Genomic DNA, 72,089 nt, shown 5'->3' with positions numbered 1-72,089 from the left:
CTCCAAGCTCTATTTGTTCAACCTTTTTGCAATGAAAGAAATCTTTATAAATCGTTTTAGAAACAAACCCTAAACAATAGTGCAAATTATCGATATTAAACCAGCCCTGACGTCGAAGAGTCGCGACACTATACTACCCGGTGGTTGTCAATATGCAATTCTATAATTTATGCCACTTTTTCCATTTTTTCCCGCACTCCGCCATCCTCTTTCCACCTATTAACAAACATTCGTACTGTTAATATACCGCACCGCCACGCAAAGGTTTCTGCCATAGATAAAAAAAAAACGAGGGGGAACGTTGTGAGTCGCTGCTACGGCCGCGACTCTACATTTACTATACCCGATACTAAGTCAGTATAGGTCCACTCCGCCAGAGGGCACACATTATGCGCGACAAAGTATGTGTGAGAGGGGGACAGAAAACGCATGTGGCCACACTACGAAGCTACTGAAACTTTATTTTTTCCGTCAGACTATAATAATGATCTAATTTAGATTCTGCAGTCAGCATGAATCTGCGATTTTGGTTTTCTCGTATCTTAAAAATTGTGGATGCCAAAGATTTTCGCTCTTTGTGGGGGCGGAAGGGGGCGTGGCGAAGTTTTGAAATACACTTGTAACAGTGACATATCACAGAATACGGATACAAAATGTCGTTGCGCTAGCTCTTATAGTCTCTGAGCGCGAGGCGCTCACAGGGACGGACAGACGGACGGACGGACAGACAGAAATGGCTCTATCGCCTCGGCTATTAATGCTGATCAAGAGGATATATCATTTATGGGGTCGGAAACGCTTCTTTCTGGATGTTACACACATCCACTTTCCGTACAAATCTAATATATCCTAATACCGGGATAATTATATCGGGTATCAAAATGCACATCTCGTATTCTTTTGAATGGCACAATGCGTGTATCCACAAAAACCGTAAACAATCATCGCAATACAAATTTCACGATGTACTTTAATTTTAGTCAGCATGATACAATTTTGATTTGTAATCAAACAAAATTATAATCTTTTTAATGGATCCACTGATCCACTCACCTGTGATACGAGAGCTTTGGTCTCAGGAGTAGTGCTATCAAGGAAAATTTTTTAAAATTCACTTGGACTAGATAATTTAAATTCAGAAGCAGAAGCGATGAAAGCTTGTATCTCGTGTAGACTCTGCTCGGCCAAATCTGCTGATACTGAGCACTTTTCGATGCGTTGGGAAGCCAACAACTCCACACCATTGGCGCACCACTGATTAGCCTTCATAAAAGGAATGGGAACGTCAGTAGAAAAACTTTGTAAAAACAATCTAGCAATGCTTACCTTTTCAACTCTCTCCATTAGTTCGCTATTTTTGGCCAGGATATCCAACCTTTTGGTTAGACGCATGCCAATTACGTCGCGAACGCGCTGGAGCTCATCACATTTGGGCTGAACGACCTCCCAGGGGTAAAGTCCGCGTGAGCCTATCAACTGCTGTCCGGCATGAACAACTTCTTCGATACGCTCAACGTCAGTCCTGATCATTGCTTGAAATTACTCGGTTTCTTGAATCAGCATAGCAACACGTTCCACGCTCTCGCCAATTTCAGTCAGTTCAGCAATCGCCTTAAGATGCACATCGAATAGGTTCTATAGGAGCGGTTCAGAATAATGAGGAACAGTTTTGATAAGACTGCATTATGGCACTGCACCATACCTGCAGATCGCGAAACCCCTGCTCGAACATCCGCAGACGCAGACACTGTTCCAGGCGATTGCGGTGCGTTCGCCAGAACTCATCGAAGCGTGGCTCAGATTCCTCCAGCTGCACGAGTAGTCTACGGTAATCGCGACAATCATCATAATGTTGGGGTTTTTTAAATGTATATTGTTGATGATAAATAATTTGCTGACGGTTCATCGGCTGCCCTGCACTGGATCTGCACGTCGGGTTGTTGGTAGGCGAACAGTGCATTGAGTTCATTTGATTTTGAAATCTTATTTTGGTTTGTTACATATGTATGCACCCGTGCGCACGTTGGGAAAGACAAAAGACGACAACAACTTTGATAAGCGAGATGAGTGACACTTAAATGAGCTTTAAAACATTTAATCAGTTGTTTAAATGCACACAAATGTACATATATGTGTTGGTGCTGTTGGTGAATTGAGTGAATAAATGGGTGCCAATTTAAAATTCTAATGCTGCTAGTGATTATGTCCAGGATGTCTGAAGGTTGATATTATTCATATATATGTACATATTTAATTGAGACAATTATGTCGGGTTGGACGGTGGTCAATCCGCTTGAGCACTGGGATCCTCGAGACCATCTGTAGTAGAGCTAATTTGCTTAACGCTTCCTTGACCGGAAATGCTACATTATTTGAATTGGACATTATTGAATTTGCATCTTGATGTCGACGAAGCAAAAACTCCGCAACTATAGCGTTCTAAGTTGTATTTATCATAAAATGTTTGTTATATAGTCTACTATAAAAAAACACAAACAATTATATGTATATCCATGCAATGGCAACGAGAAGCACTGTTTGCACTAATTGATTACAGGATTAAAATTCATCTAAAATCATAACTAGTAACAAATGTATACATCAATGCTGCAAACCCATTTTAGAATAGTTAGTACTTTGTCACTAAATGTTATTTTTCAATGAATGTATTTCAAATATTTGACATAAAGAATATCAAATAATTGGATCTAGTTTTCAAACATGCCCCTTAACTGAATATCTTACTTTCTTAAATTATGAGAATACAAAACCAGTGCAGAGCTTTAAAACCGAATTTACTTGGAGTTTGTTGTAAACGTTTAGTTTTAGTTGTTAGAACAGAAACAAAATTTTCAAAATATATTAAAATCGTTAAGTCGAATTAATATTGTTAGTACATATTTTGAAATTCTGATTACAAACCTTTCTATGGCACTAACGTTACCGGTGCGCTCAGAGAATTCCTTATACTCATCAATTAACTTAATGTTGTCAAGAAGGGACTCTCCGTGCTTAGATGCAGAAAGTATTTCCTCCTAGGTGAATACACAAATGACAAACAAATAAAAAACAAAAAGGACTGAAACTGACCTTTAAGCGGGTATAGTCTGACCCTTGAACTTATAATAGATTTTTTGTGGCCTCTACTGAATTAGGAGACTCAGTATCGTGTATATTTGTAATAAATATATCCAGTTCAGCAGAAACTTGGTAAGTTAGGCTCGAAAACTTTTCAAGCGACTGTAAAGTATAACACAATTGAAGTAAAACAAACAAAAAACCTATATGTATGTATGTACATATATACTGAAAATAAAATACATAAAATTCTTTGTTGTATCCAATCGTGATGAGAGTAGATCAAAACGCCTCCCATATCGGGTGTTAATTGGCTAGCATCGACAAAGTCATGCAGATCAGAAAGAGCCGAGCACACAACCAGTCGAAATCTATATTCATCTTTGGAAAACTTTGTGCTCACTTCTGATATAGCTTTTTGAAAGAGCCCCGACGGACGAAGCACATATACTACATGAATAATACCCGGAAAATAAATCTAGAAATTAATAACGATATTTTCAATTTCTGAGTCTATCTTGAGCTGGTTTAAAGCAGTCCGTGCTAGTTAATTACCGAGATTCTTTGCAAAACAGTCTTCACCGAAGTCCACCTGTCCGTTCGTCGATCCACAATTAAATGAAACCCAAGATCAGCGTCTTTCAATCTGAAATATAAAATGTAACTCTAACGACTAAACAACAGCCCAGAGTCAGCAATCACTGGTACTAACGACGGTACTGAACTGAGATACAAAATTAGCTTTTGGTAATCTGCTTCTTCTAACAAATTAAAATTATTATTATCTGGAAAAATTATTAGCGGGCGTATTTCGGATTGAGGAGTGTAGAATTTGTATGCTCTTCCAAACAACACCGAGAGACTGACTGTTTTGTATTAAAAATAATCGGCCTACTGGATTTTCACAATCGTTATACTGCCCTCCTCCACCTTAGCTTGTTCGTCTCGAATAAGCTCCTAGCCGGTTCCATGGTAAGCTTCAGTTATCTTTCTTTTGAACGCGATACATTAGATCATTAATTCGTTCTATGATTGTATTAGGACCCTGCCAATTTGTGCGTAGCTTCGGAGATAATACTTTCTTCCTTTGTGGATTATAAAACAGATAAAACGCCTTCAGATCTTTGTTCTATCACTCATTAATTGGATGGGACTTCTTCTGAATTTGTGAATCTCGATTAACTGGTCTCTTCTATCACCATCATTGGTAGTTCCATTAAAAGTTAAGGTTACGCCGAATTTTAAATCAGCCGGAAGCCTTAAATCGTTCCCAAATATTGCCGCCGCCGGAGTGGTCGCTGTCGTATCCTGCTTTCCGGTGCGATAGTCCATTAAAAATATTGGAATAAGCTCATCCCAATTTTTCTGATTTGCATCGACGACTTTCCAAAGATGCTCTTCTAAAGTTCTGTTAAAACGTTCCACCATTTCACCGGATTGAGGGTGAAGTGGTGTCGTACGTGATTTGCCACTTGCTAAAATAATCAATTACCACGAGCACATATTTATTTTCACTGTTCCTGGTTGGGAATGGGCCTGTTATATCCACTGCAAACCTCCCACACGGTGCTCCTGAATTGCGCTGCAGCATTTCCGTGACTTCTTGTAGATAGTCTTTTGGCCATAGCACAACGATCACATCTGCAGATCCAACAAGTTACTGACTACTGGAAACCAATACGATAGAATCGATTTTTAATCTTCTCGATTGCTCTGTTGCCCAAATGTCCGCCACTACATTATGGTACTCTTTAATGACTTCTCCGATTCGATTCTTTGTTAATAACAGATAGACGATAGAAGATTTCTATGGTTTTCTTAATCTCACTCTCCCATGCTCGGTATAGACATCCGTTTTTGAGGTCTATGCTTTGCCACTGAACAGTGTATGCCTGTGCGCCAGGACTTTTATCTGTCATCTTCCCCCGAGTTGGCCTTCTATTATGTTTTTGGCCCTCTACAAGTATTGCGAGGTCTTCATCATCACCTTGATCTGTGTTACCTTGATGTGTTTTGAAAACGCCAAATGTCGTTGTGCCAACAAAACTAGATGTAGCGAATTTCGGTTTTGCCGTAGTCATACTGTTGATAGGAACAATCAATTCAAATTGAAGGAAATGGTTCTCGAGCCGATCTTCGAGACGATTTTCCACTCGCCGTCTGATCTCTTCATCCCGACGCTGCACTGCTTTTGAGTTCTCCTGGAGTTTCTTTCTTCCGGAATGAGGGAGACTTTATTTCACAAAGAATAGTCAAAAATACAAAGAATCCCATAGTTGGCCTACTGTATTTCCCATTCGATACAATATAAAATATCAGCCGATTAAAAAAAAAAGAATTTGCTATGACTAGAGTCAATAAAATTTCAACTTTTTGAGATTGGACGAATATTGAAAACAATTAGTTCTATGACAGATATATGTGTTTATGTAGTGATTTTTGGCTGAATCACAGTTTTTCACAGCTTCTCTAGCTGTTTTAGTCTTTAAGGGATGTATCCTAGTAAAGTATTGAAGTGCTTCATTAAAGACTATAAAATATTAACATATTGCATCAGAAACAAATTCCATTTAAATTCCGATTCAGGTTCGGGCGGAAGGGTACTGTTCAATTTCTCAATTTCAATTGTCATTTTTTCTAGGCTTCGCCTGCGGCAGTGCTGTGTTCTTTGCTTCGTTTGTTCGTCGATGGCGTGGGCAGCTGAGTCGGTCTATTTTGGTTCTCTGAATCTAATAATAAACGAGGGGGAACGTTGTGAGTTGCTGCGGAGACCGCAACTCTACAGTTATACCCGATACTAAGTCAGTATGGCTCTCCTCCGGCAGACGCCGCTAATATTAAACGACACGACAAGGAGTGCGTGCGAGAGAGACAGAAAATCAGTCTGAGCGTGACGTCGGGTGCTGCGTAGCCAGTGCAAATTGATTTGTTCCTTTTGGCTATAAAAATGATCTGATCTGATCCAGATTCAGCAGTCTGATAGATATGGTCATTATCTATGATTCTGCGTTTTTAGTTTTCTCGAATGTGCAATATTGTGGATGCAACAAATTTTCGTCCTTTGTGGGGGCGGAAGGGGGTGGGTCGAAATTCTGAGATATACGTTTTATAGTGAGATCTAACAGAAGCGCGGATACCAAATTTGGTTACTCTAGCCTTAATAGTCTCTGAGATTTGTGGATGCCCCAGATTTTCGTCCTTTGCGGGGGCGGAAGGGGGTGTGGCGAAATTTGGACACGAAACGGTCAAGGTCCGATATCACAGGAGTGTGGATACCAAATTTGGTTGCCTGGCTCTTATAGGTTCTGAGATCCTTGAACTCATATTTTGCAATTGGCAAAGCCGACCATGAAACCTGTGTGTTAGAGAGAGACAGAGCGAGAAAGAATGAAATTGTTTGATTCTGGCTATAATAATTATACGATCTGGTTGAGATTTTACACTCTAGAACATATAGTCATCCTCTACGATTCTGCGTTTTTGGTTTTATCGTATCTTAAAAAATGTAGATGCCACAGATTTTCGTCCTTTGTGGGGGCGGAAGTGGGCGGGGCGAAATTTTTGAAATATTTTTGTAGCAGTGACATATCACAGAAGTCTGGATCCAAAACATCGTTGCTCTAGCTCTTATAGTCTTTGAGCACTAGGCGCTGAAGGGGACGGACGGACGGACGGACGGACGAACGGACGGACGGACGGACGGACGGACGGACAGACGGACAGACGGACAGACAGACAGGGCTCAATCGACTCGGCTATTGATGCTGATCAAGAATATATATACTTTATGGGGTCGGAAACGATTCCTTCTGGACGTTACACACATCCACTTTTACCACAAATCTAATATACCCCAATACTCATTTTGAGTATCGGGTATAAATAGACAGTCTTTAGCGACGCTCACCGGGCACTGCTGTACCGAGGTTCGTGACTCAGTTTGGTCGCAAGAAACCAAAAACAATATTCATGGCATGACCCATTAAATTGATGCTCAAGAAGTCGTGCCCATGACAATAAAATGTCTGGTCATTTATTATAGAATACGTGTGCTTATACATTGAATTATTGCCATCCCGCTTTGCACTTGTATGCATCAGCCAGGCTCCGGTTTTTGCTTTTACAAATATTTCCTGTTTCCTGCCACACTTAAATGTTGGTCCAACAAATTAATCTTTTGGCCATGCTGTTACTCAAAGCTCGCCAGACATGTTCAATACACCGGTGTCTCGATCTTCTTGAATCGCGCACTTTCTGCCGTCTTTATGCTTTAAAACAAGCAATTTAAAAAATAGTAATTTTTATCACGCTGTATATTTTTGATGCAACCAGATCAGCTGTTTTTGTTTTTTTGCCAGAATCGATGAGAAAATGAAACATATCATTACCAAAAATCTGTGATAACGGGAGCACCCAAAAACGAAACTTTTGGCTGAAAACGTAATCCGCAAAAGTAAGTAAAACGGAAGCCTTTCTTTATTGCCCAAGTCATTGACTAGGAGACGAAGCCGAGTTCACAGCTCTGCCGCAGTTAGAGACGATGCATAGGATAAAATAAATTAAAACCCCACGCGAAGGGAAAAAACCCCGCCGTTGAAAATTTGTTGGATTTTTGGATCCGTATGCATCATCTTGGTAATTGTATAGCTTTTGGCTTCATTTAATTATGATAAAACTTTGCCAATATAAATGCAGAAACATGTACATATGTATGTATGTATGTGTGTTAGCTTGGAAAATGCAATATCTTTATCAGTTTCAAAACGAGGGGGAACGTTGTGAGTTGCTGCGGAGACCGCAACTCTACAGTTATACCCGATACTAAGTCAGTATGGCTCTCCTCCGGCAGACGCCGCTAATATTAAACGACACGACAAGGAGTGCGTGCGAGAGAGACAGAAAATCAGTCTGAGCGTGACGTAGGGTGCTGCGTAGCCAGTGCAAATTGATTTGTTCCTTTTGGCTATAAAAATGATCTGATCTGATCCAGATTCAGCAGTCTGATAGATATGGTCATTATCTATGATTCTGCGTTTTTAGTTTTCTCGAATGTGCAATATTGTGGATGCAACAAATTTTCGTCCTTTGTGGGGGCGGAAGGGGGTGGGTCGAAATTCTGAGATATACGTTTTATAGTGAGATCTAACAGAAGTGCGGATACCAAATTTGGTTACTCTAGCCTTAATAGTCTCTGAGATTTGTGGATGCCCCTGATTTTCGTCCTTTGCGGGGGCGGAAGGGGGTGTGGCGAAATTTGGACACGAAACGGTCAAGGTCCGATATCACAGGAGTGTGGATACCAAATTTGGTTGCTCTGGCTTTTATAGGTTCTGAGATCCTTGAACTCATATTTTGCAATTGGCAAAGCCGACCATGAAACCTGTGTGTTAGAGAGAGACAGAGCGAGAAAGAATGAAATTGTTTTCTTGATTCTGGCTATAATAATTATACGATCTGGTTGAGATTTTACACTCTAGAACATATAGTCATCCTCTACGATTTTGGCTTTATCGTATCTGTGGAGATAATGTTTTTTATCCCCAGTCGGCCGACTAATTATTTCGAATTAAATAAAACTCGGCGCAGAAATAAAATTACGATATGTTCTTTAATGCGTGACATCCAAATTGCAAGTGTGGCTTGCCTGCCCTTTACATTGCCGCTCCGATCGCTAAGCGCAGCTTCGCTCGGCCGACGTCGGTAGGCAGACGCAAAGCGGAGATAGCGAAGAGCGAGCTGGCAGAGAGCGTTTAGCAGGGCAAGCAAGCGCAAAGCTTTAACAAACAAATGAGTGACATAGACATAAGTAACAAACAAAATAAGCGGCTGAGGGCCAAGAATTAGGTGCTATTTGGCAAGCAGCTAATCGGCTGTGTTCTGCTCCGAACATTCACCCCCCGTTGGAAGGCAAAGGCTTTCACCAGATCCATCCTGAAGGGGCAGAACCGCTATTTTTCCAACGGCCCTCTTGAAGATGCTTGCTTGGGCGCAGCTGGCGGCTACGCTGGGATGATCGTCGAACGCAGCAATCGGCGCTTCTTTATGAAGGCGGCTTGTCGTGACTACGTCTTGATCATCGGAGATCATCATGTAGAAATTGTTGAAAGTTGAATTTCATTTAGCGTGGATATGTAGGTTTTTAATATATGGAAAAGTTCGCGCTGCAGTTCCTGATTCTCCGATCGCAGTTTTTCCACTTGCACCTGGCACTCGAGCAGCTGCTTCCTGCATTGCTGCTCTAAGTTGTGGTACTCCAGCGTTGTGGGTCGAAAATCGTCAATAGAGATGCACGAGGAATTTTCAAAAGCGGCTAAAGCTGCACGCTTATTCTCCGAGCTATCAATGCTTCCTGATACTATCCAACCAAGTTTTGTCTCCTGCAATGTTGGCAATTGGGCTGATAGTCGAATCTGTCCGACGCACATTAAATCGAAGAACAAACCAGAACCTATCAACAGATCGATACGTTGGGGCTTGGAGAAATTAGGATCAGCTAGTTTTAGATTATTCGGCATTGGCCAATCCTTTGCGTCTACGCCGAAGTTAGGCTGCATTTCCGTAATTGAGTTGGTGACAATTGCAGCGAAGGAAGCTCGATAGCTTGCGTCCTGGGATTGTACAACTATATGTACAGACTTGCTCGAAGGTAGAATGGAATCTCCGATTCCAGAGATGTGAACATAAGACGAGCGATGATCCAACTGCAACTGATCAGCAAGTCTAGATGTTACAAAGTTTGCCTGTGATGCAGAATCCAAAATGGCACGACATGGGATAAGTGCTCCATAACGATCTGTTACATGGACGAGGGCAGTAGGTAGCAACACGTTCTGGCTAGGCTGAGATTTCTGGATCGAGGGGGGAGGGCTAGAACACCCGCTTGCTAGAAGCACAGTCGCGGCCTCTTGCTGGATCGATTCCTCGGCCGGTGAAGAGGAAGATGAAGCACCAGTTCCCGATGGAATGTGGAGTAGCGTGTGATGTTTGGCCTGGCAATGCCTGCAAAGTCCTGACCTGCACCTCTGCAATTCATGGCCTTTGTTGAGGCAGTTCAAACACAAGCGGCTCTTCTTTGCTTCTTTGTATCGTTCAAACGCAGAGAGATTCAGGAATGCCTGACATCTAGATATGTAATGCTCGGAGGAATTGCAATGGTTACATATGGGGTTAGGATGGTCGTTACTGGAGGTGATAAGGGTGACAGGATTGTCTTCTCCCACCTGTTGACTAGGACTTGTTGCCATGGCTGATCCCAAATTCTCCAGCATCCGACATCTCGCTTCCAAAAATGAGGCCATGCTTGACCACCGAGGCAATCCTGACGTCGGCAAGTTCTCTTCCCATTTCTCCTTTGTTTTGTGGTCCAGTTTCGTGCCTATGATGAAGATCAGCAACCCATCCGAAATCTCCTGCGGGGTCGCCAAGGTCTGAAGTGCACGCAAGTGCGAATTGATTTTGTCGCTGAGCGCGCGCAAGCCGATAGCTGAGCCCTTCTCCACCCCTTGCAGCCCGAAAATAGCCTTGACGTGTGCCTGAAAATGTAACAGTTTATTATCGAATCGCAACATTAGCAAATTCAACGCCTTGTCGTAATTCTCCTCAGAAAGTTCCAAGGAACGAAGACGATGGTCTTTGTGCACCATTGTCGAGAACATCGAGTGGAATTCTGGCCAATCCATGTAGTTCCCCCGAATCGCGGAAGCTGCAACTCGGGCATTCGAGAACGGCCTATACTATTATAGGCGAACAACGACGAATTCCCCTCGAGAGTATGCCGAGCCGTTGAATTGGCAACATTTACCGTGCGAGCAGCCATCAACTCCCGCGACAGCCTGGACCTAACCTTGACATAAACATTCGAAAAGTCCAGCCGGGCATCATGGGCTAACTGCAGGAAATCCAGCCTTTCAAGGCTCGTTTGAGCGGCATCGAAATCCGCATTCATTCGCTCGATTTGCTCTAAGCGAGCTTGAAGTTCTGCCTCATCTAACTCGGCAAGCTCTTCCTTGGTGAGAAAGCGATCCATGGCCTTTAGTTGGCGCGCGATGGACTCGGCCTTGTGCTTGTAGAAATCTACATCACTCGGCATTGCTGCGTTCGCGACATTGGTAGGCTCAGGTGCTGCCATGTTGAGGTTTTAAAAGAGTCACTCAGCACGACCGAAAAAGACACCCTGTATACGTATAAACGTGGGAACCGAAAGCAAAGGGATTACAGCTAATGCCTTTAGCTGTGCGGCTGTGCGAGCTGTCCGATTCCGCTTTGTACTCCGCTTGTGTGTATTAGTGAGTTCGCTGCACTGCCTACCGCACTGCACTGACCGAATTGTCGCGACAGAGAAATTAATAGCCAGCAATGCGTGTATGTAGGTGTATGTAAGTGTGTTTGAGCACCGAATTGTGCTTAACCGCCGAAAATTTGCTAGGGCTAACGAATGTCGATCGCGAATGATTATTAATTGACACTGCAACTCAGAGATCACGTCGGGGTCACCAAATTTTATGTGGAGATAATGTTTTTTATCCCCAGTCGGCCGACTAATTATTTCGAATTAAATAAAACTCGGCGCAGAAATAAAATTACGATATGTTCTTTAATGCGTGACATCCAAATTGCAAGTGTGGCTTGCCTGCCCTTTACATTGCCGCTCCGATCGCTAAGCGCAGCTTCGCTCGGCCGACGTCGGTAGGCAGACGCAAAGCGGAGATAGCGAAGAGCGAGCTGGCAGAGAGCGTTTAGCAGGGCAAGCAAGCGCAAAGCTTTAACAAACAAATGAGTGACATAGACATAAGTAACAAACAAAATAAGCGGCTGAGGGCCAAGAATTAGGTGCTATTTGGCAAGCAGCTAATCGGCTGTGTTCTGCTCCGAACATTCACCCCCCGTTGGAAGGCAAAGGCTTTCACCAGATCCATCCTGAAGGGGCAGAACCGCTATTTTTCCAACGGCCCTCTTGAAGATGCTTGCTTGGGCGCAGCTGGCGGCTACGCTGGGATGATCGTCGAACGCAGCAATCGGCGCTTCTTTATGAAGGCGGCTTGTCGTGACTACGTCTTGATCATCGGGAACCTCTGTAATTGTATAGAATGGCAGGAAATTTGGCAATGTAGAAATTGTTGAAAGTTGAATTTCATTTAGCGTGGATATGTAGGTTTTTAATATATGGAAAAGTTCGCGCTGCAGTTCCTGATTCTCCGATCGCAGTTTTTCCACTTGCACCTGGCACTCGAGCAGCTGCTTCCTGCATTGCTGCTCTAAGTTTTGGTACTCCAGCGTTGTGGGTCGAAAATCGTCAATAGAGATGCACGAGGAATTTTCAAAAGCGGCTAAAGCTGCACGCTTATTCTCCGAGCTATCAATGCTTCCTGATACTATCCAACCAAGTTTTGTCTCCTGCAATGTTGGCAATTGGGCTGATAGTCGAATCTGTCCGACGCACATTAAATCGAAGAACAAACCAGAACCTATCAACAGATCGATACGTTGGGGCTTGGAGAAATTAGGATCAGCTAGTTTTAGATTATTCGGCATTGGCCAATCCTTTGCGTCTACGCCGAAGTTAGGCTGCATTTCCGTAATTGAGTTGGTGACAATTGCAGCGAAGGAAGCTCGATAGCTTGCGTCCTGGGATTGTACAACTATATGTACAGACTTGCTCGAAGGTAGAATGGAATCTCCGATTCCAGAGATGTGAACATAAGACGAGCGATGATCCAACTGCAACTGATCAGCAAGTCTAGATGTTACAAAGTTTGCCTGTGATGCAGAATCCAAAATGGCACGACATGGGATAAGTGCTCCATAACGATCTGTTACATGGACGAGGGCAGTAGGTAGCAACACGTTCTGGCTAGGCTGAGATTTCTGGATCGAGGGGGGAGGGCTAGAACACCCGCTTGCTAGAAGCACAGTCGCGGCCTCTTGCTGGATCGATTCCTCGGCCGGTGAAGAGGAAGATGAAGCACCAGTTCCCGATGGAATGTGGAGTAGCGTGTGATGTTTGGCCTGGCAATGCCTGCAAAGTCCTGACCTGCACCTCTGCAATTCATGGCCTTTGTTGAGGCAGTTCAAACACAAGCGGCTCTTCTTTGCTTCTTTGTATCGTTCAAACGCAGAGAGATTCAGGAATGCCTGACATCTAGATATGTAATGCTCGGAGGAATTGCAATGGTTACATATGGGGTTAGGATGGTCGTTACTGGAGGTGATAAGGGTGACAGGATTGTCTTCTCCCACCTGTTGACTAGGACTTGTTGCCATGGCTGATCCCAAATTCTCCAGCATCCGACATCTCGCTTCCAAAAATGAGGCCATGCTTGACCACCGAGGCAATCCTGACGTCGGCAAGTTCTCTTCCCATTTCTCCTTTGTTTTGTGGTCCAGTTTCGTGCCTATGATGAAGATCAGCAACCCATCCGAAATCTCCTGCGGGGTCGCCAAGGTCTGAAGTGCACGCAAGTGCGAATTGATTTTGTCGCTGAGCGCGCGCAAGCCGATAGCTGAGCCCTTCTCCACCCCTTGCAGCCCGAAAATAGCCTTGACGTGTGCCTGAAAATGTAACAGTTTATTATCGAATCGCAACATTAGCAAATTCAACGCCTTGTCGTAATTCTCCTCAGAAAGTTCCAAGGAACGAAGACGATGGTCTTTGTGCACCATTGTCGAGAACATCGAGTGGAATTCTGGCCAATCCATGTAGTTCCCCCCGAATCGCGGAAGCTGCAACTCGGGCATTCGAGAACGGCCTATACTATTATAGGCGAACAACGACGAATTCCCCTCGAGAGTATGCCGAGCCGTTGAATTGGCAACATTTACCGTGCGAGCAGCCATCAACTCCCGCGACAGCCTGGACCTAACCTTGACATAAACATTCGAAAAGTCCAGCCGGGCATCATGGGCTAACTGCAGGAAATCCAGCCTTTCAAGGCTCGTTTGAGCGGCATCGAAATCCGCATTCATTCGCTCGATTTGCTCTAAGCGAGCTTGAAGTTCTGCCTCATCTAACTCGGCAAGCTCTTCCTTGGTGAGAAAGCGATCCATGGCCTTTAGTTGGCGCGCGATGGACTCGGCCTTGTGCTTGTAGAAATCTACATCACTCGGCATTGCTGCGTTCGCGACATTGGTAGGCTCAGGTGCTGCCATGTTGAGGTTTTAAAAGAGTCACTCAGCACGACCGAAAAAGACACCCTGTATACGTATAAACGTGGGAACCGAAAGCAAAGGGATTACAGCTAATGCCTTTAGCTGGGCGGCTGTGCGAGCTGTCCGATTCCGCTTTGTACTCCGCTTGTGTGTATTAGTGAGTTCGCTGCACTGCCTACCGCACTGCACTGACCGAATTGTCGCGACAGAGAAATTAATAGCCAGCAATGCGTGTATGTAGGTGTATGTAAGTGTGTTTTAGCACCGAATTGTGCTTAACCGCCGAAAATTTGCTAGGGCTAACGAATGTCGATCGCGAATGATTATTAATTGACACTGCAACTCAGAGATCACGTCGGGGTCACCAAATTTTATGTGGAGATAATGTTTTTTATCCCCAGTCGGCCGACTAATTATTTCGAATTAAATAAAACTCGGCGCAGAAATAAAATTACGATATGTTCTTTAATGCGTGACATCCAAATTGCAAGTGTGGCTTGCCTGCCCTTTACATTGCCGCTCCGATCGCTAAGCGCAGCTTCGCTCGGCCGACGTCGGTAGGCAGACGCAAAGCGGAGATAGCGAAGAGCGAGCTGGCAGAGAGCGTTTAGCAGGGCAAGCAAGCGCAAAGCTTTAACAAACAAATGAGTGACATAGACATAAGTAACAAACAAAATAAGCGGCTGAGGGCCAAGAATTAGGTGCTATTTGGCAAGCAGCTAATCGGCTGTGTTCTGCTCCGAACAGTATCTTTAAAAATGTGGATGCCACAGATTTTAGTCCTTTGTGGGGGCGGAAGTGGGCGGGGCGTGTAGCAGTGACATATCACAGAAGTCTGGATACAAAACATCGTTGCTCTAGCTCTTATAGTCTTTGAGCACTAGGCGCTGAAGGGGACGGACAGACGGACGGACGGACAGACGGACAGACAGACATGGCTCAATCGACTCGGCTATTGATGCTGATCAAGAATATATATACTTTATGGGGTCGGAAACGATTCCTTCTGGACGTTACACACATCCACTTTTACCACAAATCTAATATACCCCAATACTCATTTTGAGTATCGGGTATAAAAAGGGAAAAATCAATAATATTACATTTGTAGTGGCTTTTGTGCCCTTGAATTTAATAATGATACCTACCACTTGATTCGGATACGACTGAGCAGCTGGATTGACTCATAGTTTTTTTTAATAATTTTTCTTTTTGACCTAGCGGGCTTCCTGGTTGTCCAGAGATAGACGCTGCTCCGTGAATGACTTTTCCATTGCTTTTTTTAAAGTGTACAATACTACTACGAAAAAGGAATTACAACTCCGAACCGGCGACTTTGATCTTAATCCACTTGTTTGTGATGCTGCTTGTCATAACGTACTTAAAAGCTGAAATCATTGGATTGGTATGCATTTGCTGACGATGAGCATGCGCCCAATCATTTCCTCTTAGGTCGCCGTTTATGTATTTACATATGTAGGTACATGCATAGGTATACGTATATGTACTTATACATTTGAATAATGACGGTACTCTATAAATTGCTCTTGATTAATCAGGAGACGGACATTATTCATAAAAGCTTTAGAGCTTTTAGGTGCTCCTGTGTGGCGGGAAACAGCTGTCCTACCCCGCTGTTCGCGCACATTTGTGCACATTTTTGTCAACGCCCCGATAAGCAAATCCGGCTGCTTCAGCACGAAAACGAAAAGTATTGTTCCTTTGACCAATTATTTCCGAGCCAAATTTGATGTTGGGTTGCTAACAAAATATTTATAAGGAGTATTTATATCCAAGCTGAATTGCCCTGGTAATGGTATTAAATTTATGTTAATGCTTCAGTAAGTCATCCATTTTTTTCCTTTTGCAATTAAGATTAGTTTTCTTGTATAAAATTCGTTTACTTTTCATTTAAACGGAGAAATCTTGCATTTTGTGAGAACGGGAGCACCAATTGACTGATATGTTCTAAAATAGTATGTTTTGATTAAACGTATACCACACTAACAGGAATACCCTAAGCAATTCCCATATGAATCGAATATTTTTACTATTGATATTTTTCCATCTTCACTTACTTATTTATTCGCTTTACGCGATTTTTAGTTGATTTTGTCTATTGTCAGCGCGGCGTTTGCGTAAAGTGAAATCAATAGTTTTATTGTTTTATTTAAGTAGCTGCTGCTGTAGCTGGATATAGGACAACGTATCTAACCAGAATAACAAAACGTTTCAACACGAGAAGAATACATACCGGAACAAAATATTTATTGAATAAATATAACTAAGTCGGTGTGAATAAAAAGTAAATAGAAAAAATAGATTATTGCATTGACGGTGAAAATGTTGACTCGGGAGGCGACGATGATAGCGGCAATAATGACGCTGAGTCCGAAAACTACGATTCTGACGATAAACCTTCCAAATCCACCAAGAATCAGAAAAAACATATTTCCTCTAATGTCTATGAATCTGAATGTGCCATACCTCGCAAAACAAGACAAGGAGACAGGAACAAAAATGATCGCATAAATATGGAAAAAGACGAGCTGGAGTCAGATGAGGAAACAGATAAATCGCGTTCCAATGCGCTCTGGGCTGACTTTTTAAGCGACGTTAGGACAGAGAAACAAAAATGTGTTTCTGAAGCCTCAAATTGCTGCAGACTTCTTCAACTTGACCGCAGAGAACCCAATCAGTTAACGCAGCCTGACGACGTTTAAAGGAATGACATTTTAATACCTCTAAGTCCAAGGACGTGCCGTTTATGACAAAGGCAAACAAACTAAAAAGACTGGCCTTTGCAAAGGAGTATGTGCATAAGCCAAAGAAGTTCTGGAGAAGCGTTTTGTGGACTGATAAAAGCTCATTTGAGTATAACTCATAAAAAACTAAAGTTTTCATAAGAAGTCCAACAGAGCAAAGAAAAAGTAAACGGTTTGTAAAAAAGTGAGCCGTGGCGGAGGCTCTGTCATGTTTTGGGTATGTGTTGCATACAGTGGGCTAGGAGACTTTATTCCTATCACCGGCTCAATGAACCAGGGCAGTTATTTATACACCCTACATGAACACGCATTCCCCTCCGGTAATAGGCTGATTGGAGAGTCATTAATCCTGCAACAGGATAATGCCCCAGGCCACAAAGCCCGTATGATTACCACATTTTTGAGGGATGTTGGTGTTACCACCTTGAACTGGCCTCCTCAAAGTCCAGATTTGAATATTATTGAAACACGCAAAAGAACAGTTTCGTTCAACAATACGAGAGAAAAGACAATTTCTGAGCTCACTTCCCTTTGGCAAGCGGTATCCCCGGAGATCCTTCAAAATTTAGTGGATTCTGTAACACGGCGACTCTAAAAAGTTATTGAAGCTAAAGGAGGATATACATTTTATTAAATTTTGCTTAATTCATTTACTTTTGTAAAGTTAAAACTTTGTTATTTAAATTAACCAATCTTGTCAAAATATTTATGCCATAATGTGAAATTACTTAGTAACTAAAATCTTTTTAAGTTTGAATGAAAATATATTTGTTTCCTTATTTTTAAGTTTCTATTAGTTATATATTTAAAAGAAAAATAAATCAAAAATTCTTAATAAAGTCACAAAAAAGTTATGCTAAAAAATACACGATTTTTACTTCGTCAAAATAATTATGCCGACTAGTGTATGTTCCTTCAATATCACCATTTCATTAATGTTGTTTTATCTTTCAGTTATTTAGAGCGGCAGGACTTTTTACAGAGAACCGATTTGCGACAATTTGAAATTGAGAAAAACTTACGTCAAACGCGCCGGCAAAACTAAGTCCTGTCTCGGCTATACTCGGCTATTCCCTTTTATGGTTAGATCTGCATCTGGTCTCACAAATCTTTTAGTTAGTTACACTTAAGTCTAGTAGAACCAAAGTAGTAGACCATAGGTAAAAATATCGACAATTTCAATAAAATAAAAAATAAGTTTAGGCGAAAAATCGCCAAGTGTGGCAACCGTGATTGCAATGTATAATTTAGTTATTTTGATTGAACAAAAAATCCGAGAAATACTACTAACTGAATGGCTTTTTTCTTAGCCTAGAATCAAAAAGAGTTATCCTTTCTTCATTATTTGAATCTACATATGTTATAAGGATAAGAGTATTTTATTTTTGATTTAAATGAAAAACTTGAGAGAATATACATATGCATAATATACATGTACATATATTGATTAGTAGATTTCTTGCTAGGTACATCCAGCAGCGCACAGCGCAACCACAGCGCAACACTTCTTGTTTGACAATGAGATCCATCAGTGACTGAAGCTTATGTCTGAGAGCACGGGATTGTCTAGGAAGTATTAACTGATTATATTATCTACCCCTTTATCTTGAATGAACGTATTCTTTTGAGCGGAGTTTTGGTCTGATTAAAACCTGACAGACTTTCAAAATAGAATTGTCCTAGATACTTCGAAAAAATTTTCAGTATGCGTAAAACTCTTTGAGTACGATAACCAAATTCGTAATTCTGCTGGGCATTAATGTCATTTAGGTGTTGCTTCAAACAGCTCGGAGACTATAGTCTTAGAAGAACTTTCGAGTCAATCTGTAATGACGTCCCAATCATTGGCATATTAAGTCTGCGAATTCGTATGGTACACAGCGAAAAATAAACAAAAACGGTTCTTGAAGCGGTTGGAATATAGTGTGCAGAACTTTTAGAATTTATGACGTACACAGCCCATTTTTAAATCTCTCGCATCTCTGAAATTGATAAGATCTAGCATCTAAGCATGCTTGCATTTGTAAATAATATATGTACATATGTACATGCATAAAGCTGAAATTAGATTATTTATAAGTTACAGACATCAAAAGCGTTCATACATTTGTAATTCCTTAGTTCCAGTTGGTTATCAAGAGGTAAAACTTCCATAAAACGAAGCAATATTTCCAGATTTTCAGACCTAGTAGACCAAGTAGAATGGCACTAAACGAGGGGGAACGTTGTGAGTTGCTGCGGACACCGCAACTCTACAGTTATACCCGATACTAAGTCAGTATGGCTCTCCTCCTAATATTGAACGACACGACAAAGAGTGCGTGCGAGAGAGACAGAAAATCAGTCTGAGCGTGACGTCGGCCGCTGCGTAGCCACTGCAATTTTGAGATATACGTTTTATAGTGAGATCTAACAGGAGTGCGGATACTAAATTTGGTTACTCTAGCGTTAATAGTCTCTGAGATTTGTGGATGCCCCAGATTTTCGTCCTTTGCCGGGGCGGAAGGGGGTGTGTCGAAATTTTGACACAAAACGGTCAAGGTCCGATATCACAGGAGTGTGGATACCAAATTTAGTTGCTCTTGCTCTTATAGGTTCTGAGATCCTTGAACTCATATTTTGCAATTGGCAAAACCGACCATGAAACCTGTGTGTTAGAGAGAGACAGAGCGAGAAAGAATGAAATTGTTTTCTTGATTCTGGCTATATGGTTCAGATTTTGCACTCTAGAAGATATAGTCATCTTCTACGATTCTGCGTTTTTGGTTTTCTCGTATCGTCGAAATTGTGGATGCCACAGATTTTCGCCCTTTGTGGGGGCGGAAGTGGGCGGGGCAAAGTTTTCTTGTAGCAGTGACATATCACAGAAGTCTGGATCCAAAATATCGTTGCTCTAGCTCTTATAGTCTTTGAGCACTAGGCGCTGAAGGGGACGGACAGACGGACGAACGGACAGACGGACAGACATACATGGCTCAATCGACTCGGCTATTGATGCTGATCAAGAATATATATACTTTATGGGGTCGGAAACGATTCCTTCTGGACGTTACACACATCCACTTTTACCACAAATCTAATATACCCCACGCAGCAAATGCAGTGCCGACCAAAATAACTCAAACGTAACCGAAACCGATCCCAATCGTCGACTCTGCGTTATACTCGTATGCACATATTGCTGTAACACCAGTCTCTGGTCGTTACGTTAAGCAGCGCCAAAAAGCAAGCCCAACGATCAGTTTGTTTCAGTTAACCCGCCAAGAAACTTCGTAAAGGCAAGAGCTCAAGCTCCAAAGAAAAGTGAAAAGTCTTGTGGTTTTCGTTTCGTTTTTGTTTGACAAAAGTGTCAATTGGCCAATAAGTTCAATTGGTTAGCGACGACGCGTCGGTAGCCGAAGTCATACTTACTACCCCAAAAGGGGGAACTGTTTATTGTGGCTCCTCGCCGTTGCTCTTCTGTCCCCTTTTGGTGGCTGGCAACCACGACTTCGAAGTTCGACGTGGGGAATATGTTTCATTTGTATTATCACTGTATCAAAATCGAATATTAAATAATACGTCGGCATTGGTGAAAGTATGTTAATAGCTTTGCATATGCGTTAAGAGTGCCGCGGACAAAAAATACAAAAAAAAGCCCGTGCCTCGGTCGGAGACAAAACTCATCTCGAATCCAAGTTGATGCATATTCATGGAAGGTTAAAAGTGCAGCACAAATAAACAGAATTGAACATGCGACTGTGCAAAATCAATCTCAAGCAATTTGAATAACTCGCCCAACAAAAGCGAATCCAAGTGCTCCGATTCACAAAGCTAAGACCGCGTCGTTGCATTAGGTATGAGCCTACCAATTTGGTAATGGTACTGCAACAGTAAGTTAAGATACAAGTACATACATATATCAAAAACTTTTTGCCAATTTTTTGCTGAAACAAACGAGTTTTCTGTACAAGTATTTATCCGAAATATCCCCCCAATTATGAAAAACAACTTAAATACATGCATATGTAGATACACATATACATAGATACACGCATGTACAAATGTCTTCGACTGGAAATTCTTGTGGGTCACTCAGGGCTCAACGCTTGTGAAACAAACGCAAACTTAATTGGAGTTCAGCAATATGAACAAGTTGTGAGAATAACTGATAACCAGTTCGGTTGGATTTTAATATTTTGCCCACTATACGCTTTAATAGGAAACCCACTCTTCGCATGAAGTTTCGTAAATCTTATAGAGTGTATGTTTTGTTAAAAAAGTGAGGATATATCAAAGAGACTGAGACAATGCAACTCAGGTTTTTTTTTGCAGTAACGCAAGTTCAAACAGAAAACAAAAAATTCAACAAAATTACTGAAATCTTAATATTTAAAGGAGGCAAAACAGAAGACTCAAGACACGAACATGTTTCGCTCATCACTTCGTAAAATGTGGAGCGGTGTAAGCTCGACTAAAAAATTAAATAAATTACATAATGTAATTAAAGATCTGTACCTATATACACACGTATATACTCGTATGTATAACTTTTCATGTTAAACGTTTTGTTAAATCTGGTCAAGGCTGATCAAAGTCGTTGGGATTTATTTGGTTTTTATTGCCGGAGTTGTTTCATTTGCTGTGTGTCATCCCAAAGTTATTTGTTAAATGATAGCATTTTTAAAATAAAATCAAATGTCCCAGACAAGCGAATCAAATAAACAAAATTGCGAGAAAATTCGAGAAACCCATGTTGTTATTAAATGGTTAAGCCCCTATGATCCCAAAATCCCGACTCAGTGACTCGATGCAAAAAATCCAAATTGATTTTTCAGTTTTTGTAAGTCTATCAAATTAATCATTATTTTGCTGCGTATATAAAAGTGACAGTTGTATTAGCTAATTGTGCAAAGTCTAATTTTTGGCAGAAGCACTTAAGCAATTCGCTTTCCGTGTCGGCCTGACACATGCCACCACAACAGAGCAAAGCAGCCTCAAAAGCATAAGAAACTGCGTTCCATACGACATTTGGCAAAGCTGTAAGGCAAAGGTGTAAGGCCATGCATAGGGTAATTAGCATAAAACAGGCACATAACTTAACAAAATATTTAGTGTAGCAACGCCAAAATTTTTGTTTGTCTTAACGGATTTGTTATTTGGCTATGATGTAAAGCCGTGGTAACCAAACAATGGCCCTAAGAGAGGAGAGCATCGCCATAGTAAATAAAAACAACTGTTCCAACAACAGTGGCCATAAATAACGGTCATACCAAACTCCTAGGTAAATATTGTTTTCTTTCTTTCAAGTTGCGAATGCTGGAAGCCAAGACACTCTGAGTGCACTCAGTACGTTTTTGAGGCTTGCTGGGCTGACTTTCACTGAACTGAACTCCTTCATTCTGCGCTGGGCTACTTTCTGAATTGGATCATGCTATTTAACGAAGCACTGTATAGTGTAAACCCCTTTAAAAATACTTTGCAGGTGGAGATTTTTATATCTATCTGTGAAGCTCTTGCCACATGCTTTACGGCCAATTTGGAGAAGTTGTTAAAAAAGAGCTTTGATTGTACCACATATGGCGTATGGCGTATGGGGTATGGTGACTGGTGCGCCCGTTTACTGTAGCTAAATGAGGCGCGCCACGTCTACATGTGTGTATGCGTCGTTGTTGTGTTGTCGTCGATGGCGGTTTTCTGAGCGCCGCCTGAAACGCCTGCACTTTCGTTTTCTTTGAGCGCATTCAACCTGATATTGCACTGACTGAATGATAATGACGAAACACGTAATAATGATCTTGCCACCAGTTGCCAGCCCAGCCTACAGCCGACAGCTGCAACTGGTTGGCTTTGCAGTGAAACACAGCGCGAGTATAGTCGTGTTCAAAAGCCAGAGCGCGCATGCACTTAAGTAGCAGTGCTCCTCCTGGACTCCACTCTTTAAAAATAAATAAAGCTCTGAAAAATACCGTTGGAATGCAATCGGCTTCTAAAAGTTCGGTACAGAGGCTAACTTGACTCCGATATGCAAATACTTGTACTACCCACAGCAGAAAGTGAAAGCCTCATACCATTTAATTAATTTTGATTTTTTTTATTGATTTAACCTACAATTGCATACGTAGTAAGTACTTGTACATACATATGTGAGCACCGACTGACGCCTCGTCTGATACCGTAACCAATTAAAAGCAAAACTCAAAACGCTTTTATCCCTTTTGTTTTCGTTACGCATTCTGCGTCTGCTAAACGATTTTGGGTTTTTCGGCTCTCATGTGCATACGCATAAAAGAGATAACCGTGCTTTTGTTACGACATCGATTTGATGACACGCACGTACTATGTACATATGTATGTATATGTATCCACTTTGCCCGAACCACTTGTACACTTGGCCAACTGCACTATCGCGATTTCTGGCCACAAATGCGAACCATGCGATTGAACGTGTCGCGCATAAACTGCGGATCGTAAATCTCATCGGGCGGTTACACTACGCAACAAAACTGTTTTTCAACGTACCTACATATGTACGTACATATATTAAGTATGTTATGTATATGTATTATGTATGATTGACTTATATTTGATATAGGTTCCATCAAAAAAATATTGTAGTGCAAGAAATATTTATTTTATACCAGTTACCTAAAAGGTATATAGGGGTACAGGGGTAGATTTTTGGGTTAGTGGATGTGTGTAGCACCTAGAAAAAAGCGTTTCCGACCCCCTTGATCAGCATTAAAAGCCGAGTCGATAAGCGCCTGGATCTCAGAGACTATTAGCGCTAGAGTAGCCAAATTTTGTATCCAGAGTCCTGTGATATGACTGAATGACTGAATAAAGTCTTAATATATTGCCGCCCCCACAAAGGAAGGAAATCCGTGACATCCATGATTTTGAACACACAAACAAAATTACAAACGCAGAATCATAGAGAATGACCGTATCTATCAGATTGCTGAATCTGGATCAGATCTGACTATTTATATGTATAGCCAGAATGAACAAATAAATTTTCAGTGGCTTCGCAACGCCGTCCACGCGTATACTCTTTATCTCTATCTCACACAATCTCAACGTACAGTGTGCACCCTCTCGTGGAGGGGATTCTTACTGACTGAGTATCGTATATAAGTGAAGACTCGCGGCCGTAGCTGCGACTCACAACGTTCACGCTCTTTTTTGTTTAAAAATAGCCCAACTAAACTTTTACATTCATATTCACGGGCTTCCACATATCTTTTGTATTTATTAGCAATAACTATTTGCCACCAATTATACAGAAAACAGGAAGAATTGTCACAAATATGGAAACAAAAATGTTGACTTCAATATTAACTATACAATTTTCATTTGTCTTCAATCTTTATAGTGTTTTTATATATACATACGTATATACTTATAGAAATATTTATATAAAACGACTAGAGACGTCTATGTCTTTACATTGGCTAGAATAGATTTGCTGAAACATTGATATCCTTATATTTTAAAAAGAATCCCACATTAACGATTTAATTCTCGACGAATGTTGCTTCACCTTTCATATGTTTCATCTCCACAATTGTAACCGCGTAATTTGAGACATACTCTTACATCTAATCAAAACTTTAACTGCATACTGCCTTTTCATTTTTCACAAACTACACAAACACATGGGTGGGAAACCCATGTGTCCTAATTTGTACTGGTAATGAAAATATAAATCTTAAGTATTGTGCCGCTAATCGTAAGTCAGATGAACTTTGGGTATTTCATAATAAGACTTTAGTTCTTTTGCTGAAATATTCGTAATATTGCGAATGACTTGGTATTATTGATTTATCCGCTTGGTGTAATAAAATACAGATCCCGCTAAAAAAGCCAATGTGAGGCATTTAATTTTGCAACTTGCTCAACAAGAGCAAAAAACGAGGGGGAACGTTGTGAGTTGCTGCGTACACCGCAACTCTACAGTTATACCCGATACTAAGTCAGTATGGCTCTCCTGCGGCAGACGCCGCTAATATTGAACCACACGACAAAGAGTGCGTGCGAGAGAGACAGAAAATCAGTCTGAGCGTGACGTCGGGCGCTGCGTGGCCACTGCAAATTGATTTCTTGCTTTTGGCTACAAAAATGATCCGATCTGATCCAGATTCAGCAATCTGATAGATATAGTATAGTCATTATCTATGATTCTGCGTTTTTAGTTTTCTCGAATGTGCAATATTGTGGATGCAACAGATTTTCGTTCTTTGTGGGGGCGGAAGGGAGTGGGGCGAAATTCTGAGATATACGTTTTATAGTGAGATCTAACAGGAGTGCGGATACCAAATTTGGTTACTCTAGCCTTAATAGTCTCTGAGATTTGTGGATGCCCCAGATTTTCGTCCTTTGCGGCGGCGGAAGGGGGTGTGGCGAAATTTGGACACGAAACGGTCAAGGTCAGATATCACAGGAGTGTGGATACCAAATTTGGTTGCTCTGGCTCTTATAGGTTCTGAGATCCTTGAACTCATATTTTGCAATTGGCAAAACCGACCATGAAACCTGTGTGTTAGAGAGAGACAGAGCGAGAAAGAATGAAATTGTTTTCTTGATTCTGGCTATAATAATTATACGATCTGGTTGAGATCTTACATTCTAAAACATATAGTCATTCTCTACGATTCTGCGTTTTTGGTTTTATCGTATCTTTAAAAATGTGGATGCCACAGATTTTCGTCCTTTGTGGGGGCGGAAGTGGGCGGGGCAAAGTTTTGAAATATTTTTGTAGCAGTGACATTTCACAGATGTCTGGATCCAAAACATCGTTGCTCTAGCTCTTATAGTCTTTGAGCAATAGGCGCTGAAGGGGACGGACGGACGGACGGACGGACAAACGGACGGACGGACGGACGGACGGACAGACGGACATACAGACAGGGCTCAATCGACTCGGCTATTGATGCTGATCAAGAATATATATACTTTATGGGGTCGGAAACGATTCCTTCTGGACGTTACACACATCCACTTTTACCACAAATCTAATATACCCCAATACTCATTTTGAGTATCGGGTATAATTAATTGCACGGCAGAAACATTTTTGGACTACATACATATGTAGTTTCTAACACTTTTGGCAGGCCCGTCCTGCCTTGAGCTCAATGCTTACATTACATGCAAAGTTTACCATTCATTTTCAATTCGTTTACATTACATACAAAATAAAACGAAGTGTAAAATTAAGTTTTAAGTTGATGTTAAAGCATTCGGAGAGTACAAGGTTGATAGGGGACCTAAAGATCTAGAGCACATCTTTTGTCACGCCCTGTTCCACCCCCGTAAATTGAGAGAAACTCGATGTGATAATATTTAACTTGACTATGTCTTGAAACATTTACATATAAAGATTTTATAAATCGTCGCGATCGAAAAATAATTCCAGTAGCATAAAAAGTTGTAATTTGTGCAATGGGCCTTTTGAAATCATGAAAATGAAATCTCTGAGCTGTGCTGAAATGGTATTTGCGCGATGGACTACGTCACATGTTTTACCTTGAATTTTAAAATCTACTTCCTCTTATTTAATTCAAAAGATATAGAGAGGATGGTTGCTATGCATAGAAGTTTGCTTTTCATACACAGTATTGTTTTCGAGAAAATATATGAACGCCCAGAAGCATCGTTCCGTCCGCAATATGTACTAATCTATATAAATGCTTAGACATTTTACCTATTTGTATTATTAAACTAAAAATTATAAAATATAAAAATAATTAAATAATTACGTATGCGCATATTTGCCGCATAACCTCAAATCAATTAGTAGCGCAACTTAATTTAATAATCGAATGAAAGAATTTTTGTTGTTGTGTAATCGATAAAAATAATATAGTAATAATAATAAAAAACGAGGGGGAACGTTGTGAGTTGCTGCGGACACCGCAACTCTACAGTTATACCCGATACTTAGTCAGTATGGCTCTCCTCCGGCAGACGCCGCTAATATTAAACGACACGACAAAGAGTGCGTGCGAGAGAGACAGAAAATCAGTCTGAGCGTGACGTCGGGCGCTGCGTAGCCAGTGCAAATTGATTTGTTCCTTTTGGGTATAAAAATGATCCGATCTGATCCAGATTCAGCAGTCTGATAGATATGGTCATTATCTATGATTCTGCGTTTTTTGTTTTCTTGAATGTGCAATATTGTGGATGCAACAGATTTTCGTCCGTTGTGTGGGTGGAAGGGGGTGGGGAGAAATTCTGAGATATACGTTTTATAGTGAGATCTAACAGAAGTGCGGATACCAAATTTGGTTACTCTAGCTTTAATAGTCTCTGAGATTTGTGGATGCCCCAGATTTTCGTCCTTTGCGGGGGCGGAAGGGGGTGTGCCGAAATTTGGACACGAAACGGTCAAGGTCCGATATCACAGGAGTGTGGATACCAAATTTGGTTGCTCTGGCTCTTATAGGTTCTGAGATCCTTGAACTCATATTTTGCAATTGGCAAAGCCGACCATGAAACCTGCGTGTTAGAGAGTGACAGAGCGAGAAAGAATGAAATTGTTTTCTTGATTCTGGCTATAATAATTATACGATCTGGTTCAGATTTTGCACTCTAGAACATATAGTCATCCTCTACGATACTGCGTTTTTGGTTTTATCGTATCGTCGAAATTGTGGATGCCACAGATTTTCGTCCTTTGTGGCGGCGGAAGTGGGCGGTGCGAAGTTTTGAAATATTTTTGTAGCAGCGACATCTCACAGAAGTCTGGATCCAAAACATCGTTGCTCTAGCTCTTATAGTCTTTGAGCACTAGGCGCTGAAGGGGACGGACAGACGGACAGACGGACAGACGGACGGACGGACAGACGGACAGACGGACAGACAGACATGGCTCAATCGACTCGGCTATTGATGCTGATCAAGAATATATATACTTTATGGGGTCGGAAACGATTCCTTCTGGACGTTACACACATCCACTTTTACCACAAATCTAATATACCCCAATACTCATTTTGAGTATCGGGTATAAAAAACCAAGCTCTATAATGCATGTTTGTATAAAAATGTAATAAATTTTAATCAGTATTAGACTTTAGCAAATAACTTTCCACACGCATCATTAATACTGATTCAGTATACCTTTTGAAAAAATAGCGTAGCCGTAACTTTTTCATTCACCAATAATCACATTCGTCTTTTTGATTTGAATTTTAGAATAATTTTTCTGGCTGGTTTTAGACTGTCCCACCGTAATCTCCCACATCTCTCTCTATCTCTCTCTCTCTTCACACCAACGAAGTAGCATGGGTATAATAATGATCTGATCGTTGTCTATAATATTCTGCGTTTTTGGGTTTCTTCCTTTCCGCCCTTTCATAGGACATTACAGTGTAATAAGTAGAAGCTCCTAGATCTTAAAGTCTCCCAGAACTAGGCGGTATATCGTGTTGACTATTGATGCTGATCGGAGACGTTACCTCCTGTCCGTTACATACATCTACACGAACTTAATATACCCATATTTTTTTTCAGTACCGGGTAAAAAAAGCATGATAATGAAAACAAAATACATAAATCAGCCTAAAAAAATAAAAACCCCATTACTTATCATATAACTTCCATAGGACATATCGCAGTAAAAACAAGTTTTGAGAAACTTTCGTGAATATTTTTTTTTGTTTGGTTTTTGAAGATACACGAAAAGCAAGCAAACTGAAGAAATGACTATTAAATACAGATATTCAAAAATACAGATGTGTCTAAATATGCCATGTTCGAGGGAATTGAAAGCTCTGGCTCCGCTGGCTCTGATGTTTGGAATTAAAGGAGTATGGCGATTTTCAACGTTTATGAAAAATGAGGTATCTTGTGTCATTCCTTGTCCCTTTTTCCAAAGTCGAAAGTTGAAACCAATTATACCAATACGCGTGAATGTTTGGTACTCGTACATTGGCTATATGTGTACGTATGCAAAGGGTATTCGATTTAGACCAGTCTCTCTTTAAGTCGAACCGAAGTCTGCCCTGTGTCTCCAGTTAAGTAGAATTCTAGTTTATTGCCCGTTGACTTTTTGCTGACACTGTGCGTAAACTCATTAGTTAAAAAATTCCTTTTAGCAGTGAGAATACAACAATTATATGTACATTATAACATTTTCGGTCGTGTACTAAACGCTCGACTAAGTAACTTAAACATCACGCGCATGAGGCTGCCTCGTATCAAATCTATAAAATCTGGGTGCGTGCGTGGTTGCGTACCAAATACTAATCTGTAGTCGCGGCATACGGTTTAGAAGCTCTACGAGGATATAAGTGTGCAAAGCTGACCATATTTTTTGTGTCCCTTGCAGCAACATGCATCGAACTGTCGGCTTGTTGTTGATCCTATGTACCTGCTGCGCACTGGCGGCGGACATTCTAATGGCTACGCAAGGTAAGAGTTTCAAATCAACAAACTGCGTATTTATACATATGTACCTTTAAGATCATTTCAAACATGCTTAGACCATTTTGTATTTATATTTATATTTTGTCTTCTTAACAGGTAGACTAATTTTAAGATTGACGACGCATTAATTGATGAAAATTATTACAGGTGGAACCAAATCACATAAGATACCATTTTGGGAGCTTGCCAAGGGATTAATAGCCAGGTGCGTATTCTTATTAGATTTCACACTCGCCACAATGCCAACGGTGCACAAAGCGTATTTATTTCAGAGCAAAAAGTGCCAATTAATAGAATATTACATAAAATTAAGCTTCCAATCATGTTAACCTTGTACCTCTAAGTTACATCAATCAAAGAAAAACTAAGATTAATCAATATTGGTTCTGAAAGGGAAACATTTTGACAGGGCGAGCGAATATTTGTATTGTAATATTCCCCTTTTGTTTGAGTTTCTTTCGAACGGATATTATTTATTAGAATGAGTCGTGGCAATGAATTCAAAGTCGAAAATTCGCATCAGTAAATACAAGTAAATGTTGTCAGAGCCTAGAGAACGAGGTCCCGCAGTGAATTATTTTGAATCAGCGATCTTCAAAAATTGTTTGTCGCTGGCTGTCTCACGAAACTTAATTTATAACGCACAGAAACAACACATACGTTTTTTTACAGCTTAAACAGATTTAGTCAAAATTAGAAAAATATTAGTATAGCTGCCAAATACACAAACGGGTTGAAAAACAAAATATGAGAAATAAAAACAAATTTTGTTTCTAAACATAGTATAAATAATCTTTTAATTTTATGTTTCCTATGAACTGGAAGGGTATATAAACTTTCTACTGACGATTTCATTTGTTGATTGATCTGTTGTCATTTTCAGTGGTTTAGTATTTTTGCAAAAACAAAAGTAAATCTAAAGTCATTTATTCATCTGTACTTGCACGTTCGTCTAATATACAACCTTTCTCGATTCCAGAGGACATAATATTACCTTCCTAAATGGGTTCCCAGCAGATTTTCATATCGAAGACCTACAGGAGGTGACACCAGCTGGCCTGGTTGAATACATTCAGAACTATACGAATTGGGATCTTTTGGGTTCACGAATGGCTGGAGAAATGCCTTTAAAGCCATGGGATGGTCTTCGGTATGCTTTTGAGGTAAGCAGATTGTGAATTGTATACTCGTGCAAAGATATTTTTTGTCAGGTTGTACAACTCACAGAAGGCAGCATCATATTCCTTATACCAATAGTGCCTGTGTTTTAAAGAAATCTGGGTAAAAACCTGGACAGTCCTTGCTATTTGCTAAACGCGCTCGGATCGTCCAAGATTAACAACACCAGACTTATTCGTGATACAAAATGTTATGTTTCATGCTGCGCAAAAAAAGTACGGTATTTTACTGATACTTGTGATACTTTTCTTAGTTAATCGAAGCTTCACATGGACGTAATTTTTATACCCGATACTCAAAATGAGTATTGGGGTATATTAGATTTGTGGTGAAAATGGATGTGTGTAACGTCCAGAAGGAATCGTTTTCTACCCCATAAAGTATATGTTTGTACACGGAGCGTTTTCCGCATTAATGTTAATTCACGGATGGGGGTGTGTTAGTTTTTTCTGCAAACGAATCAAAGTCTATACAAGAAAGAGAAAAGTCGATCGATCCAGTTGAGTATTAGGGAATAACTATTTATTACAAATCTTAGTGCTTGAGTACTGGGCATAAGAGAGAAAATACAGTGGTGAATTTAGTACAATAATGGTGAGTAAATACAAAAAGTGAGCGTAGGCTCTCTATTTTACGAGGGTCATTTGAATACTTGTTCCTTAAAGGAGTTTGACCGAACATCCCGGCCCCGTTGAAAGGACTGCTTTCAAACCACCGGAAGAATTGCCAACTTGTGTATTGGCCTGCAACATGTTCCATTTGCAGTGCGGAGGTGCACCACCCGTACATGTCCATCCTTCCCAAGCACAGTAGACTGCACTCGGCCTAGTTTCCAGCGTAGCGGTGGCAGGTTGTCCTCATGGATGATGACCAACGTGCCCTCGGTGAGGCTACTTCGATGTGAACGGCCTTGGTGAGAAGGCAAACGAACACGGCTATGTATGCTTTTGTAGGTCCCTTTCCTCGAATGCGTAGATATGTGTTGATGGGTCCACAAAAGTCAACTCCACAGCGTTCAAAGGGTCGAGCCGGAGCGAATCGCGTACAACATGAGTTGTTGTAGCAGCTTCGGTCTGTAGCGAACGCAGTGTACACAGGAGCGAACAATTCTACGTGCCAAGTCTCTGGCGTTAACGATCCAATACTCCAAACGAATGAGAGCGACTAGGGCTTTAGGTCCAGCGTGATAGTTCCGAAGATGCAAATGGCGAATATAGTTCCATACAAATTTGGACTGACTAGGCAGCAGCAACGGATGTTTTTGACCGTCTTGTAGGTCTGAGTATTCCAAACATCCACCAACCTTGATAAGTTCGAATCCGTTCACGACTTCTAAAAAGGGAGTAAGAAACTTTAAGCTGCTTTTTAATGGTTTTTGCTTCTGAAGTAAACGGATGTCCTCTACAAAATGAGTTTGTTGAATGTTCCAAATAAGGCAATGTGAAGCAAAACGAAGTTCATCTGGCGTCGGTGAGGTTGTGGTAAACGTCGATTGCTTCCGACATCTCCTTATGAACCTAATCATCAAAGCAATGAGACGCAGACTGTGAGTGTACGAGCTGATATTATCGACGATGTTGAGGATATTATTTGTCTTGTGTACGGCAGCAAACAAACTTTTCCGATTCTCCGAGTTAACCACGTCCATGTGAATATCAAGTTTTCCACCAGTGGCGGGCCAGTGTAGCGAATCTTCGACTAGAAACGTAGGACCCGAAAACCATGGAGACTTAATCAACTCGCTCACGTTACAGCGACAGAATATCAGCAGGGCTTTGATGTGTTGGCACATAGCGCCATTTTCCATCAGACGTTAAATCCTGAATATCGGACACTCGATTTCCAACAAAGGTCGATAAGGTGACTGAGTGTTGTTGCAGCCAACGCAATTCGAGCTGTGAGTCGCTCCAAAAATAAGATGTGATAGTGTGTTTACTGAATATGGCCTTGACTTTGTTATACAACTGAGAAAGTAGATGTGCGCCGCATAGTTCAAGCTTCGGAAGAGACTGTTTCTTCACTGGTGCTACTCTAGACTTAGAAGTGAACAATTTCACTGTGACCTGTCCAAGCGAATTCTCCGTGCGCACATAAACACAGCAGCCGTATGCCCGAATCGATGCGTCGCAAAATCCATGCATTTGAATGCTCCTAGTATCAGGCTGCAAAGAAAAACGTGGTACCGCTAGTGACGACAGTGAATTCAGCGATTCCAAACACTTGCTCCATGCGTGGCTTAAATTCTGGGGGACAGACTCGTCCCAGTCGAGTTTCAAAAGCCACAACTCCTGAAGAATGATCTTAGAGACAATGACTAACGGTGATAGCAGACCGATTGGATCGAATAGCGACGACGCAGTAGACAAAATTGTTCGTTTTGTGGTAGTGGGATAGACTTCCTTTGGATTAAATGTGAAACTAAATGCATCACTTCGTTGATGCCAAGTTACGCCGAGTGTGCTGCTGACTGAGTTTTCTGAAATGTTTAATTCCTTGGTAGATTCGTCTTCCATCACGCCTGGATGATTTGAATGCCACTTGCATAATGGAAACTGACCACGAGCGAGAGTTGATGTGATTTCAGTATTTAGTTTGAAGAGTGTATCTATATCATCAGCCCCACACAAAAGGTCATCAACATAAAATGCAGTTTTAACAGCAGCAGCCCCTAATGGCCATGCATCCTTACAATCCTCAGCCAAGTAATGCAAACTACGAGTTGCGAGAAATGGGGCAGACGCAGTCCCATATGTCACTGTATTGAGTTGGTAGGTTTGAAGATCCGTATTTGGAGATGCTCGCCACAAAATGTACTGGAATTTTATATCCTTCTCACTCACAAGTACCTGCCTGTACATTTTTGTGACGTCGGCTGTGATGCCGAACCTATGCATGCGGAACCGCAGCAATTGCAAGTACAACTCATCCTGAATGGTAGGGACGACTAAAAGTAGATCGTTAAGTGAACTTAACTGAACTGCGGTTCTTCCAAGTTAGGATTCAGTACGAGGGACATATGGCCGAGACTTTCATATTCCTGCATGAACGAGATATATTGCGAGCGAATTTCCGGTAGACGAGCGAGACGTCTCTCAATGGCAAAAAATCGAGTTCGAGCTGTATCGAAGGAACTTCCAAGACAACTTGGACCTTCTTGAAATGGCAAGCGAACGACAATCCGCCCACTGGCATCCTGATGTGTTGTGTCCCTGAAAGGTCCTCACAGCGACGATAATTTGGGAGCACTTGGATCGACAAATGAGTCCAATCTCCATAATTGCTGCAAATTCTTGTCGATCTACTCTTCTACAGTCGCCAAGCACAATGGTGGCTGTCTGTTATATTGCCGCTGGTACCTCCCAGCAACAACCCAACCAAAAAGAGTCTTCTGCAAAGTGGGAAGATTTGGACCAATGCGAATCTGGCCAACAGCTAGTGCTCCATAGAAGGCTTCGGTCCCCAGTAACAAATCAATACGTTTAGTCCTATAGAACGATTCGTCAGCCAATGGAGTGTTAGCTGGTAGGTTCCAATTCGATATGTCGATCTCACTATCTGGCTGGTAGGCAATATGGGATGTGATTCCAAACTGGAGAGTGAGCTGATAGCCGGAAGTACGTGACTTAATAGAGGTAGTCGTACGAGCCTTCAAACTAGTAAGGGAGTCTCCTATACTGCGAATTCCAATGTGGTGTTTTTCACGACGAAGGCGAAGCTTTTGTGCAAAGTTTTCGGTTACAAAATTAACCTGAGAGCATGAATCAAGCAACGCTCTACCGAGTTTGTATTCACCTGTGGCATCCTTTACCAAAACCATAGCTGTTGCCAACAAAATTTGATCATCTGCTGCGATCTCCATATGAGAATGTGAAGCAGCTTGATGAGCCGTTTGCCAGGAGGTTTGCGCTGGTTGGAGTACCGGTTCAGTAGTTGAAGATTGTCCTGCTGATGATTGGGGTGGCTGTTGCGGCTGAGAGTGATGCAAAGATTAATGATGATTCCGATTAAAGGATCGGCAACGATGAGTCGATGAACATTGCGCCACTCTATGACCATTTCCAAGACAATTGATGCAGAGACCGAGGCGTTTTGTATTGTCGTACCGTTGGTTGCTGTTCATAGCCTTGAACTGAGCGCAATTAGAGATCTTATGGCCAGAACTAGAACAAAGTGTAAAAGACGGATTAGTGATAGCAAACGACGAGTTTATTTGGTGATTAGAATGACGATTTGACTTATTGGATTCAGCCTTTTGTTGTGACGAAGTAGCAGCCGAGTTTCCAGACGAATGGAGAAACTGACAGTGGAGTTCCAAAAGCTGTGTGCATGCTAGCCAGGTTGGCAGAGTTTTGTAGTCCTGCGATTCCTTCCACTTGTTCCGAGTTTGCTGATCACACTTTTCCATTATAATATATATAACCATAGCGTGAACAATGTTCTCAGGTTGATCACACTTTTCCATTATAATATATATAACTATAGCGTGAACAATGTTCTCAGGTTTGCCGATGGACTCCAGCGCTTACTGTTTGACCTTTCCACAGGTTGTAGTGCAAGCAATGCCTCAATACCTTCTAAAAATATAAGAGTAGGATTATCAAAACGGCTTTTGAGTTTTGCTAGGGCCTTCGGATAGTTTTCGCTTGTAACCTGGAATGCCTGAATTGTATCTAATGCCGGACCCGTGAGGCAGGTCAGCAAATAATTAAACTTTTCTATATTAGACAATCCAGACTCACGCACAACAATTTGCTCGAACGAGTGAATGAAATTCTTATAGTTTGCATATGTTCCGTCGAAAGTGGGTAGCGACAACCTTGGTAACGATGACTTCACTGGCGGTGGGTGGTAGTCCGGCGCAACAGTGCTGGCGTTCAGATCTCCTCCCATTTTTTCCCTTTATGGCTAGCTTGATTGCTATGTATGTATCCTCCAAATCTGCCCGTCCTTCATCATTCGGACTTATGGCTTCAATATTAGCTTGGACATTTAAAACATTCTTGAAATACGTTTCTAAGATGTTCAACCGATAGCGAAGCTCATCATTGCATATCGGGGTTTCCGATTTAGCATCTACCACAGATTTGATCCGAGTTATTTTTTGTTTTATATTGCTCCGTTGGCGTTTTAAGTCTTCGAGCGTCGTCATTTTGTTGTGTAGTGTAATTACGCTGACACAGAACTAGAGCTTCCAAAAATAACAACAACAAAAAACGCAGCAAGCAGCAGCAGCTAGAGCACAAATCCAACGGTGAAAGCAAAAGCAAAAGTTCCAGCAGCGGCAACGAAAGCAAAACGAAAGTGAAGCGGTGGAATTCCAATAGAAAGAATGCGTTGATCGATGGACCACAGCAGGTAGCTGCAAAGCGAACGAACCGAGAATGCAAGCGCCGTTGAATGCGTTGTGGGTGACAAGCGAATGATAAAATTAAGCGAGAACGGCGAGTGCAAGGCGAGGACAACGATCCCGCGATCTAGACGAACAATTCTGATACGGTTTTCGGAACTTTCCATTGCAGCTGCGAGACGAGCGAATGTTGTAAGTGTTGCCTTTGTAAATTGTGATTAGTTTAATTGTTCACAGAAGAATTAACATAACACACATGCCCCACGTTGTGCGCCAAAATGTTTTTACACGGAGCGTTTTCCGCATTAATGTTAATTCACGGATGGGGGTGTGTTAGTTTTTTCTGCAAACGAATCAAAGTCTATACAAGAAAGAGAAAAGTCGATCGATCCAGTTGAGTATTAGGGAATAACTCTTTATTACAAATCTTAGTGCTTGAGTACTGGGCATAAGAGAGAGAATACAGTGGTGAATTTAGTACAATTACGGTGAGTAAATACAAAAAGTGAGCGTAGGCTCTCTATTTTACGAGGGTCATTTGAATACTTGTTCCTTAAAGTTTTTTTTTTTGTTTTTTTTTTTTAATCTTTATTAACTTGTAAAATATAAAAAGAGGCTCTTAACAGACAACGAAACTGTGGGATAGAGTCTTATATGGACATGCGATGTATCTTCGACGGTTTGTTCTTCAGTTGCCCATCTGTTGGATCTATTCCTGAAAGGTTAATACCTGCATATTGAGAGAGAAAATTTCCAAGGGTTGACCATCCATTATTGAGGGCTGCAGCAACAGGAACAGTTCCTTTGTCATCAAATTCCGAGCGTAATGGTGATGGTCGATTGCAGCTGCCCATCTCTTTGGGAGGCTGCAGCTGCCACATGTCGCGTGTGCTCCGCAGACAGCTAGCGCTGCTTAACAAATCCATACAAAATAAGTTGAATATTATACAAAATATAGGAAACTTGCAGTTCATATTTGTGGCTGTTGCTCGTTTACAATCTCTCTCCGAAAATAGCTCTGTTTATAGATCTTCTCTTGACCGAACAGTATATATATTCTTGATCAGCATCAATAGCCGAGTCGATTGAGCCCTGTCTGTCTGTCCGTCTGTCCGTCCCCATCAGCGCCTAGTGCTCAAAGACGATAAGAGCAAGAGCAACGACATTTTATATCCGGACTTCTGTGATATTTCACTGTTACAATTATATTTCAAAACTTTGCCCCGCCCCTTCCGCTCCCACAAAGGGCGAAAATCTGAGGCAGCCACAATTTCAAAGATACAAGAAAACTGAAAACGCAGAATAGTAGAGGATGATTATATGTTCTAGAGTGTAAAATCTGAACCAGAGCGTATAATTATTATAGATAGAATCAAGTAAACAATTTCATTCTTTCTCGCTCTGTCTCTCTCTAACACGCAGGTTTCATGGTCGGTTTTGCCAATTGCAAAATGTGAGTTCAAGGATCTCAGAGACTATAAAAGCTAGAGCAACCAAATTTGGTATCCACACTCCTGTGATATCGGACCTTGACCGTTTTGTGTTAACATTTCGCCACACCCCTTCCGCCCCCGCAAAGGACGAAAATCTGGGGTATCCACAAATCTCAGAGACTATTAAGGCTAGAGTAACCAAATTTAGTATCCACACTCCTGTTGGATCTCACTATAAAAATTATATCTCCGAATTTCGCCCCATCCCCTTCCGCCCCTACAAAGGACGAAAATCTGTAGCATCCACAATATTGAAGATACGAAAAAACGCACAACCATAGAGAGTGACCATATCTATCCGGTTGCTGAATCAGGATCAGATCGGATCATTTTTATAGCCAAAAGGAACAAATCTATTTGCAGTGGCTACGCAGCGCTCGACGTCACGCTCAGACTGATTTTCTGTCTCTCTCGTCTTTTAATATTAGCGGCGTCTGCCGGAGGAGAGCCGTACTGACTAAGTATCGGGTATAAATGTAGAGTTGCGGTCTCCGCAGCAACTCACAACGTTCCCCCTCGTTTTTGTAATCATTTATCAGGAAGCAAGTTATTCTGCTAAACGTACCCTTTCGGGTACTGCTTTTTCCTTCTATTTATCTGATCGCAACTATTTCTGAAATATATCTGGGTACATAGATAGATGTACCCTTCCCAAAATGGGGTAAAATAGTGCTTGGCTTTTTGCAAATTTTCACACAAATATGCACACCAATTATGGTGTTCATTCTGTCTGTATTAACTATTCGAAAGTTATAATTAATTAATCAAAAACGGTTTTACATACATAACAAATTCGTATAGTCTCTAAGATCTATGTATGTTATCATGTGACTAGCGCATTAAACATAAGTGTAAACTTGTAGCGCTAGGATAAAGCATGCAAATAAATAAATATAATGATGTTATGCCGCTTAAGAATAAATACTCATACACTCACATGCACATACATATGTACTCCGTCTATCTTGTACTCTATGAGTAACTTTCATCCATTTGACATGAATTTGATAAAATATTAGCATCAGTAAAGCAGATAAAATTTATATTCAAACTCCTGTCGACAGTCGTGTGATGCTATGCTTGGCGATGCGGAAACCAAAGATTTGGCGAACCGTAGCTTTGATCTAGCCATATTGGACGGAGCTTTTCCAGAGTGTGTGCTGGGACTGGTACATCAATACAAAATTCCATTCATGTATATAAATACTGTAGGCTTCTACACAGGAAGTCTCTCCGTAGCGGGGAACCCCATTAGCTATGCCATAACTCCAAACTTTTACTCGCGCTTCACTGACAACATGAGTCTCTACGAGCGGGCAATCAACACGGGAATGCAGATCGGCCAAAACCTAATGCACATGGTGAGTAAAGTCTTTGCACGGCTCTACAGTGTCACTGTATTCTCAAATTTTTGTACAGTATGTTATGCGCAAAACGCATCTTGTCCTGCGTCAACATTTGGGCTCCCAAATACCACATCCCTACGAGATGTCACGCAATGTAAGCTTTATTCTGCAAAACGGCCATGCAGTGGTGTCATATCCCAGAGCTCTCAATCCTAATGTAGCAGAGGTTGCTTTGTACATTGTAAGCCACCTCGAAAGCTTACCAAGGATTTGCAGGACTTCATTGGGGCTTCCGGAGCCTCTGGCTTCATTTACGTGTCGATGGGGTCTTCGGTAAAAGCTGCCAATATGCCAGAGTCGTTACGTCGTATGCTAGTCAAGACTTTTGCCCGCCTCCCCTATCATGTACTATGGAAGTACGAAGGAAGCTCCGCAGACATGCAGGACCTGACGTCAAATGTGATACTATCACGATGGTTGCCGCAGCAGGATATTCTGGGCCATAAAAAGCTGCGAGCCTTTGTCACTCATGGGGGCTTATTGAGCATGTTTGAAACAGTCTATCATGGAGTGCCCGTGGTAACCATGCCTGTTTTTTGCGATCATGATGTAAACTCCGCTAAGGCTGAGGCCGATGGGCTACGCCATTAAGTTAGACCTGGAGACACTATCGACGAATCAGCTCTACAAGGCCATTATGAAAGTGATACACGATTCCCGATATAGGAGCGCTGCCAGATATCGCCAGAACCTCTTGCTTGATCAGCGCTCGACAGCCCTTGAGACTGCCATATACTGGACGGAGTACGTGCTCCGCCACAAGGGCGCCTATCATCTTCAAGCTCCAGCACGCAATATGCAGTGAGTTAATACACATAAATATGTATGTCTCTCCCACCTCTATCAAAAATATTAAACCTTTCCATTACTTTTCTCAGCTGGTCTCAATACTATCTATTAGATGTTCTTCTTGTTTATCTTCTTGCCTTGTACGGGCTCTTCTTGTTAATCAAGCGCCTCGACTTCCGCTCGGAGAAGCTGCGCAGCCTACACGTACCTTCGACTGCCGCGCCTACAGCCGGCAAAACAAAGTCGAAGAAGCTGTAACTGGATCCCACCCTTAGATAACTGATTAGGCCGTATATCAGTTTAAAATTTGAGCTTAAGTGGGTTTTGTTGTGATGTGCGTCCAAAAAGCCTCAAACTTGAAAAATTGTAGCTTTCTTTTCCTTATATTGACGGGAGAAATTACCTTGTAAATATTTACTTTATTTATAATGACCGAAAATGACTTTTCCAATAGCCTAGAAAAAATTTGATCATGGAAAATTGAAACCAAAGTCTACAAAACAAAATGTCGAGAAAAGTTAAAACGAAATAAAGCTTAAATCATAAGTGTGTAATTGTAAAACATCTTATTTCAGTCATTTTTCTGGCTTTTCAGTCGATCACATATGCTATTACGAGTATAGGGTAGAGCAATATGCATCGCCATGCCATAGGCGGCTACGACAATTTGGGGCCATCGGAAGAATTTGTTGAACTTGAAGGGGCGGAGAAAGGTACTATAGTATTTAATTGATAATATTAATAACTGGTGACACTAAGAGACATGGTTGTAATTTTACTACTATCCATTTAACCTGATACTATGTACCAGCTGACATCTGTTTGTTTGGTTTCTCAGAAAGTGACCGGCGGTACTTCCTAGAGAAACACTTCAAATTTCACCCACCGTGCGAAGCAGTGAAATCTTGTAATTTTTTCTCAGCAAAAGGCACCTTTTTAAGCTTTTTCAGCTTTGGATCCCTCTTGGAGTGTCCGACAGATACCCACAACTACCGCGTCCTTATACGCGCAGCTACCATCGATGCCACGAAAGAAAGCTAAACATTTCAATGCCACTTACTTTAAGTTTATGTTCGAGGGAATGGAGGAGAGTGGCAGCGAAGGCCTCGACGATCTCTTGATGGAACGCAAAAATTATTTCCTTGCTGATGTTGACTACGTTTGCATTTCGGACAACTACTGGTTGGGAAAGAAACGTCCCTGCCTCACCTATGGTCTATGGTTCCAGTTGGAGGTAGAGTGTGCCACCAAGGATCTGCACAGTGGAGTTTTCGGTGGAGCCGTTCATGAAGCGCCAGATCTTTGCTACCTGCTCAGCGTACTCGTCGACAAGGACACCAATATACTGATTCCATATTGGAATATACTGGTCATATTAAATAACAAGCGACTTATTAGAGTCCTCAATACCAAACCCAACATCGACTTTGAAGTGGCCGAGTATAAGTAAGTTAATCTAATCTGCACGTCTACATAGTAAATCTCTGTAATCGGTGTAATCTCCTGCAGGAAAGACGTTGGTGTCGAGCAGCTGCCGCATAACGGCGACAAATCGAGACTACTTCAGGCCAGATGGCGGTTTCCCAGTTTGTCCATTCATGGAATCGAAGGTGCTTTTTATGAGCCGGGCGAAAAGACTGTTATACCCAAGAAGGTCATTGGCAAGTTCTCCCAAAACCAAAAGCACATTGAGGAGTGCGTTGTAAAGTACATCAATGATAAATGGGTGGAGCGTGGCTCAACCAACAAAATGAAGGTCTGTTTATTACATGTCCCCAAACATTGATGCAGGCTAACCAGCTTTTGATTTTACGCATGTAGGTCTGAAGATCTTAACCACCCACACTACGAGGCTGCGAAGCGTGCTATCAAGCATGTGTTCAATGTGGAACCTGACATGACTCGCGAAGGCGGCTCCATTCCTGTCACCCTCACATTGGAGGAAGCGACTGGAAAAAATGTCATCCTGGTGCCTGTGGGTGCTTGCGATGATGGTGCTCATTCTCAAAATGAAAAGATCGACATTTACAACTACATTGAAGGGGTAGGTTTCCTTCCACTTGACGAATAGTGATTAAAACCTTTTCATTTACCAGAGCAAACTACTCGGCGCCTATCTGCACGAGGTGGAAAAGTTGTATGATGATCTACGAATATATATACTCATATAAGTGTTATCTTTATGAATTTACATTCCCTTTGTAGTTAGATATTAAATCATGTCGTACATACAAGTTAACACCCTAAGAGTTCAATACTCTTATTTCCAATTAAAACAGAAAAAAGTATAAAAATTCTTGCCCAATAGTTTATTACCCAATTGTAATAACAATGCGCAAGAATTCTGTAACAATTTACACAAAAAGTAAAAACCATTTCCTGCCTAAAACAAGAACCGAAACATTGTATTTCTGGAAGTGCTTATGCGCTCCACTTCAAGTCAGCACTTCACGAGAAACCATCGCCCCCACCCCGTCTTCGACGTCGCGACTGCGATAATGTCGACAATGCATTTTTGATGACTCCGCTGTTCTTCACCCCCAACATCGACCAGCAACATTGACTTCCTATTGCCGGTCAATAACTGCAACTCCGCTGTCGCCACCGACGCCGCCGCCTACAATAATTCTGAAGACCCCAACAATTCGGCCTCTGCCGAAGTTCCTCTGCCGCGTTCTTCGATAGGTTTCTTTAAGAATTATAATTCTAGATTTAAGCAGTCACATTCTGATATTCAATAAAAGCACTTCGCTAAAGTGAACAGAATCAAAATAATCTTTTATTTTGTCCTTCGAATAAGGATAAAATTAACTGGCGCCCGAGCAGGGACCTGACTAGTGAACAACACAGCAAAAAGTTTAGTACGTTCGCGAAAACTGCAAAAACTTGCAGCCGGCGGTCTCAATAATAATTACCGGTGTGACTCACAATATTTCGTAATATTGTCCGGTATAACCCATCGGTGACTCCAATTCCTGAAAGTTCCGTACTCAGGAAAACCAACCAAAAAGGAGCGAAGTCCAGGAACCTCAGTAAGGTGATACCATCATAAAAGGGACCAATTCCGGATCGCCCGTTGGAGGAGCCACATCCAACATGTTAAGGTAAGTAAAACAAAAACAAAACGACGAAAACCAAAAAACATTTTTTTCAAGTGAAAATAAAATAAAGTGAAGGAAAAAATTCACAAAAGTCAAACAATTTAAAAAAAAAAATAAATTTTCCGCGCGATACAAAAAATTATAAAACGGGAAACAAAAACCCCAAAAGGAAAAAGAAAATAAAAACCCAAACCTACGAAAGCTAAAACAAACAAAATAACTATTCACATATTTCAAAAACCATATTCATATCTTACAAATACTTAATACTTGCACATAATGGCAAATCCTAATAACCTAATCAGACCTGCCGTTCTGGTTCAAGACCCCAATGCTGGTACAAATATGAGTAGGCAAGAAATTACATCCTTGGTAACCAATTTAGTGAACACTTTATTCGAACGAGCCTCACCTAACCCTAACACCGACTTCCTCAACGCAGTTGATCAAGAAGTAAACCCTGCACTTCCTCACCATGCGAGTGACTACGACAAAATCCCAGACTTAGTGAAAAGTATTCGGGAATTTTCGGGAAGCTTCAACGAATTTAGTTCCTGGAAGAAGGGAGTAGATAGGATTCTAGGGGACTTTGCAGACATAGTAGGAACCCGAAAGTACGTTGGGATCCTTCAAGTCATTCGAAACAAGATTGTCGGAAATGCCGATACGGCATTAGAATCATACAACATTCCTCTTAATTGGAATGCTATTTCCAAATGTTTAACCAGATGACCATGCTAGTGCAGGGAAATCAACAGTCAGTGGAAGATTATCATCAAGTCGTTTATCACCAAATGTCACTGATTCTAAATAAAATAGGTTGCATGGAATTAGGAAGGGAAGCAGAACAATTAATGACCAAACTATACCGCGATAAAGCTTTAGATACTTTTGTCAGAGGACTACGAGGAGATCTTCCTCGACTCCTGGGTATGAAAGAACCAGCAGACCTCCCATCAGCTCTACACCTTTGTTTAAAATTAGAAAACCAGAACTATCGTTCCAATTATGCTAACGCCAAAGCACCCACTATTGGATTTAGGGGATCAAACCAAAAACCAATTCCAGCACCCCGATCAAATATCAACTATAATAACTTTAGGCAACCTCTTCAGTACCACCAGTATAATCAATATAAACCTTCAGTTCCTCCCAGACAAAACTATAATTACCAAACACCTCAAGTTACACAGAGTTATGGCTCTCCTCCGGCAGACGCCGCTAATATTAAACGACACGACAAAGAGTGCGTGCGAGAGAGACAGAAAATCAGTCTGAGCGTGACGTCGGGCGCTGCGTAGCCACTGCAAATTGATTTGTTCCTATTGGCTATAAAAATGATCTGATCTGATCCAGATTCAGCAATCTGATAGATATGGTCATTATCTATGATTCTGCGTTTTTAGTTTTCTCGAATGTGCAATATTGCGGATGCGACAGATTTTCGTTCTTTGTGTGGGCGGAAGGGGGTGGGGTGAAATTTTGAGATACACGTTTTATAGTAAGATCTAACAGGAGTGCGGATACCAAACTTGGTTACTCTATCCTTAATAGTCTCTGAGATTTGTGAATATCCCCAGATTTTCATCCTTTGCGGGAGCGGAAGGGGGTGTGGCGAAATTTTGAAACAAACTCGTCTCGGTCCGATATATTAGGAGTGTGGATACCAAATTTGGTTGCTCTAGCTTTTATAGTATCTGAGATCTAGGCGCTAATGTTTTACTCTAAGCAAAGCCGGCTATGCTACGTGTGTGTTAGAGAGAGACAGGGCGAGAAAAAATGAAATTGTTTTCTTGATGCTGGCTATAATAATTATACGATCCAATTCAGATTCCGCAGTCTTAAAGATATGGTCATTCTCTACAATTCTACGTTTTTGGTTTTCTCATATCTTTAAAATTGTGGATGCCACAGATTTTCGTTCTTTGTGGGGGCGGAAGTGGGCGGGGCGAAGTTTTGAAATATTTTTGTAGCAGTGACATATCACAGAAGTCTGGGTCCAAAACATCGTTGCTCTAGCTCTTATAGTCTTTGAGCACTAGGCGCTGAAGGGGACGGACAGACGGACGGACGGACAGACGGACAGACAGACAGGGCTCAATCGACTCGGCTATTGATGCTGATCAAGAATATATATACTTTATGGGGTCGGAAACGATTCCTTCTGGACGTTACACACATCCACTTTTACCACAAATCTAATACACCCCAATACTCATTTTGAGTACCGGGTATAAAAAGACAAAGACAATTCAATATCCAAACTGGCGAAACCGACGAAACTCAAACGAACTCTTCGCCTGATGCAATAAATTACGCAACTTTGGCTGAATACGAACAACTGAAAGATGAGTATGAAAACGAAAATGACTTTGAGCAAACCTCTTAGTAGATACCGGCTCTAATAAAAGCTATATTCAACACCAACATGTTAATAACCCAATTTTAAACCAAAAACCTTTTAACGCTATCACCGTTAGTGGTAGCATAAAAATAACACACCATAAAATTGCAAACCTTTTCAATATCCCTAATATTAATGTAAAATTCTTTCTGTTACCCACCTTAAAATCATTTGACGCCATACTAGGAAATGACTACCTCAAAGAATTAGGAGCAGTCATTGACATAAAAAAACGAACACTAACAATAAACAATGGTCATGTTATTCCGATAAAGGAAAAATTTTTGGAAGCAGTGAATGTCATATTCAATAGGACAGAACATCTAACAGAAACACAAAAACTAACCCTTGAAAACCTCTTTAAAACACACTCTAATTTGTTCGCAGATCCAAACAGAAAACTTACTTACACCACAAACATTAAAGCAGATATCCGCACCACCTCTGATACTCCATTTTATTCACGATGTTACCCCCTACCAGTGGGATCCAAAACAGAAGTAGAGAAACAAATAAAAGAACTACTAGATGACGGGATAATTAGACCATCTAGGTCCCCGTACAACTCCCCCGTATGGCTGGTTCCGAAAAAAATGGATGCCTCTCAAAAGAAAAAATTCAGAGTAATCATCGACTACAGGAAACTAAATTTAGTTACTGTTACCGATAAATATCCCATTCCAAATATAAATGAAGTTTTAGCACAACTAGGAAACAACAAGTTCTTTTCAGTACTAGATCTTAAAAGTGGTTTCCATCAAATTCTATTAAAAAAATCAGATATCGAAAAAACTGCATTTGTTACACTTGGCTTGTTTCCCAGAGGGCAATGCCGGCTAGCTGTCAACCCCAGGGCTGGGTAGTTCCCCTTGCCCGCCAAATGTAGACAAAAAAGGAGACATACTACTTCTCGGGACATCAAAACTAACAACAACCTAACAACAACAAAGAAAATCATAAACAGACGGCTATCAAGTGGGTGAAGCTTGGGTGTTATCACTTCGCGCGCCCGCCCTACCTGTGACCAAACACAACGTTCATTTTGGCCACCCTCTGCTGGAACGGTAACGGCTGGCCTAATCCATGGCTTACGCCACGCGTCCTCCCTCTATTTTAAATTTAATGCATCATGCTTCAATATCTATCCAAGCTTTAATAATCGTAAATTGACAATTTCATCTTTCTCATTAATAAATAGCTATACTCAAAATTATCACTAACCACTAAGAAACACCAAAACGTTCGACACAAAGGCAATCAAGGAAATAACTGCTGAAAATTCGTTCAACCAACAGGGATACCCTCACCCATACGTAATGGAATATGTGTAGATGAGTGGATCCAGTTTTACGGGAGTTAATTTAACTCGGGCCCCTACGGAGACTTAACCTACCAAGAGCTCTTGTTAAGGGTCCCCGGGACATAAACAATAAACAATATTTTTTTCACAAATCGCTCGCCCAAATACGGTGGACTGATGGGACCCCCGCGTCACCCACTAAGGGTTAATCTTCTGGCACTGAACAGCTGATCGCAGATTTAGGTTCGTGAAAGGTGTTGGTGTTTTTACATATTTTTTTTCAATGTACGTTAAACGGTTTAAGCTAATACTAATTACTAAATAAAGGACAACACACGGAACAAAATAACATTTAATGTGGAACGGTGTTTGGAGTGCGGATTATGTTTTTTTTCTTTAAATTCAAACGACGTGGGCGATCGCTGGCCGTGGCCGGTCAGCCCTAAATTTATATAGGTCCGAGTATACGTGTGCGCGTGTGTGTGTGTGTGAATAGGGTTTCGGGGTTGTTACCTGGTGAATGAGACCAAACGTGTGGCACGCACTGGAAGGCGATGCAACGATCGTGCGGTGTGGCTAGAATCGCCCTGGCAGCTAAATCGTTCTCTTTCACCCTCCCCCTTCACACGTCCCGCGCTACTTGGCTCACACACGCGCAACTGGAACGAACTCACTCAGGTTCCGTTGGGCAGTCTTCTTCTCTGCAGTCGACTTTCTCGAACTCCAGTGTCCCTCTCCAGGAAACCTTCTGGCCCGGTTCTGGTGGCTATATTCCTTGCCGGCTGTTTGTAAAATTTTCTGCATTACAACCTATTTTATCGCCCGCCTTTTCTGTACTCACTTCAAACTTTCTGTTTTAAGCACAAAATTTCCAATTTCGACGTTACTCCGTCCACGCTCCACGATTTCTATAATCCAATCCACGTTTTCTAATATTTTCACTCCTATTTATCCCTTTTTCCCTTACTAATACATATAACTAATCCTATTCTCTTCCTTATATCCCCAGTGACGGCTCCAGCTCCCCCCGATGTCCCCATACACCATCGAGCCTCCCTGGACTTCCGCTAGATGGCGCGTCGCCCTCAGCCCTGGCCACCTATCGTTCAGGTGGGACTGGAACACATTCTCCATCAACAACGGTAAATACGAATTCACACGTCTCCCCTTTGGACTAAAAAATGCACCGGCAATATTCCAACGCACCCTTGACGATATCCTAGGACCACATATTGGTGAAATCTGCTATATTTATATTGACGACATAATTATTTTTGGGAAAGATGAAAAAACACATGCTAACAATCTCGCGACCATATTCGATACCCTTGAACAAGCCAATATTAAATGCCAACTCGACAAATGCGAGTTCTTTAAAAATAAAGTAGAATTTTTAGGATTTATTATTTCCGATAGAGGCATAGAAACCAATCCTGCAAAGGTGGAAGCCATTTCCAAGTATCCTTGTCCGAAAACATTAAAGGATCTCAGATCCTTCCTAGGATTGTCCGGTTACTATAGAAGATTCATAAAGGACTATGCAATGCTAGCCAAACCACTTACCTCATTATTAAGAGGGGAAGATGGCCGCGTATCTAAAAACAATTCGAGCAAAAAAATCATTCACCTTGACCCACAGGCAATGGAAGCTTTCAAAAAACTCAAGAACACCCTCATTTCGACAGAAGTCATTTTACAATACCCAGATTTCAATAAAGAGTTTCAACTCACAACAGATGCCTCAAATTTCGCATTAGGAGCAGTTCTTGCTCAAAATGACAAACCAATATCCTTCATTTCCCGAACCCTTTCGAAAGCCGAAGAAAATTATGCAGCAAACGAAAAAGAAATGCTAGCAATAATATGGTCATTGAAGTCTTTGAGAAATTATCTCTATGGGGGAGCAAAGGTAAAAATTTACACCGACCATCAACCCTTAACCCATTCCATGAGCGATTGGAATGGAAACGCGAGCATAAAACGATGGAGAACATTTTTGGAAGAGTACGACTACCAGCTAATCTACAAGCCAGGAAAAGCCTGGTTGTAGCTGACTCTTTGTCCAGAATCAAGGAGATAAACTCCATCACGACACAACATAGTAGCCAAAGTTCCTCCGAAAGGTTAATTCATAGTATGGAAATACCAATAAATGCTTTTAAAAACCAAATCTTTATTATTCCAGGAAACAAAAATAATTACAAATTTAGTATACCATTTCCAACATTTCATCGACATGAAATTACACAAAACACATTCACCGAAGCTGATTTATTACAAATATTAAAAAAATTCCTTAACCCCTCCGTTATTAATGGAATTCAAACAACCGAACATATTATGGGACAAATCCAAAAAATATACCCATCAAATTTCATCCAATACAAAGTTAGATTCACACAAAGTAGAGTAGAAGATCTAAGTAACGAAAGCCAACAAGAAGAAGAGATCTTAAAAGTTCACAACAGGGCCCACAGGAATGCCGCAGGAAATCAAAAACAACTCATCGAAAAACTCTATTTTCCAAAAATGAAACAGAAAATTTCCACTATAGTAAAGCAGTGTCAGATTTGTAAGGAAGTAAAATACGACAGACAACCCACTAATCCCGAAATCGTGGAAACACCAATACCACAATACCCAGGTCACACTATTCACATTGATATTTATTCCACAGAAAGAAATTTAGTTTTGACAGCAATAGACAAATTTTCCAAATTAGCCCAAGGAAGAATCATCAAATCCAAATCCATCGAAGATATAAAACCATCCCTGCATGATATTCTGTTTTATTTCGGCGTACCAAAAAATTTAGTAATTGACAATGAAAAATCCTTAAATTCAGCTTCCATAACGTTTATGATGAAAGACCAATTGGGAATTCAGATATTTACAGCTCCACCCTACAAAAGCTCAGTAAATGGACAGGTAGAAAGATTCCATTCAACCCTCTCAGAAATAATGCGGTTTTTAAAAAGTAAAGGAATTTATACCACATTTCAAGAATTACTGAATCAGGCCATTTACGAGTACAATTTCTCGATACACTCAGTAACCAACAGAAAACCGTTAGAAGTATTCTTTGGTAGAAACGTAACAACAAATCCTGACCAATACGAAATAAGCCGACAAAATAATATTGACAAACTTAAAAACAAACAGGACTCGGATTTGAAAAATCACAACAAGAAAAAAAAACCGATAATACTATACTCACCAGGTCAAGAAATATTCGTAAAAATAAACACACGGTTAGGATCAAAATTGTCTCCAAGATTTAAAAAAGAAACAGTAAAAGAAGACAATAACACTACAATTAAAACTGTGTCAGGAAAAATTGTTCACAAAAGTAACATAAAAAGTTAATAACTGTCCGATATTCATAGGTCCATGTCCATGTCCGTATTAAAATGACTAAAGATTATATTATATGAAATAACTACACCCAAAACTAAAAGATTTATCCGATTGCGGGTTCCATCCGATTATAGCACCACGAATCGGAAAATACCCGAAAATACAATTTTTTTACGATATTCTTCATTCTCTTCCAGATTGATAACATCATTACTCCTCCTACAATTAGTAGCTGGATCTATCGAAATAACCAACTATACCGATAGCCATGTTTTAACCATTCATACTAAAACAGGCAAACTAACCTCAGAACATACAAAACTAATTCATGTCATAGATTTAACACTAATAAAACAAACTCTAGACCAAACTCTTTGGCAACGAAATAGCCATTAGTCTACAAATTCAAACCCGACTTATAAAAGAAGAACTAATCAATGTAAAATATGCAATTCAATGGGCAAAAATAAATATAGTAAACACATTCCTTCTTAACGAAAACGAAATAGAGACAATTAAAGAAAACTTTAAGGAAATACTAACCCCACTCAATTCAATAGAAGAAATGCTTGAGTTTGCAGACGTCTCAATTTTATATAATAAAAACACATTACTCTATTTTATTAAGATCCCTAAGTTAGAAAAAGAAACCTATAAAGATATCATTATTCGACCGGTCGTCCGAAAAAACCTCATTGTTAATTTACCTTTCCAAGAAATATTTATTAGTGAATTGAACACTTACGGAATTAATAAACCATGTAAAGACTACAATAACGTAAAAATTTGCAAAACAAATAATGTAATCAACTTAAGCCACGATAACTGTATTAGTAGATTATTGATAGGGAAAGATTCCTCGTGTAACTACAGCAATGCAGAACACATCGAACCTATAGAAGAAATAGATTCCGACTCACTCCTCCTAAATAACTTCAACGGAACAATAAAATGGCAAAACGGCTATGAAAAACTAAGGGGCACGTACTTACTAAAGTACTGGAACGATACAATAAACATTAACGAAAAGAAATTTACAAACATTCACAAAACTATAACCAAACCACAAACTCCAATGGTACAAGTAGGCCCATTGCAAGGAAAACGCATAAAAATACTTTCTCTCAAAGCACTCGATGAACTTCACATCAACAATACGAAACACTTAAACTTCCTTCAAACTCACTCCTCAATAAATAGTATGACTCTTATTACGCTATTTACAATTGCAATAATACTGATCATAATATCACATGTGTGTCGAAAACCACAAAAAGTGATACTCAACATTCCTCCAGAAATACCAGACATCAAAATCAAAACCGATACAAAGATACCAACAAACACAAAACAAAATCTTGAATTTAATAACATACCATATTTCTAAAAATTCATTTGAGGACAAATGAAATAAGAGGGGAAGAGTTAACACCCTAAGAGTTCAATACTCTTATTTCCAATTAAAACAGAAAAAAGTATAAAAATTCTTGCCCAATAGTTTATTACCCAATTGTAACAACAATGCGCAAGAATTCTGTCACAATTTACACAAAAAGTAAAAACCATTTCCTGCCTAAAACAAGAACCGAAACATTGTATTTTTGGAAGTGCTTATGCGCTCCACTTCAAGTCAGCACTTCACGAGAAACCATCGCCCCCACCCCGTCTTCGACGTCGCGACTGCGATAATGTCGACAATGCATTTTTGATGACTCCGCTGTTCTTCACCCCCAACATCGACCAGCAACATTGACTTCCTATTGCCGGTCAATAACTGCAACTCCGCTGTCGCCACCGACGCCGCCGCCTACAATAATTCTGAAGACCCCAACAATTCGGCCTCTGCCGAAGTTCCTCTGCCGCGTTCATCGATAGGTTTCTTTAAGAATTATAATTCTAGATTTAAGCAGTCACATTCTGATATTCAATAAAAGCACTTCGCTAAAGTGAACAGAATCAAAATAATCTTTTATTTTGTCCTTCGAATAAGGATAAAATTAACTGGCGCCCGAGCAGGGACCTGACTAGTGAACAACACAGCAAAAAGTTTAGTACGTTCGCGAAAACTGCAAAAACTTGCAGCCGGCGGTCTCAATAATAATTACCGGTGTGACTCACAATATTTCGTAATATTGTCCGGTATAACCCATCGGTGACTCCAATTCCTGAAAGTTCCGTACTCAGGAAAACCAACCAAAAAGGAGCGAAGTCCAGGAACCTCAGTAAGGTGATACCATCATAAAAGGGACCAATTCCGGATCGCCCGTTGGAGGAGCCACATCCAACATGTTAAGGTAAGTAAAACAAAAACAAAACGACGAAAACCAAAAAACATTTTTTTCAAGTGAAAATAAAATAAAGTGAAGGAAAAAATTCACAAAAGTCAAACAATTTAAAAAAAAAAATAAATTTTCCGCGCGATACAAAAAATTATAAAACGGGAAACAAAAACCCCAAAAGGAAAAAGAAAATAAAAACCCAAACCTACGAAAGCTAAAACAAACAAAATAACTATTCACATATTTCAAAAACCATATTCATATCTTACAAATACTTAATACTTGCACATAATGGCAAATCCTAATAACCTAATCAGACCTGCCGTTCTGGTTCAAGACCCCAATGCTGGTACAAATATGAGTAGGCAAGAAATTACATCCTTGGTAACCAATTTAGTGAACACTTTATTCGAACGAGCCTCACCTAACCCTAACACCGACTTCCTCAACGCAGTTGATCAAGAAGTAAACCCTGCACTTCCTCACCATGCGAGTGACTACGACAAAATCCCAGACTTAGTGAAAAGTATTCGGGAATTTTCGGGAAGCTTCAACGAATTTAGTTCCTGGAAGAAGGGAGTAGATAGGATTCTAGGGGACTTTGCAGACATAGTAGGAACCCGAAAGTACGTTGGGATCCTTCAAGTCATTCGAAACAAGATTGTCGGAAATGCCGATACGGCATTAGAATCATACAACATTCCTCTTAATTGGAATGCTATCTCCAAATGTTTAACCCTACACTACGGTGACAAGAGAGACTTGAGTACATTAGAGTACCAGATGACCATGCTAGTGCAGGGAAATCAACAGTCAGTGGAAGATTATCATCAAGTCGTTTATCACCAAATGTCACTGATTCTAAATAAAATAGGTTGCATGGAATTAGGAAGGGAAGCAGAACAATTAATGACCAAACTATACCGCGAAAAAGCTTTAGATACTTTTGTCAGAGGACTACGAGGAGATTTTCGTTCTTTGTGTGGGCGGAAGGGGGTGGGGTGAAATTTTGAGCTACACGTTTTATAGTAAGATCTAACAGTAGTGCGGATACCAAATTTGGTTACTCTAGCCTTAATAGTCTCTGAGATTTTTGAATATCCCCAGATTTTCGTCCTTCGCGGGGGCGGAAGGGGGTGTGGCGAAATTTTGACACAAACTCGTCTCGGTCCGATATATTGGGAGTGTGGATACCAAATTTGGTTGCTCTAGCTTTTGTAGTTTCTGAGATGTAGGCGCTAATGTTTTACTCTAAGCAAAGCCGCCTATGCTACGTGTGTGTTAGAGAGAGACAGGGCGAGAAAAAATGAAATTGTTTTCTTGATGCTGGCTATAATAATAATACGATCCAATTCAGATTCCGCAGTCTTAAAGATATGGTCATTCTCTACAATTCTACGTTTTTGGTTTTCTCATATCTTTAAAATTGTGGATGCCACAGATTTTCGTTCTTTGTGGGGGCGGAAGTGGGCGGGGCGAAGTTTTGAAATATTTTTGTAGCAGTGACATATCACAGAAGTCTGGGTCCAAAACATCGTTGCTCTAGCTCTTGTAGTCTTTGAGCACTAGGCGCTGAAGGGGACGGACAGACGGACGGACGGACAGACGGACAGACAGACAGGGCTCAATCGACTCGGCTATTGATGCTGATCAAGAATATATATACTTTATGGGGTCGGAAACGATTCCTTCTGGACGTTACACACATCCACTTTTACCACAAATCTAATACACCCCAATACTCATTTTGAGTACCGGGTATAAAAAGACAAAGACAATTCAATATCCAAACTGGCGAAACCGACGAAACTCAAACGAACTCTTCGCCTGATGCAATAAATTACGCAACTTTGGCTGAATACGAACAACTGAAAGATGAGTATGAAAACGAAAATGACTTTGAGCAAACCTCTTAGTAGATACCGGCTCTAATAAAAGCTATATTCAACACCAACATGTTAATAACCCAATTTTAAACCAAAAACCTTTTAACGCTATCACCGTTAGTGGTAGCATAAAAATAACACACCATAAAATTGCAAACCTTTTCAATATCCCTAATATTAATGTAAAATTCTTTCTGTTACCCACCTTAAAATCATTTGACGCCATACTAGGAAATGACTACCTCAAAGAATTAGGAGCAGTCATTGACATAAAAAAACGAACACTAACAATAAACAATGGTCATGTTATTCCGATAAAGGAAAAATTTTTGGAAGCAGTGAATGTCATATTCAATAGGACAGAACATCTAACAGAAACACAAAAACTAACCCTTGAAAACCTCTTTAAAACACACTCTAATTTGTTCGCAGATCCAAACAGAAAACTTACTTACACCACAAACATTAAAGCAGATATCCGCACCACCTCTGATACTCCATTTTATTCACGATGTTACCCCCTACCAGTGGGATCCAAAACAGAAGTAGAGAAACCAATAAAAGAACTACTAGATGACGGGATAATTAGACCATCTAGGTCCCCGTACAATTCCCCCGTATGGCTGGTTCCGAAAAAAATGGATGCCTCTCAAAAGAAAAAATTCAGAGTAATCATCGACTACAGGAAACTAAGTTTAGTTACTGTTGCCGATAAATATCCCATTCCAAATATAAATGAAGTTTTAGCACAACTAGGAAACAACAAGTTCTTTTCAGTACTAGATCTTAAAAGTGGTTTCCATCAAATTCTATTAAAAAAATCAGATATCGAAAAAACTGCATTCTCCATCAACAACGGTAAATACGAATTCACACGTCTCCCCTTTGGACTAAAAAATGCACCGGCAATATTCCAACGCACCCTTGACGATATCCTAGGACCACATATTGGTGAAATCTGCTATATTTATATTGACGACATAATTATTTTTGGGAAAGATGAAAAAACACATGCTAACAATCTCGCGACCATATTCGATACCCTTGAACAAGCCAATATTAAATGCCAACTCGACAAATGCGAGTTCTTTAAAAATAAAGTAGAATTTTTAGGATTTATTATTTCCGATAGAGGCATAGAAACCAATCCTGCAAAGGTGGAAGCCATTTCCAAGTATCCTTGTCCGAAAACATTAAAAGATCTCAGATCCTTCCTAGGATTGTCCGGTTACTATAGAAGATTCATAAAGGACTATGCAATGCTAGCCAAACCACTTACCTCATTATTAAGAGGGGAAGATGGCCGCGTATCTAAAAACAATTCGAGCAAAAAAATCATTCACCTTGACCTAGAGGCAATGGAAGCTTTCAAAAAACTCAAGAACACCCTCATTTCGACAGAAGTCATTTTACAATACCCAGATTTCAATAAAGAGTTTCAACTCACAACAGATGCCTCAAATTTCGCATTAGGAGCAGTTCTTGCTCAAAATGACAAACCAATATCCTTCATTTCCCGAACCCTTTCGAAAGCCGAAGAAAATTATGCAGCAAACGAAAAAGAAATGCTAGCAATAATATGGTCATTGAAGTCTTTGAGAAATTATCTCTATGGGGGAGCAAAGGTAAAAATTTACACCGACCATCAACCCTTAACCCATTCCATGAGCGATTGGAATGGAAACGCGAGCATAAAACGATGGAGAACATTTTTGGAAGAGTACGACTACCAGCTAATCTACAAGCCAGGAAAAGCCTGGTTGTAGCTGACTCTTTGTCCAGAATCAAGGAGATAAACTCCATCACGACACAACATAGTAGCCAAAGTTCCTCCGAAAGGTTAATTCATAGTATGGAAATACCAATAAATGCTTTTAAAAACCAAATCTTTATTATTCCAGGAAACAAAAATAATTACAAATTTAGTATACCATTTCCAACATTTCATCGACATGAAATTACACAAAACACATTCACCGAAGCTGATTTATTACAAATATTAAAAAAATACCTTAACCCCTCCGTTATTAATGGAATTCAAACAACCGAACATATTATGGGACAAATCCAAAAAATATACCCATCAAATTTCATCCAATACAAAGTTAGATTCACACAAAGTAGAGTAGAAGATCTAAGTAACGAAAGCCAACAAGAAGAAGAGATCTTAAAAGTTCACAACAGGGCCCACAGGAATGCCGCAGGAAATCAAAAACAACTCATCGAAAAACTCTATTTTCCAAAAATGAAACAGAAAATTTCCACTATAGTAAAGCAGTGTCAGATTTGTAAGGAAGTAAAATACGACAGACAACCCACTAATCCCGAAATCGTGGAAACACCAATACCACAATACCCAGGTCACACTATTCACATTGATATTTATTCCACAGAAAGAAATTTAGTTTTGACAGCAATAGACAAATTTTCCAAATTAGCCCAAGGAAGAATCATCAAATCCAAATCCATCGAAGATATAAAACCATCCCTGCATGATATTCTGTTTTATTTCGGCGTACCAAAAAATTTAGTAATTGACAATGAAAAATCCTTAAATTCAGCTTCCATAACGTTTATGATGAAAGACCAATTGGGAATTCAGATATTTACAGCTCCACCCTACAAAAGCTCAGTAAATGGACAGGTAGAAAGATTCCATTCAACCCTCTCAGAAATAATGCGGTTTTTAAAAAGTAAAGGAATTTATACCACATTTCAAGAATTACTGAATCAGGCCATTTACGAGTACAATTTCTCGATACACTCAGTAACCAACAGAAAACCGTTAGAAGTATTCTTTGGTAGAAACGTAACAACAAATCCTGACCAATACGAAATAAGCCGACAAAATAATATTGACAAACTTAAAAACAAACAGGACTCGGATTTGAAAAATCACAACAAGAAAAAAAAACCGATAATACTATACTCACCAGGTCAAGAAATATTCGTAAAAATAAACACACGGTTAGGATCAAAATTGTCTCCAAGATTTAAAAAAGAAACAGTAAAAGAAGACAATAACACTACAATTAAAACTGTGTCAGGAAAAATTGTTCACAAAAGTAACATAAAAAGTTAATAACTGTCCGATATTCATAGGTCCATGTCCATGTCCGTATTAAAATGACTAAAGATTATATTATATGAAATAACTACACCCAAAACTAAAAGATTTATCCGATTGCGGGTTCCATCCGATTATAGCACCACGAATCGGAAAATACCCGAAAATACCATTTTTTTACGATATTCTTCATTCTCTTCCAGATTGATAACATCATTACTCCTCCTACAATTAGTAGCTGGATCTATCGAAATAACCAACTATACCGATAGCCATGTTTTAACCATTCATACTAAAACAGGCAAACTAACCTCAGAACATACAAAACTAATTCATGTCATAGATTTAACACTAATAAAACAAACTCTAGACCAAACTCTTTGGCAACGAAATAGCCATTAGTCTACAAATTCAAACCCGACTTATAAAAGAAGAACTAATCAATGTAAAATATGCAATTCAATGGGCAAAAATAAATATAGTAAACACATTCCTTCTTAACGAAAACGAAATAGAGACAATTAAAGAAAACTTTAAGGAAATACTAACCCCACTCAATTCAATAGAAGAAATGCTTGAGTTTGCAGACGTCTCAATTTTATATAATAAAAACACATTACTCTATTTTATTAAGATCCCTAAGTTAGAAAAAGAAACCTATAAAGATATCATTATTCGACCGGTCGTCCGAAAAAACCTCATTGTTAATTTACCTTTCCAAGAAATATTTATTAATGAATTGAAAACTTACGGAATTAATAAACCTTGTAAAGACTACAATAACGTAAAAATTTGCAAAACAAATAATGTAATCAACTTAAACCACGATAACTGTATTAGTAGATTATTGATAGGGAAAGATTCCTCGTGTAACTACAGCAATGCAGAACACATCGAACCTATAGAAGAAATAGATTCCGACTCACTCCTCCTAAATAACTTCAACGGAACAATAAAATGGCAAAACGGCTATGAAAAACTAAGGGGCACGTACTTACTAAAGTACTGGAACGATACAATAAACATTAACGAAAAGAAATTTACAAACATTCACAAAACTATAACCAAACCACAAACTCCAATGGTACAAGTAGGCCCATTGCAAGGAAAACGCATAAAAATACTTTCTCTCAAAGCACTCGATGAACTTCACATCAACAATACGAAACACTTAAACTTCCTTCAAACTCACTCCTCAATAAATAGTATGACTCTTATTACGCTATTTACAATTGGAATAATACTGATCATAATATCACATGTGTGTCGAAAACCACAAAAAGTGATACTCAACATTCCTCCAGAAATACCAGACATCAAAATCAAAACCGATACAAAGATACCAACAAACACAAAACAAAATCTTGAATTTAATAACATACCATATTTCTAAAAATTCATTTGAGGACAAATGAAATAAGAGGGGAAGAGTTAACACCCTAAGAGTTCAATACTCTTATTTCCAATTAAAACAGAAAAAAGTATAAAAATTCTTGCCCAATAGTTTATTACCCAATTGTAACAACAATGCGCAAGAATTCTGTCACAATTTACACAAAAAGTAAAAACCATTTCCTGCCTAAAACAAGAACCGAAACATTGTATTTTTGGAAGTGCTTATGCGCTCCACTTCAAGTCAGCACTTCACGAGAAACCATCGCCCCCACCCCGTCTTCGACGTCGCGACTGCGATAATGTCGACAATGCATTTTTGATGACTCCGCTGTTCTTCACCCCCAACATCGACCAGCAACATTGACTTCCTATTGCCGGTCAATAGCTGCAACTCCGCTGTCGCCACCGACGCCGCCGCCTACAATAATTCTGAAGACCCCAACAATTCGGCCTCTGCCGCGTTCATCGATAGGTTTCTTTAAGAATTATAATTCTAGATTTAAGCAGTCACATTCTGATATTCAATAAAAGCACTTCGCTAAAGTGAACAGAATCAAAATAATCTTTTATTTTGTCCTTCGAATAAGGATAAAATTAACTTACATATGCACATACATACATACGCACTGGGATAAGCAAAAACATCCGTTATCTACATTAAAAAAATGTTAATTACCTTCCTATTAGTACAAAAATAATACAAATAGTAAAAATTATACAAAAATAAGAAAAGATCAATATACTAGCGGTTCTACTGTACCCTTCGAATCAACTATTCATATGCAGGGAATATCTCATATCAGCAACAGCATGAGCAGCATGTAAGAACCAACTGTAAACTGTTGTACGATGAATGAATTTCCTCAAAGCCTTCAATGGATTTTCTATTAGAAACAGCAGGAATAGAAGCCGGCAGAACGTACAACTAAACGCGCAAAGAATCAGACCCCGATCTATAATTATAATGTAATTAGACTCAAAAATTACGACAAGCATTCAAAAACAAATCTTTAGCGCTGGACCGTCATCCTTATTTGATGTACGTTTGATGTACACGTGAAATGTAGTCTTTTTGACGAAGGATGGCGGTCCAGGGTCAAAGTCATTGAAGAATCAGAAACGGTTATGCATTTTTATACCCGATACATAAAAATAGTATAGGGGTATATTAGATTTGTGGTAGTACAATGTGTGCGACGTCTGGCGGAGCGGAGCTATGATGACTGACTGACTTGTTTGAACGTTGTAAACTATTTAAAAACTATTGTGCGACCCATAAATGAAGCTATAAAATAGCCTTTGAAGTTTGTTAAAGTTTCGAAGATATTAAAAATTAAATTATAACCACTAAGGAAGGTAAGAAACTTCGGCACACCATAATTTGTATAACTATAAAGTTATTAAACGTGGTGTTAATCCAAATAATCTTAAAAATTGGCTGTTGGGATACAAGATTAACAACAATGAAAAGATACATACTTTCTAGTCATTGCGACTCGGCCATAAAATTTGAAAATTGATGATATGAAATGGTGAAATATTAAATTAAAACGAGGTGGAACGTTGTGAGTTGCTGCGGACACCGCAACTCTACATTTATACCCGATACTAAGTCAGTATGGCTCTCCTCCGGCAGACGCCGCTAATCTTAAATGACACGACAAAGAGTGCGTGCGAGAGAGACAGAAAATCAGTCTGAGCGTGACGTCGGGCGCTGCGTAGCCACAGAAAATTGATTTCTTGCTTTTGGCTACAAAAATGATCCGATCTGATCCAGATTCATCAATCTGATAGATATGGTCGTTATCTATGATTCTGCGTTTTTAGTTTTCTCGAATCTGCAATATTGTGGATGCAACAGATTTTCGTTCTTTGTGTGGGCGGGAGGGGGTGGGGCGAAATTTTGAGATACACGTTGTATAGTAAGATCTAACAGGAGTGCGGATATCAAATTTGGTTACTCTAGCCTTAATAGTCTCTGAGATTTTTGAATATCCCCAGATTTTCGTCCTTTGCGGGGGCGGAAGGGGGTGTGGCGAAATTTGGACACAAAACTGTCAAGGTCCGATATCACAGGAGTGTGCATACCAAATTTGGTTGCTCTGGCTCTTATAGGTTCTGAGATCCTTGAACTCATATTTTGCAATTGGCAAAGCCGACCATGAAACCTGTGTGTTAGAGAGAGACAGAGCGAGAAAGAAAGAAATTGTTTTCTTGATTCTGGCTATAATAATTATACGATCTGGTTGAGATTTTTCACTCTAGAACATATAGTCATCCTCTACGATTCTGCGTTTTTGGTTTTATCGTATCTTTAAAAATTTAGATGCCACATATTTTCGTCCTTTGTGGGGGCGGAAGTGGGCGGGGCGAAGTTTTGAAATATATTTGTAGCAGTGACATATCACAGAAGTCTGGATCCAAAACATCGTTGCTCTAGCTCTTATAGTCTTTGAGCACTAGGCGCTGAAGGGGACGGACAGACGGACAGACAGACAGGGCTCAATCGACTCGGCTATTGATGCTGATCAAGAATATATATACTTTATGGGGTCGGAAACGATTCCTTCTGGACGTTACACACATCCACTTTACCACAAATCTAATATACCCCAATACTCATTTTGAGTATCGGGTATAAAAAGCTATAAACAATTAGTCTGATACCCTATGCCATTCATTGAAAAATTTGCGATTTAGAAAACCGCATATCACAAGAACATACATAATAATCTCTTACGAGCTGGAGAAACCACATCAATTTGAGAATATTAAATTGACTGTTTAATATTCATATGTTTATTAAGTTTTGAGTTTGGCATTATATCATTTGATATGATCAATGAGCCACATAAATATGTACTTAAACGTTATTCATTGGCTTTCACGCTGCTTAAAATTAAGTTTCGAGAATAAAGACTATGTAATTTGTATGGACAAAAATATGGACGTATTTTTTACAACATTTTATCCCACTTATTATTTAAAGATTCGGTTGACTATAACATGTAGTAAGTACATATGTATGTATAAATGAATAAGGTTAATATAGTCAATCAGTCAGTCAAATCAGAAGATCATTGAATAATTCCTGAAACGCATTTGGTCTCGCGAGCACGCACCCTCTAGTCAAGTTCATCTTCCTTATAAAGCGTTTGCATTTCCCTCCCACGCATTAGAGATCCAGCCTCACGCATGTCCTCGATCTCGACCTCTTTTAAGGATGTCTGACTGGTGGCTTCTCGGATGAGCAAGACCGGATGGTGATCCTCAGATGAATGATCGGTCGTACGCGGCAGTTGTAATACTGTACGCGAACCCATCGATGCTGAAGTGCTGAAAGGATAATTTTGGTAATTACATGCCCGAAATCGATTGGAAGAAATGCTATGCTTACTTGAGGGAGTAGGTCGAACGATAAAGCGGCGGAGGAGTGTTCATTACCAGTGTAGCATACGCTGCTGCTGCTGCTGCCGCTGTCGGTTGGGCACTGGGATGATAGATGAAGGCGTACTCGTTTAGTGATGTTAGATATGAAGGCGGCGGCTGCCGATGCTGGAATTCTGGGTACAAATAGCTGCCGGGAAGAAGGCGGTTGTTGCAGTGTGGGCTGTTGCAGTTGCGACAGATTTCCATTTGTCGAAAGCAGGGACAGTCATCGACATCATCGGGGAGACTCAGACGCCAAATGGCGCCCGATATCACCAACAGCGAGACCCCAATGCCAATCATCAAGAGAGCCGCACTTAGATACTGTGTCGAATGCTCTATCAGGCCCGTGCTCCCAAGCACTATGCCGCCAAGTGTGCATGCCACGCCACCAAGTGAAAATATTCCTATTACGAAAGGCAGCGAAGGACGTGCGAACCACTTTCGAAAATTGTAGCTCACAGCCAGATTGCCCGAGGATTCAGCTGCACTAGACATATTGATGTTTGTACTGAACAAGTTGTTGCTGGCTTCCACGGTGCTACCGGCCAGCGGTACAGCCACTTCAAACAGACTTCTGCAAAGAGCGAGGAAACACATTAGTTTCTTTCAAGGAGTTGGGAATCTACCTGATGCATCCTAAATTTATCCAATCTAACTAGCCCTTGGCAGGTAGGTAGCTGCCGGTCCCACTCACATTACCTTTTCTATGTATGATCAAAGACTATACAATACCAAGATTTCGCATGAGCGACCAAAAAGCTGTTCTATGGCGGGTCCTAACATTAGGACCCAAAAGGCACGAGGGAGCGCGCGGGTTTTAAATTCCCTTTTCGCCTGTACTTCGTCTCTACCGCGACCCCGCTGCCCATCGGTTTCGTCTGTTCGGCAATGCCTTCACCGTCGAAGCGGTGGTCGCGGATCGCCGATGTCTTTGGAGCGGCACAGTGGGACCTTTGGCCGTCTCAGCTTGCTAAATTAGTTAGTTAGTCAATAAATATTTGCACACTGAAAAAATGTTAAACTTTGAGTGCTTATATCTCCTAAACTAAAACTATCTTGAAAATTCGATTGGAAAATTCTCTATTAGATGCGTACATTAAATTTATCTAAAGCACTCATACAATTTTTTGACTATTTCGGCTGAGTCCCCACTGTGCCGCGCCAAAGACATCAGCGACCACGCTGCCCTACGGTTTCGGCACGCAGGCACTGACATGCTTTCAGTGCGCTTGTGTGTGAAGCTAAAAGCCGTATATGCTGCGGGCGAAACCGGTTTATGGCCGTGCCGACCTAGGACATACACACATATACACAACTACAAGCATATTTCTGGGTTGGCTCGAGCTCGTGCTGACCGAGGCATTGACGAAGCCGAGTAGCACTTCGGAGGCGAAGGTAGCGTAAAAGAGAATTGAAGTACTAGCCCAGCGCGCCCGTACCATGAGGCGTCAAACGAAAATTGAAAAAGCATTTGTTCCTCATGCGACATCTTGGTATTGTATAGTCTTTGGTAGTATATATGTACATACATACATACATATGTACATATGTGAGCATATTTATGTAAAAATATACAGTAAATATACCGATCTAATTCGGCAATCTGCTAGATGTGGTCATTCCCTATGATTCTGCGTGTTTGGTTTTGAGGATTGTGGATGCAACAGATTTTGGTCTTTTGTGAGGGCGTAAGGGGGTGCTCCATTTTGAAACAAACTTGATTCAGTGTGATATCGAAGGAGTCTGGATACAAAATGTGGTTGGTATAGATTTTATAGTCTCTGAGAAATAGGCGTCAAACAAGACGGACGGACGGACGGACGGACAGACAGATATGGCTATCGACTCGGCTATTGAAGCTGATCAAAAATATATATAATGTATAATTTACCACTAATATACCATTATACCTTTCGAGTAATGGTTCCAAGCTGTTATTTTCCACTTTTTGATCTCATTTCGACAACACTTAACAAATTTAATGAGATTAGACTCCCACGGACTTATGCTTTGCCTAATATTTTATATATACATAGAAATGTACATGTACACACAGGGATGTACATATATGAAAAAGCGATCCCGTTCTTTTATTTTATTTTCTTTTATTTTATTCTTTTACACAAAAACTATTGAAATAGGGAATAATAATAATAATAATAATTGGGCATATTGTTTGCAGCTTAACTGAAGCCAACAACAACTCTAGAACTCAAGATTCCTAAAATTCCTTTTAAAAATGTTTATTTATGGAGTAGCCTTTAAATACTCACGAGACGAATCCTTAATAGCCGAGTAAGTAAAAGTTAACTAGCCCTATGACTCTTTCATTAGACATTCTACTCTACCCTGATTATTGGAATTGGCTAAAGGAATTTGTATTTTCTTAATCGTTTGTTGTTAATGAAAGCAAGCTTCATTTAAGCGCAGCTAATACCGCAGTAGATTTATTAGGAGTTTTAATCTCATTCGCCGATGGCTAAAAATCTGATACAACTGCGCACGTGTTGGGCTACCAAAGGAAATTGTCGGAGCTTTGAATGAAAGAATATAGTCAAGGCTTTATCAGAGTAATGAAGTCGACATACACACATGCATATACATACAAATGCACATTTTATGTTTACTCCTCTCCTTCACATTAGCCAGATGGTTATATTGTCCAGTGTTGACCGATTCAACCACAAATGTGAAACTCGAACTGACAATTGATGAACTTCCGTCCCTCGCTTTTGGAGGTATCAAATAACAACCACAAGAATGCCATAATGGTAAATATTGGAACTGCAGTTAAAGGAACCGGTTGAATGTATTCCAGTTAAACGCATTCAAGGAGCTGGGGAGAGATCAGAGGCTTGACAGCAAGTTGAAAAAAAAGAATTGGTCGAAGTCGTAACTTAGATACGCACAGAATAAAGATTCGAATCAAGATTTTGTTGAACCTTTGTGCACGATTGGTAGATAGAAATTCTTGAATTCATTGTGACAATTGGTTGGACTATTTTCAGAACCAGGATTTTTGGTAGCTTTATGTAGTGAAATATGTGTAAAAACGGAAATTCATTGTCCTCTATACATATAAATTAATTAAATTAAATTAAATTTCTCTCAAACTAGTTTTTGAACTCTTCCAGTATTCATTCGTGCATCAATATGAAGGGTGTATTTGAATATTCAACCAGATTGATCTAAAAATTAGACCATTAGATACACATAGTCGTATGGACATAGTTGAATATAAAGTCAAGAATATATATTAAATCTTATAGCATCGGATTTGGTTCGGCTTTGGAAAGACATATTCTGCAGCACTCTCATTTAAAAGATATGAAGTCAGTTTTCCGTCTGGTTGCGTTACCTTTGCGGGTGATGCAGATGATGATGCTGATGTAGATGTCCATTCCCGGGCGCTGCTGACAGTATTGATGAAACTCTAAATAGTTGGCCGCGTTGGATCCTGTCCCTTGCACCGGATTGCCTGTTAAAAACGGCGATGATATGACTGAGCTCAACTGTGCGTTCGCTGGGACACCACTGTTTCTATGGGGACGGTCCAGAAAAATCGCTGTGTATTGTGGAGGATATCCTTCGGCCACAGACGTCACTGTGGGCGTGGGAGACCCAAGTGCATTGGTAGAGCACTTCGTCTTGGCTTTGGCCTTGTCAGCCTTCCGCCGCATGCGCTTGCCTTGCCTGGATTCTGAGTCGGACCGCGAACAGTCTAGAGCAAGGGTTTGAGCTGCTGGAACGCACAGCGAAGTTGGGATCTGCAACTCACTGTAGGAGCTGGACTCTAGTATGTTGCTCTCTGAAGTGCTGCGATTCAATATGAATTGTTCAATTTCAGACTCTTCCTCGCGTTCTCCTTGCCGAATTTCCAGGAGCGATGCATGTTACTCTGACGATTCGTTCTCGTTTATGGTTGGACTTACGCTGCTAAGTGCGCTGGAGCTCGACATAACACAGGGACTTCGATGGTTGTAGATACTATTGCTGCTCTGACTGTAACTAATTACTATTTCCGGTACAACAAAGTGTGACTGATTTCCCAGGAACTGGACCTTTGCATGGAAGTGCTCACAACTCATGGAGCCCAGCATTGTGCCGTTTTCGAAAACAACTGTAGTTGGAGGCGTAGATGTCGATGCCATCACACAACTAGAAGATTGTCGAAACAGGCAGGTATCACTTAAAAATCACAATCACTTGCTAAGCCTTTCGCTTTCTTTCACTATGGTCCCTATAATCCAAACTCTGAACCAACTATGGAATTCATTCTTTTCCACACCACACCATTCACTATTGATACCCCGATTCGCTACACGGGCATATTGTATTACTTCATATTATTCACCACCGAAAAGCCAGTTATTTCGAAACTATGGCCGATCACGATCACGAGCGCCAGCACCGTATTTTGTATTTGAACCTCTCGGGCCCACGTACCGCCAAAAATTGATTTGTATTTTGTATTGATGCCTGTTGTGAGTCTACGGCTTCTCTTACTTCTGGTTTTTCAACTTTTCCTGCTTGCCGACGCCGACGCTGCACAGTGGGTGAAACGGCTTATCTAGCGTATACAAAATAACATCTTCGAATGTAAAAAAGATATCGCCTTCTTGTTTTTACCTATGTGTATTATGAATCATAGAATATTATTATACACAATTTTTTTTAAATTATTTTATATTTTATATTTTTAATTCATTTTTATTTAATAATAATAAAACAAATAGACACATCTGATTATTGGTAAAAACTAGTAAACAAAAAATATAAAATATTATTCGGAATCATATTCTGTTTGGATCCATATCCTAAGACACACTTAAAATGTCTGAATTCTGGAAAAAAGTGACCGTTTTAAGAAAGATTACCAATTGATACAAGTTTTAGACTAGACAAGTCTAGATATTTGGCCGTTTCACCCACTGTGCGCTGACTTCAATGGCGTCGGTATTGTGCTTCAAATTTCCAACAACCGCCACCATCACTACCAACATCGGCTTCTGCGCTGGTGACTTGAAATGGATAATATGATGCATCTCACTGCAGCTGTAAGAGTATACACAGATACACCCTCATACTCACCCTCGCTAATGTCCCCAGAGAAGAAAGATGAGTCTGCTCGCTCTTTCTCTCTCTCTCTCTCTCTCTCTCTCTCTCACTAGCCATTGCACTCAGAATGGCTTCCGGCGCGGATTTGGTGGTGCAGATGTTATAAGTGCTTCAAAAGTAACATTAAAATAGATACGTCTGCGTAATAGTGCGCAGAAAATAAAGACAGAAAATAAGGACAACTAAACAAATGTTTGGTTAAAACAAAATCATGCGTTTTAATCATTTCTCTGCCACTTTTTACTTTGCTAAATCAAACGAGGGGGAACGTTGTGAGTTGCTGTGGACACCGCAACTCTACAGTTATACCCGATACTAAGTCAGTATGGCTCTCCTCCGGCAGACGCCGCTAATATTAAACGACACGACAAAGAGTGCGTGCGAGAGAGACAGAAACTCAGTCTGAGCATGACGTCGGGCGCTGCGTAGCCACTGAAAATTGATTTGTTCCTTTTGGCTATAAAAATTATCTGATCTGATCCAGATTTAGCAATCTGATAGATATGGTCATTATCTATGATTGTGCTTTTTTAGTTTTCTCGAATCTGCAATATTGTGGATGGAACAGATTTTCGTCCTTTTTTTTTTTTAGGGTTTAAGTTACCAAGCTACCCGTGAGTAGCGTGGGATTATTTGGCCGCCCGCCTTTTGAAGGTGGAAATTGCCAAGTCAAAGAATAGAAGATGTTGGAGTACTGTTTATAGCTTTACATCAATTTCGTCGATGAAGTCAATTAGTGTTTGGTACGCGCTGATGTTTTCTTTTTCAAAGAATTTGTAAATATCATTATATTTTCTTAGAGATGGGAAGTTTTGCCTTGTTGTGTTGTACCACTAACCATACAGTATATAGATGTGCCAGTTCATACAACGAAAGCGTCACACACTGGCTAGCGCGTTCAGTACCCCAGAGTGACGTCATCATGAGAGAGAGAGCGCAGAGAGAACATCTTTGCATGTGTTAGTACACACGCAATATGTTTCGACAAAAATATGTGATTGTATGCTTTTTCAGATTTTTTCAACTCTCTCAGGTCTGGTTCTGTTTTGCCACCAGCATGTTTTAGTGTATGGGTGCACATGCATTCTCACGTACTTTGCGTGTGTGTGTTTAGTATTGCTGGCCGCTCCCTGTAGAACCAAAGTGGTCAATTGACCCCTCTCGAACTAGTTCTGCGCTGTTTACCGCGCAACTAGTTACGCGGGAAGCGAACGCGGACCAGGTCTTCGTCGACTACAATGTACTAGTTCTGCAACTAGTTACGCGGGAAGCGAACGCGGACCAGGTCTTCGTCGATTACAATGTACTAGTTCTGCAACTAGTTACGCGGGAAGCGAACGCGGACCAGTCGAAAAAGAACCGAAAAACGAAGCCGCCTTCGGTTTGTTTTTGAAGGCGGCAAACAACCGCAATTCCGTGGAGTTACAGTGCCCACTCAGCTGGTTTTTACCGAGCCACTCGTGGAATGAAAGAGACAAGAATTTACACAAACAAAATGCATTTGTTTTCCTCGTTTGCTTTATGCGTTGATTTTGTTCACTTCTGTACAACATCTAATCGCTGGAAGAGTCTTTTGTGTAAACATTTATTAAAAAAGTGGAAAAGAATTAATAAATAAATCAAATTAATATAAACAGGTACGTGCAAATATATATTATATATTTCAAATAAAATGATAAGCAAAAGGCATTTGCGTAGACTCCGTAAGAGTGAAAGGGAAGATAACATTGCAAAGTTAGCGTTGTGCAGGAAAGATAACAGATAACAGCAATGAAATCGATTCTCCAGCCAGCTGGCGTTTTGAGCGGCTTAAACTTTATTTTGAGTGAGAAAATTGTTCTAGCCTATAACGTAAGGGAAGAAGGCCCTTAGGACCCACAAAGAATTTTTTGCAGCTTTGCTAGGTAAAATACCATTTACACTTCTAGAGATTTAAAAATTTTTCATATAAATTAAAACAAATATTAATTACAGAATGTATTCCGCCTGGCGATGAGCCCCCCGAAAACACTGTGCGGAAGGCAATGCAAGGGATGAAGAAAAGGGTGTTTAAGAAGAAGTGTCTTGCCAAAAACCAGGAGTAGGCTAAGCATCATATAATTAAAAATTATTCGTTATAATGAAAGACATTGTGTTTTTATTTTTGTATTATTCCAGACTGCCAGATTGACTACTACCAATAGTCAGTTCGGAACTAGTTACTGGTAACTAGGTCAGAGCTAGCTACAAGTAATCGAAGGGTAGTCGAGTGGGGAACTAGTTGCTGGCTTTCTACTGGTAACTAGTTCGGAACTACCTCCTGAGCGTAGGGTAATCGAGCGGGAACCAGGGGTGGTTCCGCCCTAGGACATGCATGTGTTAAATTCTCCGCTGAAATACATTGCGGGTAATCGATCTGGAACCAGGGAGGTGAGAATGGTAGCTAGTGCGGCAACAGTGCGGAACTAGTTGCCTGGTACTAGAGGGCTAGAACTGAAATTTGAGTTTGGTTCTTGTTTTGGGTCTTTTTATGACCTACCGCCACAAAATAAATGAAGAATGGGCTGGGGGTGGGGGTATGGTACACTAGGGCGCGGGAAATGAAATAAAAGCTGTTATTTGTTTGATTTATACCACAAAATATAAAATATTACAATAATATAATTACACATTTATTTCCTTATTTTAAACAGGTTTATTATAAATTATAAAAATTATGCAAACGCCGTCGGTTCTCGACTTTTTTGTTTATTATAACTAAAACAATGATGTATCTAAATATACAATATAAGAAAATATATATATATACTTAAATAAATATGCATAAATATATACATATATTTCTTTCTATAAATAGAGGATATACCTTAAGCATGTTCCGTCCATCCGTCCGTCCGTCCGTCCGTCCCCTTCAGCGCCTAGTGCTCAAAGACTATAAGAGCTAGAGCAACGATGTTTTGGATCCAGACTTCTGTGATATGTCACTGCTACAAAAATATTTTAAAACTTCGCCCCGCCCACTTCCGCCCCCACAAAAGACGAAAATCTGTGGCATCCACATTTTTAAAGATACGATAAAACCAATAACGCAGAATCGTAGTGGATGACTATGTGTTCTAGAGTGTAAAATCTCAACCAGATCGTATAATTATTATAGCCAGAATCAAGAAAACAATTTCATTCTTTCTCGCTCTGTCTCTCTCTAACACACAGGTTTCATGGTCGGTTTTGCCAATTGCAAAATATGAGTTCAAGGATCTCAGAACCCATAAGAGCTAGAGCAACCAAATTTGGTATCCACACCCCTGTGATATCGGACCTTGACCGTTTCGTGTCCAAATTTCGCCACACCCCCTTCCGCCCCCGCAAAGGACGAAAATCTGGGGCATCCACAAATCTCAGAGACTATTAAGGCTAGAGTAACCAAATTTGCTATCCGCACTTCTGTTAGATCTCACTATAAAACGTATATCTCAAAATTTCGCCCTACCCCCTTCCTCCCCCACAAAGGACGAAAATCTGTTCCATCCACAATATTGCAGATTCGAGAAAACTAAAAAAGCACAATCATAGATAATGACCATATCTATCAGATTGCTAAATCTGGATCAGATCAGATAATTTTTATAGCCAAAAGGAACAAATCAATTTTCAGTGGCTACGCAGCGCCCGACGTCATGCTCAGACTGAGTTTCTGTCTCTCTCGCACGCACTCTTTGTCCTGTCGTTTAATATTAGCGGCGTCTGCCGGAGGAGAGCCATACTGACTAAGTATCGGGTATAAATGTAGAGTTGCGGTCTCCGCAGCAACTCACAACGTTCCCCCTCGTTTTTTTATAATATTCTTTGCTTATTTCTAAACCTATCTACATTTGTTTTTTATTCAATAAAACAAACTTAATAGGAAAAAAAAATCATTAAAAAAAACATAAGACAAATTTGACACCTCAAAAGTCTGCGTACACTCTAACAATTCTGCGTACACGACTAAAATTCTAAGTTGTTAATATTTTGTGGGATCTTAATATCGTTTTAAAACATCTGCCAGACGTCTAGGCATTGAGTCAACCAGATTCCTGGTGTCCTCGGCAGTTATTTTGCCCCATTCCTCCAGGATAACTTCCTTCAACATGTTTTTAGAGCTTATGGTGTGCTTACGAATCCTGCGATCGAGTAAATCTCATAGATGTTCTATGGGATTCAGGTCTGGGGACTAAGGAGGCGATCGAAGCTCATTTTGTACATTGTAAAGCAAACAGAGCTTAACATTGTGGGCAGTATGCGTCGGATCATTGTCCTGTTGGCAGCAAAAGTCGTCTTCAATCTGTAATTTTTGGGCACTCTGCTGAAGGATTTATTTCAGACTTTGTCGAAATGCCGATTAAATATATCAAAATAAAATATACGAATGTAATAAACTTTAATATTTATGTACATATGTATGTACATAAGATATTTTATAATTGAATTAGAAAATTTATGGGTATTGTCCATGAGAGTATTCAAGGTGCGACCGGCATCTAAATTTTGCATTGCAGATTCCCGTCGGAAAGCGCGCGATTGACAATTGATTTGAAATATATGTAAAACCAATTCCATTTATATTTACATACATGTATGCATATTTATTTAAGTATATATATATTTTTTCTTATATTATATATTTAGATACATCATTGTTTTAGTTATAATAAACAAAAAAGTCGAGAACCGACGGCGTTTGCATAATTTTTATAATTTATAATAAACCTGTTTAAAATAAGGAAATAAATGTGTAATTATATTATTGTAATATTTTATATTTTGTGGTATAAATCAAACAAATAACAGCTTTTATTTCATTTCCCGCGCCCTAGTGTACCATACCCCCACCCCCTGCCCATTCTTCATTTATTTTGTGGCGGAGGTCCATCAAAAGACCCAAAACAAGAACCAAACTCAAATTTCAGTTCTAGCGGCCAGCAATACTAAACACACGCACGCAAAGTACGTGAGAATGCATGTGCACCCATACACTAAAACATGCTGGTGGCAAAACAGAACCAGACCTGAGAGAGTTCAAAAAATCTGAAAAAGCATACAATCACATATTTTTGTCGAAACATATTGCGTGTGTACTAACACATGCAAAGATGTTCTCTCTGCGCTCTCTCTCTCA

General features: G+C 40.2%; 4 protein-coding genes, 2 long non-coding RNA genes and 1 pseudogene across 8 annotated transcripts in view; 4 read left to right on the top strand and 3 right to left on the bottom strand.

Moving 5' to 3' along the window:
• Positions 1-3,898, bottom strand: part of LOC117190090 — a 6,870-nt gene extending 2,972 nt beyond the window's left edge. The window contains exons 1-7 of the long non-coding RNA XR_004473645.1: positions 3,791-3,898; positions 3,634-3,724; positions 3,091-3,556; positions 2,923-3,035; positions 1,703-1,823; positions 1,327-1,635; positions 1,054-1,263 (exon numbers count right to left, since the gene is read on the bottom strand). This is a non-coding gene — a long non-coding RNA (uncharacterized LOC117190090). The remainder of the gene's footprint in view (positions 1-1,053; positions 1,264-1,326; positions 1,636-1,702; positions 1,824-2,922; positions 3,036-3,090; positions 3,557-3,633; positions 3,725-3,790) is intronic.
• A 12,650-nt stretch (positions 3,899-16,548) lies between these two features.
• Positions 16,549-18,033, top strand: LOC117191696. Its single transcript, XM_033396494.1, has 2 exons — positions 16,549-16,943; positions 17,893-18,033. The coding sequence occupies exons 1-2, from the start codon at positions 16,758-16,760 to the stop codon at positions 18,031-18,033; spliced, it is 327 nt and encodes a 108-aa protein (XP_033252385.1). The 5' UTR covers positions 16,549-16,757.
• Positions 18,034-20,080: 2,047 nt separating this feature from the next.
• LOC117190661 lies at positions 20,081-40,557 on the top strand (annotated as a pseudogene).
• On the bottom strand, positions 33,862-34,567 carry LOC117190662. The gene is made up of 2 exons (XM_033395717.1): positions 34,371-34,567; positions 33,862-34,293 (listed from the first exon to the last, which is right to left on the bottom strand). The coding sequence occupies exons 1-2, from the start codon at positions 34,377-34,379 to the stop codon at positions 33,877-33,879; spliced, it is 426 nt and encodes a 141-aa protein (XP_033251608.1). The 5' UTR covers positions 34,380-34,567; the 3' UTR covers positions 33,862-33,876.
• LOC117191695 (cytosolic non-specific dipeptidase-like) lies at positions 40,248-41,657 on the top strand. Its single transcript, XM_033396493.1, has 4 exons — positions 40,248-40,326; positions 40,564-41,059; positions 41,123-41,369; positions 41,435-41,657. Exons 1-4 carry the CDS (start codon positions 40,248-40,250, stop codon positions 41,438-41,440), a joined length of 828 nt encoding a protein of 275 aa, XP_033252384.1. The 3' UTR covers positions 41,441-41,657.
• Positions 41,658-61,178: 19,521 nt separating this feature from the next.
• LOC108160422 lies at positions 61,179-66,325 on the bottom strand. The gene is made up of 3 exons (XM_017294424.2): positions 65,193-66,325; positions 61,800-62,408; positions 61,179-61,738 (listed from the first exon to the last, which is right to left on the bottom strand). The coding sequence occupies exons 2-3, from the start codon at positions 62,327-62,329 to the stop codon at positions 61,528-61,530; spliced, it is 741 nt and encodes a 246-aa protein (XP_017149913.2). The 5' UTR covers positions 62,330-62,408; positions 65,193-66,325; the 3' UTR covers positions 61,179-61,527.
• A 1,924-nt stretch (positions 66,326-68,249) lies between these two features.
• LOC117192059 lies at positions 68,250-69,077 on the top strand. Of its 3 annotated transcripts, none has more exons than XR_004474181.1 (3): positions 68,250-68,589; positions 68,692-68,856; positions 68,927-69,077. It is a non-coding gene; the product is annotated as an uncharacterized LOC117192059 (long non-coding RNA). The 3 variants fall into 3 exon arrangements; XR_004474182.1 differs by having other exon boundaries at positions 68,688-68,856; XR_004474180.1 differs by having other exon boundaries at positions 68,651-68,856.
• The last annotated feature ends 3,012 nt before the right edge of the window (positions 69,078-72,089 follow it).

Source organism: Drosophila miranda (assembly GCF_003369915.1).
Source record: "Drosophila miranda strain MSH22 chromosome Y unlocalized genomic scaffold, D.miranda_PacBio2.1 Contig_Y1_pilon, whole genome shotgun sequence".
NCBI classification, from domain to species: Eukaryota; Metazoa; Arthropoda; class Insecta; order Diptera; family Drosophilidae; genus Drosophila; species Drosophila miranda.
Note: the sequence above shows the minus strand (reverse complement) of the source record. Positions and strands in the feature narration are given on the sequence as shown.

Coding starts and splice junctions, on each gene's coding strand:
- LOC117191695 (XM_033396493.1), top strand. CDS start 40,248: ATGCATCGCCATGCCATAGGCGGCTACGACAATTTGGGGCCATCGGAA. Junction 40,327..40,563: donor ACTTGAAGGGGCGGAGAAAG/GTACTATAGTAT, acceptor AAGCTTTTTCAG/CTTTGGATCCCTCTTGGAGT. Junction 41,060..41,122: donor TTTGAAGTGGCCGAGTATAA/GTAAGTTAATCT, acceptor AATCTCCTGCAG/GAAAGACGTTGGTGTCGAGC.
- LOC108160422 (XM_017294424.2), bottom strand. CDS start 62,329: ATGTCTAGTGCAGCTGAATCCTCGGGCAATCTGGCTGTGAGCTACAAT. Junction 61,739..61,799: donor CGTTCGACCTACTCCCTCAA/GTAAGCATAGCA, acceptor TTATCCTTTCAG/CACTTCAGCATCGATGGGTT.
- LOC117191696 (XM_033396494.1), top strand. CDS start 16,758: ATGGAAAAAGACGAGCTGGAGTCAGATGAGGAAACAGATAAATCGCGT. Junction 16,944..17,892: donor TAACGCAGCCTGACGACGTT/TAAAGGAATGAC, acceptor TATGCCGACTAG/TGTATGTTCCTTCAATATCA.